This window comes from Antedon mediterranea, chromosome 9, assembly GCF_964355755.1.
Source record: "Antedon mediterranea chromosome 9, ecAntMedi1.1, whole genome shotgun sequence".
NCBI classification, from domain to species: domain Eukaryota; kingdom Metazoa; phylum Echinodermata; class Crinoidea; order Comatulida; family Antedonidae; genus Antedon; species Antedon mediterranea.
Genome location: NC_092678.1, coordinates 16,740,043 through 16,812,131, shown reverse-complemented (window position 1 = coordinate 16,812,131; position 72,089 = coordinate 16,740,043). Strand labels below are relative to the sequence as shown.

The 72,089-nt window shown below is 33.7% G+C and overlaps 4 protein-coding genes and 1 long non-coding RNA gene across 6 annotated transcripts in view; 3 read left to right on the top strand and 2 right to left on the bottom strand.

The window, feature by feature from the left end:
- The window catches only part of LOC140058255 (uncharacterized), a 5,325-nt gene extending 2,868 nt beyond the window's left edge, over positions 1–2,457 (bottom strand). Inside the window, exons 1-3 of the mRNA XM_072103821.1 lie at positions 2,384–2,457; positions 1,225–1,311; positions 127–259 (exon numbers count right to left, since the gene is read on the bottom strand). Coding sequence (XP_071959922.1) covers positions 127–259; positions 1,225–1,311; positions 2,384–2,457 — 294 coding nt within the window. The remainder of the gene's footprint in view (positions 1–126; positions 260–1,224; positions 1,312–2,383) is intronic.
- A 33,221-nt stretch (positions 2,458–35,678) lies between these two features.
- Positions 35,679–37,226, top strand: LOC140058254 (uncharacterized). Its single transcript, XM_072103820.1, has one exon. It carries the CDS (start codon positions 35,679–35,681, stop codon positions 37,224–37,226), a length of 1,548 nt encoding a protein of 515 aa, XP_071959921.1.
- A 2,766-nt stretch (positions 37,227–39,992) lies between these two features.
- Positions 39,993–51,484, top strand: LOC140058253 (adhesion G-protein coupled receptor G6-like). Its single transcript, XM_072103818.1, has 12 exons — positions 39,993–40,173; positions 41,822–41,929; positions 44,093–44,202; positions 45,692–45,838; positions 46,344–46,880; positions 47,039–47,239; positions 47,555–47,701; positions 48,187–48,708; positions 49,000–49,152; positions 49,586–49,592; positions 50,418–50,487; positions 51,031–51,484. Exons 1-12 carry the CDS (start codon positions 39,993–39,995, stop codon positions 51,482–51,484), a joined length of 2,637 nt encoding a protein of 878 aa, XP_071959919.1.
- A 10,373-nt stretch (positions 51,485–61,857) lies between these two features.
- LOC140058252 (uncharacterized) lies at positions 61,858–63,929 on the bottom strand. The gene is made up of 3 exons (XM_072103817.1): positions 62,593–63,929; positions 62,290–62,404; positions 61,858–62,016 (listed from the first exon to the last, which is right to left on the bottom strand). The coding sequence occupies exons 1-3, from the start codon at positions 63,927–63,929 to the stop codon at positions 61,858–61,860; spliced, it is 1,611 nt and encodes a 536-aa protein (XP_071959918.1).
- A 3,760-nt stretch (positions 63,930–67,689) lies between these two features.
- On the top strand, positions 67,690–70,171 carry LOC140059345 (uncharacterized). Of its 2 annotated transcripts, none has more exons than XR_011847166.1 (3): positions 67,690–67,822; positions 69,354–69,564; positions 69,674–70,171. It is a non-coding gene; the product is annotated as an uncharacterized lncRNA (long non-coding RNA). The 2 variants fall into 2 exon arrangements; XR_011847167.1 differs by having other exon boundaries at positions 67,727–67,801.
- Positions 70,172–72,089: the final 1,918 nt, after the last annotated feature.

Sequence of the window (72,089 nt, the reverse complement as noted above, 5' to 3'; positions counted from 1 at the left end):
GTACATAAAATGACAAGCAGTACAAGAATTATAAAACGAAATCTGAGGTTCTTTACATAATTTAAAAATGGAAGAGGGCTAAATTAAAAAAAAAGAACGACTAAATAAACAAAAACAGTTCATTGCCTGTGCGATTCTAAGTGAATTCTGTGTAGCACCACCCGGTGTGTAGTGAACATCAAATTTTTGAACAATTTCATTGTATATTGGTTTGTGTTTATCTTCAGCCAGAATAGCATTGTCTACCTCAAGATCATACCTATAAAAACATATTATATAAATTATATATAGCAAACATAACTTTCAATTTTTTTAAAATATGAATATAAAGAAATACAATATCGGATATAAACAGGGAAGAGTGTCATTTCACTCGTCTCTGATTTAACCACTATTGAAACTATTCACGGTACAAACTTAGATGCACTGCATAAACAAATTATTAAAGATATATTGTTCCTTTGACTAATTCCAAAAAAATAAAAAATAAAAGATTTCGAAAAAAGGTGGGTCATTTTGAAATATCATAATAGTTATTAACTATCACCAAACATTTTTCTAAAAAAAAAAAAATTAACTGAAATACAGACGTTTTTTTAAAAAAAAAAAATAACTTTGACTTCCAGTCAAAGTTTTCAATCAAAACATATCCCATAATGAAACGCACTTGTTTGGCTACTCTGTATGCATAATCATAAAACTTCCTCATGATCTGTGTGAAAATACCTTCTTAACCGTGACGAGTTGTAAACAATCCTAATTTAGCATATGCATAATGCGTACTCATGGTTTGAAATCTTTGTTTACTTTCGCTCGTGACGATTTTCCAGATGAAATGTAATTAAACTAATTTACCTGTTAATTACGTAAACTTGTTGTTTTTGGCTCGAATTTTCGACTTAAAGTGAATAACTTTAATATTACTTTGATATGGCCACTTTAAATTTAGAATATTTTGACTTTCATTTTTTTTTGTGTTTCAAGGGACAATACATCTTTAAAGGAATGATTTGAACACAGGACACTGGAATTGACAGTCAAGTACAATACTGTATCTTAGAATATAACTGAGTTTAGATCAGCCTAGTACTGTATACCAATGTATTATTTTATATGCAAAGTGTTGTTAGGTGGTCTTCTGGACCATATTAGTACATTGGGAATGGAATCAAAATATTTTCTGCAAAGACCAAATAGAATAAAATACAGTAATAATTGACACACTTATCTAGAAAGTCCTTGGTAACCGATGTTGAGATGTCTAGAAGAGGATTGCCAAGTCCAAACAAAGTACCTTCAGTAATCTCCTTACTAAAAGATAAATACATGTAAAATAATGTAAAATTCAAATTTCAGGCCCTTAATAATATAAAAAAAATTAAATAGAATATCGGATAATAGTGAGTCTTCCCTGACAATATTAAACAAACGATGACTTAAAAAACACCAGTTATATAATGCTATATCGATGTGTGTTAGTCAAAAATAGTTTAAATTCAACACTTTTCACCATATTTTACTCAAACTAATATAAGCAATTACTACTTTACTTAATAATTGATTCACTAACAAATGTTGAATACAACATTATCTAATATGCAGAGCGGATGTGCACGTAGTAACAGAAAAAGTGCAGAACAAATCACTGCATATTTGTAAATTATGCAAGGTTGGTTCGCAATTATAGAAATAATGCAACTATTTCATAACATCAGAATGGTCTCATGTGTGTGGGGGATGTTGAGGAACCCCTAAACTGAACGCGCGCAACATGCAAGAGGACAGTTCAATAATATAAGAATGAGATCACATGTACACAAAAACCAATTATTATGCTCCGTAATATATGGTCTAAACATAGACCTGGATTTTGAAGACTCTGCATACATTCTAATCATTGAAGAAATAATATGTGTCTCCACAGTTCCGTTTCGCTCAATTTAAACGAATACATTCAATCAAGTATGCGAGAACAAGTCTGTAACATCATTCATTTAAAGAATGTATTTCTTACTTTTGTCATTCTTCTTCATAAAAGTAATTACGAGGCCCAATTCTAAGGTGTGGTAATTCACAATAAGCTAAACAAGTTTGGAGTCAAAAGGAAGTCGAAATAAAAACAGATGCGAAACAGAACTAGCGCCGTGGGATCTGAAGTATGAAACGTTTGAAAGTAAATACTTCGTTTCACGCCGTAAATTTGCTTTTCAAAAATAATTTGATCTAATGATCATCAAAAGAAATTGAGAATCCCGCCGAAAGCGAAAGTTTCGACCCTTACCTTGAAGTAGCTAAAAAACATTTGCGCAATGGGCCCAATAGTGTACACGTGAGCAACGATGGCCCTAAAAATAAATGTACTGAAAATGTGCCGTTAACATACCAACATTCCTTTAGCGGCGTCGATTGTTTTTCAACTTTGCGTTTCTTCAGCAAAGGTTCTCCGGAATCAGACATTTTTGTAGGAAAGTCCTTGGTATTTTATCTGCGGTGTAGCTTTACCTTCTCGCATTCAGCTGTTCACATTTCTTCACACGCTGATATGTAATAGAAACACATATGCCAAAACACAAGGCGGCGCTGTATAATGTTTTTATACAACAGTTCATTATGATTAAGTATTTATATTATTCAAGATTCTTTATTGATCCATAAACAGGAAATATGGTGACTTTCCTTTGGCAATTATACATAAATACATTAAAACAACAAAAGACAAAATATAAAGTGATTGAAATTGTTTTGAATACTTAAAAAATTTAAAATACTAATTATTAGTTAAATAAAAAATTGAGTCGGATAAAACAGAATTTGCAAGATGGGTTTGTGGTACACATGTTGATCGTTGTGTCCGAACACCTTGACTTTTAACGCCATGGATTACTGTACGATACCAAAGCTAAAACTCTAACAAATAAAATTATATTGCATATATAATAAAATGTACTATTGTTCATAATAAAATGTACTTTCTGCATGATACATTTCAAAGTTTGTGATACATTTGCTCCATACATTTCTAAACGTTTCAAGAAAGATTTGCCTAAATGGCTTAAAAAACAGGCATAACATTTTTTATCTATTCCACCGAAGCGACTATTTTAAAGCTAAAAACAAATAAAAACATATAAAACAAAGAATTACATTGATTTTAAGAACTATCGTAAAATGAGAAACTTTTCTTACTCTGTTTTCCATCCAATTTATTAATATTTTATACTTATCACTTTGTACACAAATTGGATGGAAAACAGAGTACATTTAAATGAAACAAGGCCATGTACATGGCTGCAGTCGCGTGCTCAAGTTAGTGTTTACCGACCAACCGACCGACCGACCAACAAACCGACCGACATAGTGAGCTGTAGAGTCGCGTTACACGCGACTAAACACTGTAAGTAAAAAAAAAACAAAAAAAAACAGTAAAAATAGTATTTTTTCATTGCATTTAACCGCTTATTTTTGTTTTATTTTGTTCTTCTGTTATATTTCATGTTATTGTATGTCAAATTATATTGTTGTGACGGTCCCTAATAATCAGTTTGGTCCATGAAACACACTCGTACGATAAATATTGTTGAAATAAATAAATAAAATAAATTAATTTATTAAAACTACAAAATGTCCTCTGATTTTTTTTAATTTAATTTTTTTTTATGTTTTGGGGACAGTAAATCTTTAAACAGTAAGTCACCAACTCCCTGCTTTTGATTAAAGGCCATGTGCAGGCAGTTTATCATGAGAGATCATTTTCGATTACCGCTTGAAAACTAGTTCCGGGGTTTGCCGTCACATCATTAATATTCCTGTATGGATTCAGGCCCTCTATAGTTTCTGCCTTAACCGACAGTAATAGGGAAAAAAATAATGCGTTCCGAGCCTACTTCAATCCCATCAAGCAGACTGACAGTATCTTTAGTTACAGATTGTCTTTCCACAGGGGCATCAGTGTAGGCCTACTTGTCAATTTGCCAAATAATTATACAGAAATATTATTATATTTACATCTGACAGCAGCGCCCTAGCTTATTACTAGACAATTTTACCAATAGAAAAAAAAATTATATATTCACAACATTTATTTATTTAAATCTAACATTAACAAATGATCACATAAAAATAAATCTTGGTTCCCAAAACACAAGGACGTAAAAACAACGTAAGCGAGTTGACCAATCACAATCGACAGTTCAAATAATCCATCGCTTGTGATTGGTCACTACCTGGCGTTCAGTGCATTGCGTTTCTAGTGGAACCAAGCACTAGCAATATACTAAGCATGTTCACGTTCTTTGTAAATGCCTACAGTAATTATAAAAAGCATTGATATTAACATTATAACTTATTCAGCGCACATTTATATGTAAAGCACATAATCAGCCTTTACATATTGTCATAGCATTGGTGGAAATAAAAAGTCTTCAATTACGATTTTATTTTTCAAGTATTTAATTAAATTTAATATAGTAATCCGGCAACGGAACACGAGCGATCAGCTAAATGTCTTCACATAGCATCCGTGTTGCACTGCAAACAGACCCTCTAGAAAAAGAAGCCTAAACTATCTTAAAAAGACGCCAGATAATCACACAGGGGGCTTTATTCTGATGAGTTTCTTTTCGAGATTAATTTTTCAAACTAAGGAGCGGCTTCTTTTTTTAGAAATTCGTTTCCTTTCATATAAAGACATTTTATCATTGGGGATCGATATGTTAAACAAATAGTATTTGTTTTATATGGCCTATGAAATATTAAAATTAATAACTTTATCTTTATAATAATTACTGAAAAGCGAACATTATTTATAATAATAATCAGTATTTTTTTTATATCAAATCTTACATAAAACTAATACAATCCACCAAACTACATCGATAAATGTATAGGTTATGTTAATGAAATAAGCCAACATCAATTGAAATAAAACTACATTCTATCTACCAAATCTTACACAATCCACCGAACTACTATACATCAATAAATGTAAATGTTAGTATTATTGTAAAAGCTACCAAACTACACTGTACATCAATAATTGTAACCGTAAAAGCTCATGGGCTTCTTCTTTTTTAGAGCTCTTGGCTGGGCTTCTTTTCGAGATTACTTTTACAAAAGAGAGGGACTTTGAAATGAATTAGAATGCTGTAAATGTTGTCAATTGCTACTACTGTACAACAATAATTATGTTTTTACATTTTAGATATTTGCAGACAAGAAGAAGATACGATTAAAGTGTAAGCGCCAATCCTATCTTTATTGTGTGTTGTGCATGTGTTTTTAGTCATAGTCATAGTCATATATATACTTTATTGTCCATTTAAAAAACAGAAATGTGATTTGAAAACTGGCAAAATACAAAAATATAAATATAAAATACAATTTACAAAAACACACACAAAAGGTTAAGAGGCTAAAAATGGTTAAAATTAGATAAATATTATTATTATTTAATTATATTATATGATTTATTATTATATTGCACTAACGATGCTTTAAAGTTTATATAAAAGCATTAAAAATACATGCGTGAGCTATAAAAATAAACAAAAGCGGTTACATTTTATCTTTGTACTCTGGAGTTATATATTTTTTAGCATTAGGTACAAACGAGCACCTAAACCGTTTTGTTTTGGTATTAAGTGCACGTAGTCTTATGCCAGAATTCATGAGGGCAAATTGTTTGTGAAGAGAATGTGTTTTATCACCAATGATACTTTTTACTGTCTTTATACAAGGATTCAACATCAGGTAAGTGCTCTCCTACTAGTCTAATTGCTCTATTTCCTATTCGATTAAGTTTAATTTTATCTTTTTTCATTGTATTACCATAAAAACAAACATTACAAAAAGTATTACACTGAGAATTACAGAGTTATAAAACCATGTAAGTATAGTTTTGTCAATTTGTAGGTACCTCATTTTTCTTAAAATAAACATCCTTTGGTTGGCTTTGCATGTGGCTTTATTTACATTATCTATACTAGAGGGTGAGCTCGCTTCGCTTGCTCACCCTCTAGGAAGTGTAGACGATGGTTCTCGGAATGATAATGTTCTCCTTATACGTTTTCTGTCGGTTACTATTATTGAAAATGCTTGACAATCGTAAAACTAAACTACTTTGTTTCACAGTGTTTTAGATGATTAATAACATTTTAAAGTACAGTTTTTATTGTTTGGTAGGGCCCTTTGGGGAGGCGGAGGTCATTTGAGGGAGGTGCTTATTCGAGGGATATATGTTAAATTTTGTAGTTTTAATAATATGGTAACATTTATAATCAAATAAAATCCTCTAATAGATATGAAAAGTGCTAAAAAAGAATAACAAATGCTTGGTAAATTGTAGATAACAGTGCGGTGAATTCTACTACAAATAGTATAATTGTTTTATTATAAATATGTGGATGGACGTTTATTAGATAGTTGGGTTGGGGGTGGGGGGGGGGGGGGTTATTATTCAAAGTGATGTTTTATTGGAGAGGCGTTTATTCAAATGAATACCATCCTAATAATTATTAATACATTATTTAATTTAATCATCTTTTGAAACTAACTGCCGTGGGCCAAAGAAAGAAGACATGGGCAGACATCTCGGTCCTAACGGGACACAGGAAGATAGCCTACAGTTATTCTTGCAAGCTTACTCAATAAAACTCAGCTAACGGGATTTCACTCGAAAAATGTCTTATCATCAAATCTCCCTATGTAATACTATCCCCCACAATATATTCTGATTCTTTATGGCGTATATTTAATTTGATCTTTATTAATTTGCAGTATAATTTCTATTATTTAACTACTGTACCTTCACACACGCGCGGTATGTTTGAAATATTTGAAACCAGGTTGTTGCAAGGTGAACTTATCTTAAACCCAGAAATTACTTTGACCGGGAAGAATTGAAATTGAGATCATAAATTTGGTTAAAAAACTCTTTTATAACATCTTCCTAAGATAGAAATATGGAACAATAGCGTCGATGTGAACACTAATGTTATCAAATCTACGTTTTGCGGTACATCTCAGATAGATAGATTTGTACCGAAGTTTTTGCATTGTGCTAGCTTATGTCAGAATTAACCATAATTTATATATAGATATTTACAGTATTGTATGTACTAACATAACTGTTAGGAGCCAGACTAAGAGTGCTCTTTCCTGACCATTCTTGTTTTCTGTGTACATTTACATCTCTACAAATATATTGTTTTACTATCTAGCTGATTTAAATTTATGATTTCAGTTTTTTGGTTTTTCCCAGGTAATTTCCAAATGACGCAGTCTTTTCATAAATTGGCTTTCGTAGATCCAGCTCATATATTATATTATACAAATAAAAAATTGGTAGAATATTTTTATTTTATTTTTCATATTTTGTGTGTGTTACCGCTGCGTCGGTGCTGTTTTTGGTATCATGAAATATGAAATATTTTTATGAATTTGTTATTGTTCAACGAACAAAAAAGAAAAGGTAATTTAAACAATTCATTAATACGTTGCTTCCATCTTTTATACATTTCAAAGGTTAGACGAGAGGTGCAGTCAGAAAAACAGCTCTCCGATTTAATAGTCGCGGAATAAGACAGTCAAAGACCCAAAACTATAGGTTGGTGTTCGACCTATGAAAAAAAAAATAATTGATTAGAACTTTTACCTAAAACTGAACGTTACGTGTTGAACGTTGAAAATAACCAGGGAAGTCAGAGAAAACCAATCTGCAATAAGACGCTTAGAGAATTCAAAGAAGGAGACAAAGTGTGTGTTCGGGAATATAGATCAAAGAGTCAGAAGTGGATAGTTAGAATTATTCATAGGAAAACAGCGTGACAGGGCGCCACCTATACATTAAACACAAATATTTTTCTCGAAAATTCTTGGCTATTTTTTTTTCAACATTTGATTTCAACATTTCAAACGAAACTAGACTGTATCCGATTGTCTTTAGACCAAACCTATTTCTAGGATGTTGGAAAGAATTTCATCTGGTTGTGGAATAGGTATTACATAAAATTTCTTTTTGAACAACCAAAAATAGTATAAGCGAACTCACAGTACGTTTCGAAACCTATCAGGTTTCATTCTCAACTGGCGTTTCATCGTCTAGCGTTGTTAATCCCATGACGACGATGAGTTGGTATAGCGCCACCAATAGGTCCAAGAACACAAGAACAAAATTAGAAGTGGTTGATATCATTAAGTTGCTATCACTGATTCTCAACGCCGCTTATTTCAGTTTCAAAGGCAAAATATACAAACAAAAGGAAGGTTTAGCGATGGGCAGTCCCATCAGCCCCATCATAGCAAATTTGTTTATGGAATGGTTAGAGTCGGAGGCGATTGCTACAGCACCAATGGAATTCAAACCCTCCATATGGTATCGCTATGTCGATGACATTCTTGCCAGCATTCCCTTGCATGCAGCTACTGATCTAAACACTCACTTAAACGACATTGATACTACCCAAAACATTAAATTAAATGCATGTCCAACAACACCATTCCTTTTTTGGACATTCTCATAACACTACAAAGCAACCGATCATTAACAACTTCAGTCTACAGAAAACCGACACACACAGATCAGTATTTAAATTTCAAGTCAAATCACCCATTACAACACAAACTCAGTGTTATTAATACGCTTGTGGACAGATGTGAAAACATAGTTTCAACACCTGAAGGACAGAAACAGGAAATGGAGCACATCAGACAGGTTATGAAGAAATGCGACTATCCAGATTGGACATTCAAGAAGGTAGAAAAATAACGACTCCAAAAACAGCGACGACAGCTTGATCAAAATCGCAGCAACGGTACAACATCTACTAAAGAAAAGTCACGTTGTAACATCGGGATCCCATACACTAAAGGTCTGTCTGAACGCATAAAAAGAGTTTTCAACCAACATGAAATTGACACCTTTTTCATCCCATCTAATAAGATCAGGCAAAACCTCGTTCATCCGAAAGACCGCACCGAAAAAGACCCAGTATGCGGTTGCATCTACAAACTACAATGTTTGAACTGTCCACAAGCTTATATAGGGAAAACAGGGAGGGCTTTAAAAACACGCATAAAAGAACATCGCACAGACACAGAAAACAACACGGGAGAGATTTTAACCAGGGCTCAAAGATCGTCTACATCATCAATCATACATAAATCTGCAATAACAGATCATTCACTACAACACAATCACCTCATTGATTGGAACGCTGCTATCCTAGAGAAAGAATGCAACACTCAAAAAAGGCAAATAAAAGAGTCGATCAACATCAGAAAACATGGAAAAATCATGAACAGAGATGAAGGAGCCCACGAATTGTCACACATTTATGATCAACTATCGGAGAAGGGGAAACGTCCTTTTGGACCTATTGGTGGCGTTATACCAACTCATCGTCGTCATGGGATTAACAACGCTAGACGATGAAACGCCAGTTGAGAATGAAACCTGATAGGTTTCGAAACGTATGGTAAGTTCGCTTATACTATTTTTGGTTGTTCAAAAAGAAATTTTAAGTAACATACCTATTTCTAGGACTACTTCAACAGGCACAAATCATGCTATCGACAATAAGCAGTGTGTATTACAATTTTCAAACCAAACCTATTCTTAGAACTATGCCTGAACACAAAAACAGTATTACAATTTTCCAACTAACCCCATATTCGTAAACTGTAGCAAATGGCGTAATAATAGCTATATAATCTGTAAATGTGTGTGTAGGCATCTCGAAGCTTTAGACCAAAGCAATATTACCCTAGTAAACAGGGATTTCTGTCATTCTGAAGGAATGACATCATCAAAAGGGTGATGCTCCAAATCCTTTACAAAATTACATCATGAGGTCCTATGCCTACTAGACTATGTACAATGGTGTGATCATTATGAACGCTTATTAAATGTCCACGTGCATATAATGCAGTCAGTTTCTCCAAGTTGTGCTGTTACATAATGCATAATGTTTCTGCCCGTGTTCATTTTGCTAAACATTGACTTACTTCAGTGACATGTTCATATGAACACTTTAAATTCGCCATCCCTTTTAATTGAAAACAAAATGTATATGCAACACTATGAAATACACACATAGTTTTATTACAGGTAAGTAAAACGAAAATGTGAAACAAAAATAAAGTAATATAATAATTAGCAATAATTTGAATAAAATGTATACATGAAAAAGAGAGACTATTTTAACTAGTATAAGCCTAATAAATTAACAAAAATCACCGCTTGCGTTTGATTGTATTTCATTATTAAATAATAGTTAAAAACATTCTGTTTTTTTTGTATAGTATGTAGTTGTTTTATCTTTATCTTTTTAAATGTGTTTATATAAATATTCTCATCCCGACACAGTTTGAATAAATAAAAAATGAAACAAGGTTTATGAAGCTTGGTTCTCGGACACTCGATCGTTTTGACCAATCACAAGCGACAGTTCGGATGATTCATCGATTGTGATTGGTAAACTATGTTGCGCTTACGTTCTTGCATTGCGTCTCTGTGGAAACCAAGTATTGAGGAACTACAGCGTAAAAACAACAACTTTAATTGTCTATTTACTCGCTATATTTCGTTAAACTTGTTTCATTAGGAAGTTATTAGATCTCCACCTTCAACCACTTCATAAAGAAATATGTAATGTTTGAAATATTCAAAAAATTGCCGTAAACACTCAAACACGTGGATATCGTCGGTTTACTGTACTTTTTCAAGGAAGATAAAATAAAAATTTTAGATAGACATTCAATATTAAATTCATATGAATAATTATTTTCATTTTCTTGATGTTATATTATAAAGAACTTAACCTGAAGAAAATGAAAAGAATACTTTCTTTGTTCTGACTTCAAATGTTATCATCTGTTTTGGATTATAAATTAACAATACAAATAAATGTGCAAAATATAAAACATTGAGAATTAAAAAAAAAAGTTTAATTAGACAAAAAGAAATCGTTTTTTTTTTTCTATTTTCTTTGTATGAACAATATCCAAATCAGTGATTTTATTTTGTTGTATTTCATCCATTCATTCAAGTTAACATTTATTTCGTAGCCAAAACAGTATGGACCTTAAACAAAAGGGCATTTTTCTGTAGTTTATGTATAGCTTTACAAAATAAAAAAGTGAAACGTAGATTTGGTAGGCTTATTTTTTGGCGTCTAAATGAAATTATTTTAGAGAAACATTTTTTGTTTAACCATATACCTAGTAACTCTGCCTTACTGAAATTAAGCGATTACACGGTTTTAAAACGGTATCTTTGTAAAATATGAATACAAAATTACTAGATTTTGTGCTAGATTTTTAAATTGTCTTGCTTTGTCAATTGGCACTCGTTGCAATCTTTAGTATGACACGCCAAGATGAACATAACTATTTCAAGTTGACACTCGTCGCAATTTGTAGTTTGTCCTAATCGGCCAACAACAGCATCAGCTGGAGTTTCGAAAATCCCATGCAAATGATACAACTAGCGTATGTACGGTAGGTCTAGAGAGGATAGTAAGCGTGTCATGTATGTTGTCAGCACTGTAACACTAAATGTATGACATACGTATTGTTCAGTCATGGTACACCTATTCATAATGTCAACTACTGTATTATAGACAATGCTAACTCATAGTTTTCTTTAGATCTATAATCTGGTAATGGCGGGCGATAACAAGTCAACGAGGTAAATGTAAACGTAAATGTGTATGTACTTTTTACGGTACGTTTTGTAAGGAAGTCCATGTGGTGTTTTATTTAATTCAACAAAATCAGAAGTATAATAAAATATACCTACAGAAGTAAAAATAAATCTAACAATGCGCAAAAACAAACAAATGAATACAATTGTTGTTAATTATTAAAATAAAATACAGAATATAGTATAAATAAATAAAGTACCATTTTTTTCTATTTTATTTATTTATTGTATGTTTCAATATTTTTGTCATCATTGGTATTTTTATTTTGACAAGAATTGCCATGAAAAAATACATTTTTTTCAATTCAATAATTCAATTAAATAGACATTTATTTACAAAATCTGAATACATACTGTAGGAAAACAAGAAACAGGATTGTACAGAATTATAAAAGTATATTAGAAAATGAAGGCAAAAGCCCTAAAAGATGTTTGTAAACATCTTGTGTTGGGCGAGCCTTAACACAAATAAAAAAGAAAAGAAATGCATTGAAGAAAATCATAATAAATTTCATAATCTAAAATATGAATAACAGAAAAAAAAAATCTGTTGGTACTGCAGATCGAGACATGACCGATTAATAAATATTTAATAAGTAGAAAAGGTGTATTTTTTTAATTTTGAGAGATTTTGGAGATTTGCAGTCAAAGGCTGAATTGCTGAATTTTTTACAGTATTTTTCAATAAAATTAGATTAGTTTTACAAACGTATTCATTAAATAGACAAACAAATAGGCAAATATTTACATAATTTAATTATTCGAATTCGAATCAAAATGTTTTTAAAAGAGAGACAGAGGTTAAATCATCTGAATAAGAAATGTAAGCATTGGTTAAGATGCATTTACACACTCTTGTTTAGATTCTTTCTAAATTATTCCTATTATCTTCCGTTAAACCTGAATTCAAAAGGGGAAAGCATATTCCAAGCATGGACGCAAGCAACTTTTATATAAAACCATATTATTTTTAAAGTTTTGTCGGAATTTTACTCCTAGGAGTTTAACATGATAATCATAATAATTGTATATTTAGTTATTTTGATTTTCTCCAGTCAGGAAAGTGGGAATAACATGAACTTTTATTTTCCATGTTTAAATATAAACGTTAGTGATTTTTTCCTGTAAATTAAATACATTACTTTGTGATTAGGCCTATTATTTTGCATGGTTGAGATTGTAGAACACAACATATATTATTTGTTTGAAAAATTATTTATAATTGAAAAAAATAAAAAAAAATAAAATGAATATGCTTACAGTAGTAATAACAAAATAAAGACATTAAATTATTTTTTAAATAGATACATTATATTAATAGAGCGAATCAAATAGCCGAGCGGTTAAGGCAGGGTCGCCGTTTACCGTACCTAAGAGCCAACAACATCGGCAAGGGTTCAAGGCCGACTCGCTCCTACAGTAGTTCTGGTGGTGGAACAAGTCTTCTTGGAAAAGGACTATAAACCGTAGGTCCAGTGTACACAGTTATAACATGTGTGCACTTTAAAGAACCCAGTTCATTATTCGAGAAGAGTAGGGGGTTACCGGGGCCGGGTGAACTCGTTCACAACATAAGCCCTGTATCAGGGGGATTACCACCTATCTGATAGGACAGTGATCAATTCACTATTGGTAATCCTTGGCCACATTGCCTAAAGACTTACAATAAAAAAAATTAAATAATTACTGTAGGCCTAATGACAATATTATAACATTGCCGCTTATATTTGAATGTGTTTCATTCTTGTTTGTTTCGTTGTTTTTTTATTTATCGTTATATTTCTGAAATGTGTTAATATAATAATTTATTATTTATCGATTCTGTGTGACAAATATATTAATAAAAATGAAACAATACCTATATAGAATTTAGTATGTTAAGTTCATCATATTATAAGGAACTATAACATAAAACACACCTTGTTTTGTCTCTTACTTGCTATACCTAAAACCAATTTATAAGGAAACGACAAAGGTTTGGAAAATTTAAAAAAAAATGCTGTAACCACTAAAACACGTGATAGCGTTGGTTCAATATCTTTACAAGGAAGAAAATGTTATGATTCTTTGATTTTAGAAAATAAAAATGTATTTCATCATATAAAAAAAGAAAAACAAATTTAAAAACATAGGCTTGAACAACAAAAAAACATAAACACAATTATTGTTGTGGTGTGATATTTTTTCCAAATTGTATCCTATTTATTGTTTATAAATGGACACTTAAAAATGGAATATTAGTTGCGAAATATAAAAACTTTTGTGCAATAACTACTTTAAAATGATGATGATGATGATATTAATAAAGAATCGTTTATTTTTATTTCAGTAAAAGTTAATAATTTCGATATTTTGTCTGTATGGAATATTAAAATCAGTGATTGTATTATTCATTTGTATTTCAAAAAAAGAAACATCAATAATTTGTAGGTATATTTTTGTTTGTTTAGTTTTCCACTCTTCCTCTTTATTGTCGAGCGCATATAGACAATGTTTATCTGCGCTATATACATCTATCTATTATTATTATTATTATTATTTTTAATTGGTGACGTTTAATAGCAATTATCATCGATACGTCAAAATTAAATAATTTTATGGAAACATTTGATTTTCTAAAATTATTTCTAAACTTTCTTAGGACTTCAAAAAGTGAGAGAATAGACGTTTTTTAAACTGAATCTTAATAGAATATTAGAATATAAATCACTGCACATGTGCTAGTTTGTATTCCATTAATTAAACTATCTTGCTTCTTCAGATTGGCGCAGGTCGCAATTTGTAGACCCTATTTTTTTTTGTCCGAATCGTCCAGCAACAGCAGCTGCAAGTTTTCAAAAAATTCCATGCAAACCATACCGTTGGCGTGCGTATGTAGGTTTGGAGAGAAGATTGCTGACTCTTCCGCTGGGTATTCAAACATGTTTGCAACATTGAAGTCTGTCATGTATTAAAGCATTATGTTGTCAGCACTACAACAATATACTATATATATTATATTATATATATAAACAAATCAGGCACAGAACATTAATTCTAAACCGCCCGGTGATATACTGAAATTTAATTAATTAATTTGAAACGATAAAGATGATTTGTTTATATATATAAAAGTATCTCTTCAGAGATCCCGCCTCGTGAATAAAAATACTGTAAGATGAGGGCGTATCAATTTGATCTCTGGTGCGCGTGCGTACAACTGAGGACTAGTGCTGTTCCGCCGTTCCACGCCGAGAATGTTAAAGAGTCGCTATCCAATCGAGTTCGAACAATACCATGAAAGCCCCAGTGGTCTAATGGTTAGGACATCTGCATATCAAGCAGGCGGTCCGAGTTCGAGTCTCGGTTGGGGCGACTTTTTCTCATTCTCACAGATTTCCTCATCTTTATCGTTTCAAATTAATTAATTAAATTTCAGTATATCACCGGGCGTTTTAGAATTAATGTTTTTTGATTTGTTTATATAATATATATTATACTATACTAGCTGTCCCCGACCCGGTGCATAGTATTGAGATAGGTTTAAATATTGTTACCAACTTTTGTAAAGTATCAGGTATGAGCCTTAACAAAAGAAAAACAAATGCCATGTGGATTGGTAGAAATATAAATAAAATTGAAAAACCATGTAACTTAAATTGGGTTAAAAAACCAATTAAAATTTTAGGAATATATGTAGGTTATAAAAAGGATGAATGTCAAGAACTAAACTGGGCTAATAAATTGTTAAGTTTAGAAAGACTACTCAACACGTGGAAAGGTAGAAACCTTACATATTTTGGAAAAGTTACAATTTTAAAGAGTCTCGGTTTATCTAAACTAATTTATAACGCCTCTATAATTGATGTACCAAATTATGTTGTTTTACAGGTGAATAAACTGACATACGATTTCCTATGGAATGGAAAAGGGGAAAAAATTAAAAGAAAGACATTAATTGGCAAGCTAAAAGATGGAGGTATTAATATGCCGGATTTTGCATTACAGGTCAAAGCGCTCAAGGTTGCATGGGCGAGAAAATTAATATGTAGAAAGCATGTGAGATGGAAGCTATTACCAACATATTATATAAATAAGTTTGGAAATGAAAGATTGTTCTTTAGTATGTCAAATATTAACCTGGTAAATTGCATTACTTTGAAAAACATTCCTCCTTTTTATTTAAAAGTGATACAATGTTGTACTGAATTTAACGAAAACTGCTGCCATGAAATCAATACTTATGAAGAAGTTGTTAATCAAAGTTTATGAGGAAACAAATATATTGTGTACAAAAAAAAGTCTTTGTTTTATAAAAATTGGTTTGATTCAGGATTTAAAAAAATATTTGATATAATTAATTTTAACCGTTTGAAAACATCTAATGAAATCTTTGAAACACTACGTAATAAAATAAACTGGCTCATGGAATATGCTTCCTTAGTTGATGCTATTCCAAAAGATTGGATTAATATAATTAAAAATTACAACAAGAACGGGCCTACAAATATAAAAGATGAGTGCATCATAACGAATGACGCCTATATGCTGGAAACAAAACTTATATATTCGTGCTTTATTAAAGAAACATTTATTTATCCGCATGTAATGGGCAAATGGAATATGGCCTTTAACACTCAGAAAATAAATTGGAGTGACGTTTGGATAAAAAAAGTGAAAAATGAAAAAAACAAAAAATATGCACAACTAAATTACAAGCTGTTGAACAAAATTGTTCCGACTAATCAAAGGCTTCATAAGTTGCATGTGAAAATGAATAATGTATGTGACTTATGTGGGGTAATTGAAGACGAAAAACACATGTTTTTTGAATGCATACGAAATAAAACTTTATGGACAAACATAGATAACATTTTTAAAAATATTGACAATGGCAGAAGCTCTTTTAGAGAACTTCTTTTAGGGTCTGATTGTGAATACAAAAATGACTTATATTCAATTGCTGTCTTCTCAATATATAACATTAAGATTTTAACTGAATTAAACAAACCAGTGTGTAAAAACTCTTGGATTGTATTTAAGTCTATTGTTAAGGATCTGAACAAACTAACGCTCATATAATGTTAAAAGAGTTACCGGTACCTAATAAATTTATTAAACGTTGTTTTATATCTTTGTATATAATGTCTATAAGATGTATATAAATGGGATAATATTGGAAACAATATGTGAAAAACTAAAATTTACAAAAATTACTGATATTTTTTTTTTTGAGCAGAAAAAGATAAAGAAAAATGTAGAATATTAACGGAAAACAATATAATTAAAGAAAGAACATATGAAGACAGATATTACTGATTTATTTGTAATGTATTTAATTATGATATGAAAGAATAAAGGTGGTGGTTCACGCCACAAAAGAGAAAAAAAAAATATATTATACTATATATATATAAATCCAAAGGCAAATTACTGAAAAAAATGACAATGCTATGGGTATCAGTGGCTGGATCTCAATGGAGATACAACATAAAAGCGAAAAGCTAAATCAAAACGAGAAGTAAAACAGCCAGAAAAGTTAGCAGAGCTTTCGGGCAAGACTAGCCCTTGATATATATATATATTATTATATATTATACTAGATTATAAACATGCATGTGCAGTCATCATAATTTCAACTATTCTATTATAGACGAACCAAAATAGTTTTGCAAACTCTCGATTTTTTCCAAGCAAAATCGACGAGGTAAGTAATATTACATATTCACTTTCTTGAAACAATTCTGTCGCGGAGAACAACTTACACCACCACCACCACCAAGTAAATGAACACCATGTTATATATAACAAGATACATGTGAATGAAATAGGCTAATATCATACTACAGTATGTAATATTATAACATGATTCCTGTAAATGAAATATACGCTAGGCCGACCTGTATGTTATATATTACAAGACAATGACACACTGTGTTATAATATAACATTATTTATGTAAATGAAATATACACCATTGTATGTTAAATAAAATATGTAAATTACATGCTGTTATATATAACGCGATGCATTATGTTTGAATTATGTATCATGCTGTATTATATAGCATGATGCGCGCATATTTTAAATGAATTATTTATTTATTTTTTTTATACTCTTGTATAATAATTTGGCAGAAACCCCACACATGAGCAGTAAATGTTATATGTATTATGGTTAATTTCCGTGTATAAATAGCAGATAATAGTCGTACTGTAGTTCATTGTTGGACAGGGCATGTAAGATTTACTTCCTACGTGGATATAGTGATAGGCCTACATAATGGAAAACGCAAAACAACTGGTATTTCTATTTGTATGCATTGTATATTGCACAGGTAAGGCAGTTTCTTATTCGATTATTCGTTGCATGTGCGATATGTAATTGGTGTCTCCTCTTTATCTATTTTTTGGGATGGTACAGTAACATGTATAACGTATTTATTTGAATAAACGCCCCGCTTTGAATAAATGCCCCACGGAAAACGTCCCCCGCCCTTTCCACATATAACATCGTTGGGAATAACCCCCCCCCCCTCCCCTCACCCCCGATCTTGAATAAATACCCCCACTCGGATAAACGCCCACCGGGAGTTTATTTATTTCCTCGAATACACTCTCCGCCACATGCACATAGTATTATTATTTGTAGTAGAATTAATTGATTGACATGGTCTACAATTTACCAAACATTTTGATTTGATTATATCATTTCTTTATATTAATTGTGTTGTAATGTTTCATACCCAGTGGTGTGGGTATTTATTTTATTAGGTTACCATATATTACACACGAAAAAAACAAAAACACTTATTGAGCAATACACGTCATGTAGCGTTTATTAGAATAAATACGGTAATCAAATAAATTTCTCCTCGATAAATAAAAAATAAATACAACACAATTAATAATATAAGTAGTTCTTTGATAGTAAACCAATAATGGTTTACTATCAAAGAACTACTTATATTATTATACGAATCGAAACCAGAAGAAATGTTTTCATTATTGAAACACAGTTAATATCAAGAAGTGACAAAATACCTTAAAAACTGTATCAACAATTTTGGTAAATGGTAGCCTACATCATGGAAGTCGTCAATGAAATATATTACTAATACAAACGTGTTACAGTACAGTATTGTGTGTATATGCATGTTGAAAAGAAATAATCGACCCTTGTCTTGTGTTAAAAGTCGGGCGTTTATTCGAAAAAAATACAGTAATATGACCGAGACTAAACAATCTTACACAGATTCGTTTCTGGTTGTCTTATTTGAAACTGTTGATATAAGTGTTGAGTTGAATGATTTGTTTTATTTATCGTGTATGTATTAAGTAAGTATTAAAAATAAGGATTTTGCATTTTTTTTAAATAAACCAGTAAACATTTTTTCTCAATAATTAATATTTTAAAAATGATTAGAATGCTAATGTATAATTGTGTTATTATTTTTCCTTAGATATTTCATTCAATTAAAAGTGTTTGTTTACAGGTGATGTTATGTTTGTTGCTAATGATTTCAATCCTCCTGGAATATACATGTCACACATAAGTTCCAGTGACAGCGAGTTAAGATTTACTGCAGCAATGCAGAATGTTACATTAACCGACCCCTACGCTGTTAATTATGATGTTAGCACATCAACATTATACTGGTCTGACTGGAGCAAGAAAACTATTGAACGTTATTCATTTGTCACGAACCAACATGAAGTTTTTTTGTCATCAGTTTGTAAGTAAAATCAATATTATTCTCAATTTTATTTCTTCTGTTTTTTTTATTTGGAATAATAATGGAGTTGTCATTTAAATGTTGACATTTTATTATCTTTTGTCCGAATACTGTAGGCTTACTTTTCATAATTGTTTCCTTTTTAAACTACTTACATTTTATTCATTCATAATGCCTTCGGCCTAAATAATAATTAAGGTAACAGATATATAAGTACGTACGTACAAAATCAGTTAAGTAACATCCTAAATAATGTTCTATTTTTTAATAATCAGTATCCATTTTTGGTGCGCACTTAGTCAGATTAATTGTGTTGTAAGGAATGTGTATAGTCTAAGTTGTAACACTTTGTGCATAGTTTTAGAGAATAAGCACAAACAATAATTAAATCCGTCTGATTTTTATAAACAGTTTACCTAAACAATTGGATCGATTAATGATTTCTGAAGCAATTACAATAAATGCGAGGGTAGCCCAATAGTCCAAATTTACATCAGCGATTATACCATTATAGGGCCTACAGCAGTTTATATAATTCAAACCATAAATCGTAGTCCAGGTTCTACAAAACTGTGTTTAGAATTTATTTTAGCAAAAAGCTAATATTTTTGCACATATGGCGTTTCATACGTATAATACTTGAGGTCAAATTTTACAGACAAAAATCGAAACGCCGACTGGTGAACTAACATAATATTAAAAGACAATTCCTACATACTTTGGGCAAGTCTACACAAATCGTTTATTTTCAACACTACCTATCTCACTTTCACAAAAAAAGCTCTTTCTTGTGTCGTGTAGTGTTCTGTGCATCGTGAATTAGCCTACTTATACATGTATTATGATTAAACGGGATGCGACGATCCGAATAATACACATTCAAGCGTCTCTCTAAAACCGACATATCTTGTACAGAACTTAGGCCAAAACTGTATCAATCTGCACATGATATTATTCTATCAAAAATAATGTGATATGAAATATAGTATGAAGCGTGCGCACCCAGCGCTATATTCTGGATCTGAATAATTATATTATACATAACCCGTGTATGCGATTTGAGAGGTTGAACATTAACATTGAGAAAACTAGACATAAACGTCTATAAAGCTTTGCAATTTATTTGCCAATCCCTTTCAGCTAACATTTTATTTACTTGAGATTTATTTTTCAATAATATCTAAATCAACAAAGTATGTATTCTACACATAGATAAAACATTGCATATCCACAAGGCTTTTTTGTCTACTGTCTGTATGCCGTATTTATTCAAGTGCGGTTTTATGGCGCGTTTATTCGATGGGAAAAATCGCCCGGGCGTTTATTTGAGGGGGGGGGGGGACGTTTATTTCAAAGTATGTTATAATTATGGGAGGAGGCGTTTATTTATTCTTATTATGATTTGAGAGGTAATATTATGTTTAAAAGACTAGTTTTTATAACATTTATGTAAGTAAGATTCCACAGTATGTGATTACAACGTTATGATTGTTTAATTGCTCATCATTATTTAAGATTCGTATGGTTTAGCCGTTGATGGAACTGGAAAGAAGCTTTATTGGACAGATCAAGGAAAACACCGAATTGAAGTAATAAATCTGGATGGAACGAACAGACACATTCTGATTGACACAGAATTAAGCTACCCAATTGCAATTGCGTTAGACACTACTAATGGGTATGTCACTATCTATATTGTTTACAGTACCGTGTGTCTTCTTTAATCTCAATTAACTTCACATCTAATTTTTGATTGAGAAAAATATTAAAATGCAATAAAACCATTTGTACCTTTTAAATAATCAATGAGGAAAGTAATAGAGAATACGAAATGAAAACTTAACTCAGGTTTTAGTCATTTCATAAGATATCAATGATATCATACTTAGCTCTGCTCTTATTAGTTGATCTACATTTCAAAGGACTGTGAACCACTACATTACTTTAACAGACATTGTACCTACTTAGATACCTGTACTGGACTGAATGGCAAAACAGCGAAATAGAGCGAGTGAAGTTAACTGATACGAGAACAAGAACTGCCTTAGTAACAACAGGACTTCAAACACCAAACGGACTTGTTTTAGCAGTTCCAGGTAAGTGTATGAGCCATGATGTATATCAATTGTACATACTAGTACCAGTAAATTAAATACTGTGAGTTATAAGTTCAATGTTGTTAATTGAGGACGCATTCCGAATTTCTGAAAAAAAATCAGACCAATATGCGTGTACTAAAGTTATGTAGGTCGACAGTAACTGTTTATGTACATAGTCAGACCTGACAACTACTGTAAAATAAAACTTGTGAAAGTTGTATTGCAGTTTTCAAATCAGTAAAATAAATATCTTTTATGCTGATGCATTGGTAGATGCTACATGTTACAATTATCCGTTTAATGTTTCATATCGTAACACATTTACATACTACTACAGTATTACAAACCATTACATTTTTTAGCAACATTAGACCAGTCAAAAATTACCTTTTTATAACTGTCTTAAAACTGCTCGCGTTTAATGCTATGGGAGGTAAGCAAGCTTAACGAGCCCGCCCTCAAACTTAAACTTTATTTTGAATAAGTATTGTTTACAAAGTTTAATTACAATTTTAAATTTATGTTTAGTCGCATGTAACGCGACTCTACAGTTCCCTATGTCGGTCGGTTGGTAGGTCGGTCGGTCGGTCGGTAAACACTAAACTTGTATATGGCTTTGTCTTGATATCAGTTTCATCTAGCTAATTCAATTTTTTACAGTATATTCTTACTAATCGATGTGGTTATGTTCTCACGGTGCGCAAACGAAAATTACGCGGTCTACACACGATTTAACGAAATCACGTTTGTGAGCATGAATCACAATTAAAATAAAATGTGTTACTCATAAATTCCAGGTTATATTTCATCATAATGGCAATACAATTACGTGCGTAGTGCATATAACGCTTAAAATTGTCAAAACTGTCCAAATTTATTTTCGATGAAATTAGAGTACGTTTTTTTTAGACTAGTCCAGATTTAATAAGAATGAAATGCTGTAGGCATTTCGTGTTAAAAGCGAATAAACATGTGTTTTTGTAATTTTGGGGTGCTGAATTTAAATCTGCTGTTTACCCGGCCCAATTTTTAGATCTTCACCCCTAAAATGTGAAAAACAAAAAGTCCGCCATTTCAAACTTATTTTGGCTTATAACTAAACTTTTAAGTGACATAGCAAGTTAAAAATGTTGTCTATACCTATGTTTGTGATACTGAGGATTCCAAATATACAATTATTAAAGTTGAAAATATTCTATTTCAGCCGCCATGTTGAAATCCAAGATGGCCGCCATTTTAAATGTATTTTGGCTTATAACTTGACTTTTAATTGACATAGCAAGTTAAAAATGGTGTCTATACCTATGTTTGTGATACTGAGGATGCCAAATATACTGTTATTAAAGTTGAAAATATTCTATTTCAGCCGCCATGTTGAAATCCAAGATGGCCGCCATTTTAAATATATTTTGGCTTATAACTTGACTTTTATGTGACATAGCAAGTTAAAAATGGTGTCTATACCTATGTTTGTGATACTGAGGATTCCAAATATACAATTATTAAAGTTGAAAATATTCTATTTCAGCCGCCATGTTGAAATCCAAGATGGCCGCCATTTTAAATGTATTTTGGCTTATAACTTGAATTTTAATTGACATAGCAAGTTAAAAATGGTGTCTATACCTATGTTTGTGATACTGAGGATGCCAAATATATACTGTTATTAAAGTTGAAAATATTCTATTTCAGCCGCCATGTTGAAATCCAAGATGGCCGCCATTTTAAATATATTTTGGCTTATAACTTGACTTTTATGTGACATAGCAAGTTAAAAATGGTGTCTATACCTATGTTTGTGATACTGAGGATTCCAATTATATTGTAATTAAAGTTGTAAACAGCCGCCATTTTGAAATCCAAGATGGCCGCCATTTTAAACACACACACATATATATATATATATATATAAACATCACAGGCACAGAATAATTTCCAAACCGCCCGGTGATATACTGACATTTAATTAGAAACAATAAAAATGACGAAACCTGTGAGAAAAAGTTGCTCGAACCGAGTTTCAAACCCGGAACATTCTGCTTGATATGCTATATAACCATTAGACCACTGGGGTTTCATTGCATTATTCAAATTTGAATGGATAGAGACTCTTTATAACTCTCGACGTATGTACATATCTGTGCCTGTGTATACTGTATATATATACCAATCAGTTTAAAAAAGTAGGGACTATAGGCCTACCTATGTTTATGATGCTAAGGACTCTAAATATAGTCTTATTAAAGTAAATGTTTTCGTTTAGTCGCCATGTTGAATTCCCGCGTGATGGCCACCAATTACATAGGTTGGCTTATAAACGATTATTTGTAAGCAATCATATAGGTTAACAACAGGCAATGATTCCAGATAGGCATTACTCCAGTTTAGTTGCCGTGTTGAATACTGATATTACCATACTATCTAGTTTTTATATTGATATATCAATGCATGTAGTAAATGTTTTAGTTTTGAAAAGATCTGTTGAGTTTCTTGATATTCCGATCAATATACCTTCGTCCTCAGGAGTGAGATACATCTAGTTTTTGTTGTGATGTACAATTGTATGAGTTACATTTGAAAAGAAATTCTTGATTCATGACGAGGTTAAAAACAACTTTAAAAGTTTGTTGATAAAATGAAAAACAGTAACAAAATGCCCCGAAATATGTATAAACAGTTTTGTGTTCAGTGTCTTGTGTTTCTGCAATCTTCTTTGGGATCATGCATGCATCGACATCCTTCTGTGCAGGATAGTGAAGCATTTCTGCAACTGCAGTTCCGGCTCACACATCCTTTAGTGCAGTTACATGTGACTATCTCGATACACGTCTTCGGAATAGGAGATAGTGTAACCAACTTCGAGAGCAATTGACCATCAACGTTTGTCCACCCCATGTCTGTAGCATGAGGTAAAACTGGTGTAGGGACAATTGCCTGCTTCCATACCGAAGCTTGGTAATGTGCACGCCTAATATGCAGCCTCGCTGCATCAGATGTTGGTGGCAAAGCCTCCTGCGGACACCCCCTACAGAAGAGTATCACACGTGCTTTGTCACAAGTCTCCACGTGAGCAGACACCTTGTAACGGTAACATATGAATTTTTCGGCATATTTGTTAATAGCTTCTGTGATATCTCCTGTACCAAGATCTGTCAGGAGTTTTCCGTATGTTTGAAACACTTTCCATGCTGTTTTTACCATGGCCGGCAAATTGTGACACACTGTCACATCCAGTAATTGAATGAAAAGGTAGTAGAGCTTGAACTTTCCATGGTAGTAGTTGTTGATGGAGTTTGTGGATGGCAATGTATTTAGGTTTCTTGTAAGTGCCTGCTTTCATCCACAATTTACTGCATTTCATCTTTCCAAAGTGTGCAACTAACAGAACAAGTACATCAGTATCGCGCACTGACACAACAATAGTTTCGGCATTTGTGTTCAAAGCATGAAGTACAAGGCGTGTATCGACCTCTTCATGGTAGGCTTGAAGTAGAGATATGTCCATATTAAGATCCGTTGATTGAACACCTGTAATCTCCTTGAACCCTCCAGACACTACAAGGGTTTTCGGTGAAATAGATGAGGCATGCATTGTGATTTGATGAGAAAGAAACTCTGCAAGGTTTGCTTTATTCTCTCCGAGTGACAGGAAGTTCATCCATTTGTCTGGCAGAGGAACAGATGGGTCTTCTATTACCCTGCGAATAGGTCTTGAGCCCTTAGCACGTTTTATTCTTGTTCCAGTTTTAATGGAATATTGTTGGTATCTGTCAAAAGCTACATCAATTCGGTCATACTCTGACCCCATATCACACACTGATTTAGCAAACACCTCAGCATACTGACCAAATGCGTGTGTTTCACAGGTTTTTAATAGTCATGCAGAAAAAGCTAAGGCTTTTAATTTATACTTTATAAACATTGGGAAACACATGGCAGAACAAGCCAACCGTGACCATTCTGATGCTATGGGATATATGAGTAATAACCTAACCAAATCAATGTTTTTTATGCCAGTCTCCGAATATGACGTCTCTAAATATATTAATGGTCTAAATTCAAACAAGTCGTGTGGGCATGATAATATTGGTGCTAAGTATATAAAGAGTAATAGTGATATATTGGCTAAACCAATATCTCAAATAATTAACTTATCGCTTGAAACGGGAATTTTCCCCAATAAACTGAAACTAAGTAAAACAATACCGGTGTTTAAAAAAGGTGATAAAAATGATATATGCAATTATCGACCAATATCCATATTACCATGCTTGTCGAAGATATATGAACGAATTGTTTACGACCAAACTATTACATTTCTGAATAAACATAATATTCTTAACTTGTCTCAATTCGGATTCACGGAGAGGGCCACTGAACTACCCATGCGTTGTTACAGGCACTTGATAAAATATCAAATGCATTTGGCAATAAACTAATAACAATCGGAGTATTTATAGACCTCTCTAAGGCATTTGATTCACTTGATCACAAAATACTCCTGGATAAGTTACATTATTATGGAATTAGGGGTGTTGTTCTTGATTGGTATCGTAGCTATTTAAACAAAAGAGAACAATATGTCAAAGTGTGCAACCATAAATCCGAAGTGAGACCAGTTGAGTACGGTGTCCCACAGGGGTCAATTATCGGTCCATTATTATTTTTAATTTTTACTAATGATATGTCATCAGTATGTAATTGTGCTAATATAATTACGTTTGCAGATGATACAAATGTATTCTTACAACACAAATGTATAACTGATGCGGTACAAATTATGAATATGGAACTCCAACGTTTAAATGAATGGTTAAAAAATAACAAACTCATTGTAAATACAGATAAAAGTAAATACATGATTTTTATTGGAAGGAATGTCACTATAGACACGTCCGACATATAAATTATGATCGGTCATGATACTATTGATAGAGTCGATAACATGAAGTTCTTGGGTGTACGACATAGATGATAAACTGAAGTTTACAAATCATGTAAATGCAATTGCAGTTAGAGTACCCAGAATCATTGGTGCTATGAATCATTTATCATTTAAAAACTATATTACCTAACCATGTACTTCTCATAATTTATAAATCACTAATCTTACCTACCCTTACTTATGGCCTTTCAATCTAGAGCACCGGTAATATTACTAATCTAAATAGACTTTTCATTCTTCAAAAAAGGGCACTTCGTATTATTTGTAACGTTCACTTCTTACATCCCTCAAAACCTCTATTTATTGCCACCGAAACACTAAATATTTTTGATTGATACGAAAATAATATCTCAACCCTCATGTTTCAATATAATAAGGGTTTGTTACAATCCTCATTCGATGATTTGTTTTATACCTTTGAATCCTATCATAGCTATTATACAAGAAACGAAGACAAACTTGTTATTGAGCGCAAACGAACAAACGTTGGACAAAAATGTTTTTCTTACAGGGGTTCAATGGTGTGGAATAGATTATCGGATGAGATAAAGGACTGTACAATTATTTACTCATTCAAATATAAATTAAATAAGAAGTACATGATTGGTTATAAAAATGAAATGGTTCGGTGCTCAAACAATTGTTAAATTTGTAATAATATTGCTCACTGACTGCATTATTACGTGGGTAAACGTAAAATCTTTATCAAGTCTATTGTTGTTTAAAATTAATAGCTCCTTTTTGTAGTTCTGTCTTTTTGTATTGTTTTATTTTTCATTGTTTATGTAAGGGCCTTGCATGTAAAAGCTTGCTTATTAGCAGAGTGCCTATTTCACCATTACAATGGATTGTTATAATATGTACAAATTTATGTGAAATAAATATTACTTGAACTTTCATGTGGCTTTCCTATGGCCATTGTCAGCGCTTGTCCGTCAATTATTAGGCAAGAGGTTCCACTAATTTTCACTTGGGATGTGGTTGGGACATTTACAGTCAACATATCAGCTAGAACAGATTTGTTTGCTGTGTGGAGACTTATATTCATGGCAGCAAGTGAGATTGGAACAGGCATTAACTCGTGCTTTAGAATCTCATATAGGTTTACCGTCCGTCCTGCTTTAAAAGCTGTTATTAGTCGCTGTAGTATGTTTCTATCCGCCTTGATGGTCGTCTCTTTGCCTTTTCGGTGTTTGCAGTCTACTGTGTATATAGATGAGAAAGTATGTGGTTTGTTCCTGTGTAGAACATCATTGAAATTCACTAGCTGTGTACTATCATGTGACTGTAGAAGACGATATTCAACAAACTCATCCAGTTTTTCTTGTCCGAGTTTCTCTGCATTAAGGAAGGAATGTTGAATGTTCTCTGATGCCAAATCCTTTTTAGAAATATTCTATAGTACTGAAGAATGATATTTCTCACTAAATACCTTGAATTCCCTGAAAGCTGAGGTGACCTTTTCCTCATCAAGGTTATCTCGCCGTTTTCTTGATGGTGTAAGCTCATTGTGCACATAGTCATGGTCCTGTTCAATCATCAACATTTTTCTTGTTTGGTCTGATATATAGCTTCTTAAGTTATACGATAGAGCCCATCTGGATAATGGTGTGGTTGTTTTTGTAATCCCTACAATACCGCCACATTTCTTTCCAGTACCATTTAACCATTCTTGGCTGTGGTCAGGATCTACCTGATTACATTTTCGGTCAGATTCTTTCACCACAAAGTTGCCATTCTGGAATTCTCTGTGTACCTCAGGTGGAAGGCAGTCCATTTCTTTCAGGTAAATGGTACCCCATCTAGCATAATGGGTGTGGTCATACCTGAAAAAGAACGGTTACATTCTCCTGAATGCATACTTATGGAGGTCCCATAGACCATCACGCTGTGCTCTAACGAACATCAAAAGAATGCCCACCATATCCATGTATTGCCACCAGAACTGCGCAATTGGATTGTTATTTGTCAGTTTGTTGGCAAATTAATTTTCCAGAACATAACGTTTGTAGTAGCTCTTCGATATCAAAGTGTTTGGATTGTCGATTGATCTGATCATTCAACACTTTGTCGTTCTCTTCTAAATACATGCACAGTCGAGGAAGTAGAAGCTGCCACAAAGCCGGTAATGTTATTTTGTGGATCCTAATAGCACGTGCATAAGCTTTGCCTGCCATGACATGGTGTGCTGCATTGGTACCAATAATGCCATATGTGATCCACAAATCAGTCAGCCTACAATCTTCCATATGTTGTCCAATTACTCGAAAGAAATTCATGGATGTAGTCCACCAAGGCGAGGTATGAGTTTTTCTTTGTATTCTGCATAGACCACTTAAGCTCCATCAGCTTTGGATATATCGCTTCATCAACTGTGAGGACAATGTGTTTCTAGTTCCATGGTACTACGGATCACTACTATCTAGGCCGAGTAGGGTAGGGTTCCAGTAATTTCGGTCGCATTTTCGGCCTACTTATCAGGAGGGCATGTGAAAGGTGAGGTAGGTTAGCCCAGCTAGGCTAAACTAACCTGTAAGTAGTATTCTACCATGGGAACGAGTTGGCACAGTGGTACGGGTTGAACCTTATCATTTTCTGGGTGCTGGTCAACCCGTACCCATGCCAACTCGTACCCAATTTGACTAACCCGTACCCAAATAATTGGTCAAATCGTACCAACTTTGGCTAACCTGTAACCAAACCAACCTGTATGTAATATAAATATACATTTAATAGCATTAAACATGGGTACTGGTCAGCCCATGAAGAGTACGAGCCAGCCCTTGATGAGTGCGAGTGAGCCAACATTTTGGGTACGAGTAAACCAAAATGTGGGTACGAGTTGGAATTGGTACGGGTTGACCTGTATTCTTCTAGCTAATCTTACTAGGCCTCGAGTAGGTCTACGCTAAATTCCGGCTACAATAATGGTCTATTCTGTTTATAGCCTTATTGATAGCTGGGTCAAATCTGGGTGGGGACGGCTTTTTCTCATTCAAAAACAGATTTCCTTATAATAATAAAATAATATCGGCCTATGAATTTAACTTAATATTGTACTGTTTACGTACTATTAGTAATTCCCATTGCATTTATTATTATTATTATTATTATTATTATATATTTTACGGTTACCCCTTAATTATACTATAGTATAACTTCCTTGTTATATTTTACAATATTTTCTTCATAATTCAGCAATTTTTTTTTTCACAGCACAAATTATCATACTGAATCATCACACACCAAGTCTCATGAAATCTCTACTGTATTTCTGCAAGCTAATCCAGCTACATGATATTGCCTTGAGGCTAAATTACACTTTATACTGGCACTACCATCATTCCTGCCCCACACATAATTACAGTCGTGTACTACTGATTCCATCCTGTGGTCAAGGCTTTATTTGCTCTTATGTTTATTTCCTCTAACATACAGAGTACGTAGGGCTTTCAATTTGCTTTTATACCTGTTAATTTAAAAATTATTTATGCCTATTGTTGCATAAAGATCAAATTTAGACTGTAAATACTGGAATGATCACCCACAATTTTCTTTTTCAATTAACAATTTTATATTTCACAGCTAGAAAAAAGCATACAGAGTTTTTTGTTGTTTTATTCATAACTGTTGAATTGCATCCCAATACATGATACCTATTGGTATTATATCTATAAATATAAAGTACTCTCTTATAAATAGATGTATCTCTCCAAACTACTCCAACTACCTAATCTAATAATAGTTCTATTAGCATACTACTGTACACTTTGTAGACAAGAAATAAGTTGTATCCACCTAGAGGACTTATGGTAGTACTGTACAGTCGATCGTCCTCTCACTGGCCCGGTCAACATAATCTACGCCTAGATTTTTACAGTAATTAAAAAGTAAATTATTACAGAGATTTTTTTTTTGCAGAAATCAAAGAAAACAAGAGAGGGTATATTATTAAACTATGAGTGTGTATACTTCGAATGGGAAACATTTCTTATTTTGGGAATATCCTAGGCCTACTGTGCATGTAGTTCTATGTGCCCGGGGAACCTGTGAAAACCTGGACCACGCCCTTAGTTATGTAGGACCAGCATGCACATAGCCGGCCTAATCCATTAAACAATTATTACGCAATAAACATTAAGCGATATGCTTTGTAATTAGTGCTAATATATACACAAATATATAAGTTTAATTTATAGTATAATAATTAAATATGAAATTAATAGTTTTCATACAAAATATATAATAACTTGCTTAACTTACCACAACTTCACCACAGTGATTTGAAAAGTCTTCACAAACTTTCAGCCAATCAGAAGGCTAGGTTTTGTTTGGAGCAATGAGTGGCCTTATTTTATTTCTACATAATTTTTAGGTACTAATTTCTATATGACTGAATGCTAATACTTTGGCTAATCAGTTTATGAAATTGAAAATCAATATATATATATATATATTGTATTTATGCCTCAACCATTATGACACAATTTAATTCCATATTAAGTGTACATGGAAGATATATGTATGATTTAAGAGTACGTTATTAAACAAATGGCAGCCACCTTTAATAATAACAATATATTTGGAATCCATAGTATCACAAGCATGGTTGTAGAAAACCATTTTATACCTGCTATGTTACATAAAAGTCAAGTCATAAGACAAAAATACGTTTAAAATGGCGGCCATCTTGGATTTCAAAATGGCGGCTGAAATAGAATATTTACAACTCTAATATTAATAACAATATATTTGGAATCCTCAGTATCACAAGTATGGTTATAGAAACCATTTTAAACCTGCTATGTTACATAATTTAAGTCAAGTGATAACACAAAATTTCAATATGGCGGCCATCTTGGATTTCAACATGGCGGCTGTTTACAACTTTAATTACAATATAATTGGAATCCTCAGTATCACAAACATAGGTATAGATACCATTTTTAATGTCACTTAAAAGTCAAGTTATAAGCCAAAATACATTTAAAATGGTGGCCATCTTGGATTTCAACATGTCGGCTGAAATATAATATTTTCAACTTTAATAACAGTATATTTGGAATCCTCAGTAGGCCTATCACAAACATAGGTATAGACACTATTTTTTACTTGCTATGTCACTTAAAAGTTTAGTTATAAGCCAAAATAAGTTTGAAATGGCGGCCATTTTGTTTTTTACATTTTAGGGGTGAAGATCTAAAAATTGGGTCTGGTAAAAAGCAGATTTGAATTCAGCACCCCAAAATTACCCTAAAACACATGTTTATTCGCTTTTAACAGGAAATGCCTACAGCATCTTATTAGAGTGGAAATATGACTATCTGGACTAGTCTTTAGGCAATTTTAAGCGTTTCAAAAATTGCCATTAGGGGGCAGTTTTTTCCACGCGCACTGCGCATTAAACCTTAATATGCACTATTTTTGCCAGATTTCTGTTTTACAACCTTTCTTTAATAATATCATCAAGAATCTCCATGTAGGGCTTTCTCTTTTCAGCCCTTGGTTTTCTCCTCTTGCCACCTCTTCAAATAATCTATAAGATTTCCTTTTTCATCTAACACCTTCTCCTTTATAGCAAATTGCAGCATCATGTAGTATTTCTACTCTACTCTACAGCTCACTATGTCGGTCGGTTGGTCGGATGGTTGGTCAGTCGGTTGGCCGTTCGGTTTGTTGGTCGGTAAACACTAACTCAGATTTAAGCATGCGACTGCAGGCATGTATGTGGCCTTGTTGTTAATGATATACATAATAGTTATAAATTTTATTACTAAATTTTATTTTATTTGCTGACAACTCAATTGAAAAGGTTAAAGAGGAGTATGATAGATGATGAGACATTAAATGTACATATGCCCAGTTTTAACAATAATACATTATAAATTGTAATGTATATATTTAATTAAAATTAAAATTTCCATTTTTTGTTGTATATTTGTCCAAATTTACAAGATATCCAGACTCTGCAATAAGTGGTCATAACAATGTCCACTTACACAATGTTAACCCAGAAGAATGTGCTAAACGCTGTATTGAAGAAACATCGTTTGTTTGTCGATCTTTTGATTATTACAAAACACAATTTAAGTGTGATATAAGCAATAAAAATAAGGATATGATCGGTGGCTTGAAGACAGATTATATTGGGAATCCTTATGATCATTATGAATTAGGTAAATTTATTCAAATCGATACACTTAAGTTACCTAAAATGGTAAATACATCTGTATCAAAACTCTACCAAACCAAGATTAACTTATTTTAAATGCATGAAGTTTGCATATAATTGTATTCACATTTTGTTATCATAAATGTTATTTTACAGAAATTTCTACCACAACAGAAACCGTAACGACAGTAGTTGATCCAGCTTCTGGCAAGTATCTGTGTGTGCGCCTCAATTATGAAGTTAAGATCAATTAACAAAACTTTAAGCACCAGAGATAACTAAAGGCCTGATTAAATATATCGATAACAAGGCCATATACATGGCAGTCGCGTGCGAAAAATTGAGTTAGTGTTTACCGAACGATCCCGACCGACCAACCGTCATAGTAAGCTGAGTCACAAATTATATACCGAATTTCGAACATCTAAAAAACAAAACTGAAACGAAAAATTGATATATAATGGTGATAATAAACGCGCTTTATTACATACGACAGATGCATTACCAACGTTTCAATCAATACTTGACCCATCAGCACCAGTAACAACAAGTGCAGAACCAACAACGTTTTCACCAGTGATTACATTGTCAGAATCAGTGACCACAAAAGGTTTCTTGTATTTTGAGTTGCGTGCAACGCGACTCTACAGTTCACTATGTCGATCGGTTGGTCAAACGGTCGGTTAGTCGGTCGGTCGGTTGGTCGGTCGGTAAACACTAACTTGTATATGGCCTTGTCTTGATATCAGTTTCATCTAGCTAAGTCAATTTTTCGGAGTATATTCCTTATGGCCAGGACTCGATGTGGTTATGTTTTTCACAGTGCGCAATCAAAAATTACGCGGTCTACGCACGATTTTACGAAATCACGTTTGTAATCATATCTCCACAAGCATGAATCACAATTAAATAAAATTTGGTACTCATAAATTGTATTGTCATATATGACAATACAATTACGTGCGTAGCGCATATATCGCATGCGTACGCGCGCTTAAACACAAACTTGAGCACGCGACTGCAGCCATGTATATGGCCTTGTTCAAATATAAATGAATAGAGGTCACCGTGCAATACATGATGTCGGTATTCAACTGTACCATTATTACCATTATTTAAATGTACTTATGTATAGTTCTCTCATTGTTTTCACTATAAGATGGAAAAATGTATTGGTGTGATTTTGGAACTGACCTAATTGAAGAATCTAACCTTGATGGAACTAACAGAAGAACGATTATAAATGAGCTGGATGACCCGTATAGAATTGCTATTTATGGAAACTATCTGTACTGGACAGAGTGGAAAGGTATATATCGAGTTGATAGAACAACTGGAATATCATCAAAGGAAAGTAACGATAGTCGACTTAATTCTCCAGGAGACTTATACATTTTAAAAGGTAGATTTTCTATATTGTATTTTAAATGAAGTTACTCATGCATAATAACACTATAATTATAGATTTTCTCTCAAATGGATCGATGGATGTGGGTACTAATGAAACACTAAATAACATTCCATAAAAGTTACCTTTAATCTAATTTATTACGGTTGGTCGCACATTCAGTAGTAAACCATTTTAAGACAAAAACAATTTGTAAGACGAACTAGGACGCAATTCTTTTCTCCGTTTCCGAAAATCGGGCTAAGGAGGTATAACATTATTCATACATATATCTTGGAATCTATTCGTGCTTCAAATGTATAGAGACAGAAAGTTCATATGAGTCTCGTTTATTTAAAATGAGTCGATGAAAATGTAACAGGAACTGCACCGGTACACAGATGAAAGATTCTTTCACAGTTAATTATTTACTATACTATTATAATTATGACTCTATGTCTCGAAATGATGTGAAATTACGTAATCTTAACCCTGTAAATTTTACTACAAAATGTACCGCGTGTTGCGTCGCACTTTGTAATAATTGTCGCACATTGTAATACCTGTCGCACTTTGTAACAAAGTTGTCGCACTTTGTAATACCTGTCGCACTTTTTAATAAAAGTTGTCACACTTTGTAATAACCGACCTATAAAAACATTAAACTAAGTACTTCGCGAACCATTGAACCAGATATATATCATTTTCTTTAGTTGGACTACTGCTAGGCCTATCTAAATATGAATAAAAAAAGGTCCAACGAGGCTTCTCTTCGGCCTGATGCAGGTGTTTCGGCCGATCCCAGCAGTAGCGAAAGTGGGCCTAAGGTAAAATGTAGAACGTGTGAAGACACGGTAAACGATGGGGACAAAGCATTAATGTGTGAAAGCTGTAATGTTTGGGTCCATTTAAGCTGTACAAAGTCGATGTCCGCTAGAGAATACAATGTTTTACAAAAGGGAACTAAAAATCTAATTTGGATGTGTGATGGATGTGTGGAAGCACAGATGGGCCTGGGTAGGCCTAGCCCTAGCAAAGAATCTTTGGGAATTAACTGGATTGTCTGGTGTTAGGAAAGCACTATCAACAATAATGCTCAAATTGGATAGCTTGGCTTCTGCAGTTGATATTATTAATAAAAAAGAAGAAGTTAGAAAAGTTGAAATAGAAAAATTAATTGAGGAGAAGGTCCAGATTGTGGTGCGAGAACATCGAGAAAGGGATAAGAGAGTTAATAATTTGATCTTTAAAGGAGTCCCTGAGGCTCCAGATGGTGTTTCCCAAGAGGAAAAATCTAGTGACCAGGATAAAATAAATTGTATTCTTGATAAATTAATACTTCAACCAAGCGAAATGCATATTTCAAGGATAACACCCAAGGAAGTGTCTGGTCAGAATAAAAATATCAGAAGGTCAAGAATGATAAGAGTGTGGTGTACGGAAATAGCAACTAAAAGAGAAATTAGAAGGATGGGAAAACAATGTATATATTTCACCGGATTTAACATTCCAACAAAGAGAATCCAATAGAAAGCTGAGAGTAGAGTTGCAGGAGCGAATTAGTGCAGGTGAACCTAATCTATTTATCTCCAGGGGTAAAATTATACAAAGACCCCAAGAACATTTTCGCTGATCCTGTAAATGCAAATTATACAATGAAATGGATGGATATCAAGTATTTTTTTCTACAAATTTTGACGGTAGAGGTGTTGCCATTTATTTAAAAAAAGATTTATGTGGATATGTGACAGAATCATCCAGTGGAGATATTGGAGATATTATTTGTGTGAAACTTTCATTGAAAAACAATGATTCCTTACTGTTAGTTTGTGCGTATAGGAGCCCTAGTAATAGTCAGGAGCAGAACGTTTTATTTTTGGATAAGTTGAGTAATATATGCTGCACTAACTTTTCACATTTATTAATAACTGGTGATTTTAATTTTGGTAGCATTGATTGGATTAATCAAGCATCAGGATACTCTGATAGTCATGATGGAACAAATTTTATGAACTGGGTTCAGGATCATTTTTACTTTCAACATGTAACACAAGCAACAAGATTTAGAGATGGACAGAATCCTAGTCTTTTAGACTTGGTTTTTACAAATGAAGAGGACATGATCGATGACATTTGTTACAGTGCACGACTCGGTAAAAGCGATCACGCAGTATTAACATTTAAATTTGATTGTTACATTGAGTCGCAAGACAATATCTTGTTAAAACCAAATTATCATTATGGTGATTATGTTCAAATAAATGAAGAACTAAAAAAGACTGATTGGGAGGGGAAATTTGAAAATGGTGGAACAGAAGAGTGTTGGAATTTGTTTAGTGAAATTATTGCAGAAACTAGTGGACGGCACATTCCCAAGGCAAAAAAGGGGGACAACAGTAAGGTCAAAGAGCCTCTTTGGATAAACAAGGGTATGAAGAAAATGATAAAGCTTAAAAGAAAAACATGGTTTAGGTATAACCATTGTCCAAGCAGATCTAATAAAGCAAAATTTAAAGATGCTAGAAATAAAGTAACATCCATGAAAAGGAAGGCCATTTGGAACTTTGAAAAAATGATTGCTTCCGAAATAAAACAGAAACCCAAATCATTCTGGCGATATGTAAACTCCAAAACCAAGGTTAAGGTGAGACTACCATCCCTGAAAGATGAGAACAATGTGACACACAGTGATGATCAGTCCAAGACTGAGATACTTAATACTTTTTTCTCTACAGTTTTTGTAAGGGAAGATATTGATAACGTACCAGAGTTTCAAAGAAGAGTTTTTGATACAGTTTGTTCTGAAGTTGAAATATCACCCCAAATCGTTGTAAAATATTTAAAGAAGTTAAATGTGACTAAGCGTCCAGGACCTGATGGTATTCACCCTATGATTTTAAGAGAGTGCAGAACTTATATTTCTGAGCCGCTAAGTAAAATGTTTTCTAATTCATTGAAAGAAGGTATTGTTCCTCGGAATTGGAAAGAAGCTCATATTGTACCTATTTTAAAAAAAGGAAGCAGGGTGGAAGTAAATAATTATCGGCCTGTTAGCTTGACTGCTGTTTGTTGTAAAGTTATGGAAAGCATTGTTAGAGATTCTTTAATTAAGCATTTTGTCAACAATAACTTATTATCGGAACATCGACATGGCTTTAGGTCCGGTAGATCCACAACAACGCAACTATTAGAGATAGTAGAACATTGATCTAAGCTTTTAGATGATGGGCGTGATATTCATGTGGCATATTTGGACTTCCAAAAGGCCTTCGATTGTGTACCTCATATGAGACTGTTAAGGAAGGTTGAAGCTTATGGTATCTCCGGTAACGTCTATAATTGGATGCAAGACTTCTTAAAAGGTAGAAGACAACGAGTAATGTTAATTGGGACTCTGGCGAAATGGTCGAATGTGATAAGTGGTGTTCCGCAAGGAAGTGTGCTTGGTCCGATTTTATTCTTACTCTTTATCAATGACTTGCCTGAAGTTGCAGTATCAGAAGTTAAGATGTTCGCTGATGATACTAACGTTTATGATTATGGGGAATCCAAAGAACAATTGCAGATCTCACTTGATAATAATATTATGTTTAATTGGTCGACCAGATGGCAACTACCTTTCAATGCCAACAAGTCCAAGATGTTGTATATTGGGAAAACAAATGAGAAGAATGAGTATTTTGTAAATGTACAAGATAAAGTTAAAATTGAAGAGACTGCTATAGAAAAGGATATCGGAGTATACTTTGATCATAAATTGAACTTTGATTATCATAAAAATTGCTGTGTTGCTAAGGCAAATAAAATAGTGGGTCTCATCAAAAGGACTTTTTGTTACAACGATAAGGATATGTTTCTTAGTCTATACATATTTTTAGTCCGCCCTATCTTGCTGTGTCTGGGCACCTCATCAAATTGGACTGATTAAGAAAATCGACTCAGTTCAACGAAGAGCTACCAAATCATTGTCAGAAATAAAACATTTGGCATATCCGTATAGATTGAAGTTTTTGGGTTTACCTACACTGGAGTACAGACGATTAAGAGTGGATATGATCCAAATCTTCAGAATTATAAATGGTCTTGACGCTATAGAATGCAGAAAGTTGTTTACATTTGTTGATTGTCATAGAACTAGAGGTCATGAATACAAGCTATATAAAAACAAGTTTAGGCTTAATTCCAGGAAGTTTTCCTTTAGTTGTAGAGTTGTGGACTCGTGGAATAACTTACCATCTAATGTTGTAAAAGCTCCAAATTTAAATCTGTTCAAGTCACTCCTCAATGATCATTGGAAGTCCCTTGACTGCAAGTTTACCTTTTCACATTTATAAACACTTTGGAACATTATGTGTACACCCGGAGCCCGGAGTCATAAGAAGACAGGAAGGGTCATATAAGCTATATTTAGCTTTCTAACCGACCCATAACATCAAGCAAGTATCAAGCAAGCACTATTGGTTACAGTGCACATTTAACTCTTTGTCTTCATTCAGCACTATTATTTACAGTGCACATTTAACTCTTTGACTTCATTCAACACTACTGGTTCAAATGCGCAATTAACTCTTTGTATTCATTTATCACTATTGTTTACAGTGCGCATTTAACTATTTGACTTCATTCAGCACTATTGGTTACAGTGCACATTTAACTCTTTGACTTCATTCAGCACTATTGGTTACAGTGCACATTTAACTCTTTGACTTCATTCAGCACTATTGGTTACAGTGCGCATTTAACTCTTTGACTTCATTCAGCACTATTGGTTACAGTGTACATTTAACTCTTTGACTTCATTCAGCACTATTGGTTACAGTGCGCATTTAACGATTTGGTTATATATGCCTCTGTTGTTCAAATCAATCTTTGTTATATGTTGAGCACGTGCACGATATTTCACAAGGTTAAAGTCATATACCAGTACTACTTGTATTACAGGGTTATGTTTATGTAAATCATTGGTTTAATATTTATGTAGTAAACAAAATCAAGTGGTGTTGTGTGATATTAAGTCACTCGTATTTGACTACAGTATTACGTCATGAGGTAATTTCCCGATTGATCGTAATCAAAACGGTACTGGGTTTGGTCTACTAGCGTTCCTGCTCCCAACCAGTACATCCATTCATAGAAGCCTTAATGAAGTAAGCCTACCTGGTGGTGGCCATAGAACGGTCCCGAGATAACGACTATACTTCGGCTTTAGTCGATAGAAGATTGAATAAATTGTTAGAGATAGAGTATACGATGTTATGATTATGTGTAGATATGTGATTTGTTCTTTTTATTCCAATGATGTAATGTATTTAATATAGACCTATTTGTTATATCAATTAATTAAATTATCGTAGATTGCATATTATGCGATGAATATTATTTAATAAATTTTTGATATATTATTATTATTATATTAATAAAAAAGATATTTCTGAGTATAGGCCTAAATTAAAAATATAGATGTAAGGAAGAAAAGCAAAGAGATTATGGAGCGGCTGTACCAGAATATACAAAACTAAGTATTGTAAAGTTAATATATTAAAAATGTAGGCGATCTTGTCAAAGGTCAAGCGCCTTCAGCCTGCCACGTTTCGATATTCAATATTGAACTTGACCTGACGTGGTTCCACAATATCTTTATATGAAAATGGTAGAGTGGATAGAAACATAAATTTATTTAAATTTAAAATGTTTACCTTAAACTGGTTTTGAACTGAATCGGTTGATGTCTTATCGTTGTATGTATGATTTGGTTTGGTTTAAATTATGTTCGATAAAAGTGCGTATGCGCATAGAATGAAATTCTCGCGTTACGATGTACGCGTGTAATGCTGTTTATATCGTATATATCGTATATATATATATGGCCTTCATTGTATTATCAGATTTACTAAAGAAAAAAAATAACTCATTGATATAGTTGTAAAACCCTGAACAAAATTTATTACAAAGTGTGACAAGCATGTGTTACAAAATGAGACAGCTCCGTTTATTAAAAAGTGTGACAGACGGTTATTACAAAGTGCGACAGGTCGGTTATTACAAAGTGCGACAACTTGTATTACAAAGTGCAACAGGTATTACAAAGTGCGACAACTTCGTTACAAAGCCAACAGGTATTACAATGTGCGACAACTTCGTTACAAAGCCAACAGGTATTACAATGTGCGACAATTATTACAAAGTGCGACAATTATTACAAAGTGCGACGTAACAACCGCGGTTTTCGTCGAGGATAGACGTTGCACTTATGAAAATTGTTTTAATTTAGATTGTAAATTAGATTGTTAGGTGTATGGTTATATTCTTGTGATTTTAACGATTACAATGACTGTTTAAGTTAACTCATTTTGAGGAGTTAAAAGGGCAAATGTTGTGTCATTAAGTCCCAAAACCATTTTATCGGCATAGTGAAATACTATGTCACCTAAATCCCTTGCATTTAAAATTAATCATAAGCAGCATGTTGACAAACCCACTATTATTACGTTTCGATAAATGCTCTCTTTGACTGAAAAAATTCATGTGTACAGTAGGACTATGTTAAAAATGTAAATGGTTTTCTATAACGAAGCATAGTTTCGTAAACTTTCGTAGATTATGTGTCGAATTTAAATATCTAATGTGACATCAATGTTTTCCTTTTACATTTTAAAGTTGTCGATACTGTTTGTGAAACCTGGTGTATTTAATTATTATTATTACTATTGTTACTTGTATAAATCTGCAAATGGGGTGTGTTATGATCCAATTTCTACCCACTCGTGTGAATGTGATACTGATTTCGTACGTGACGTTGGTAGAGATATAGGTTGTGTACTGGTAAGTTTTTTAAAGAAACCAAAGTTATACAGGGCATTTTGACTCCGGTGCAATCTAAAAACAGGATACTGAGCTCTGACGATCAGTTCCAGGCCCCTTTAACAGATACCGCGAGCCGCGGAGAAAATGTACATACTGTACTGTTGGAATTTGTCAAAACCAGACATAATATCAAAGACAGTAACGACAAGGAGATCTCAGTGTCCTGTTAGTTGACTTGCCTCAGCACTAAGACCCTGTCCCAGCCTTGGGATCGTTTCCAGATGTATTGATGTTGCTGCCTCATGATGTGTGGTGGAAATGGGGACGTATAATTATGTAAACCCCAAACACAGTAGCTCGCATACTTTAACTCTATTCCACCAGACCTGCGTGTGACTCGAACTGATGGCATTCGTGTTAACACGCCGCTCAGTCGACTGAACTAACCGGTAGTCTTATTTATAAAAAGGTTAATTTCTTATTCAATGTCATATTATGGATTATAATGTTGGTAAAGGATATGTATACGCACTGCTTTACCTATATGTATTTATTTATCACTATCAATATCAATTTATTTTGCCATATCAAGTTCAATACAAATAAATAACAAATGCTGGTATGGATGACCATAAGAGCAAGGCTCGTTTACCGGTCAAATCAAATAATTAGATGTGCAATCACAATGATGAAATGGGGTTGTCTCAGAAAACCAGGAAGAGACCCCAGATAACATAAATAATATTTATATAAATGATTATATTAGGCGTGAAGTTTTTACAGCGTCCGGTAAATACAGCAAATGTGTACAATTCACTGAAAGATACAATCATGATGTTTTAACAACAATCGGGCTTTAGCGTTGATTTTAAATATAAATCTTTATTTTATATATAAATCTGTATTTTATATTATTTCATAATATTACCTGTAATCTTAATCATCTTCATATTGTTATTGATTATTAATTCAATGTTTTTATATAATATTTTCTTTTAGATGGTTGCCCACATGATGTTGTAATGGTTGAAGATGTAAACTATACATTTGAATATACATCGTTGGAAATGTTAGCGAGTTCTATAGAATTGTGTGGTATAGATAACAGTAAGTTCAATAACATTGTTATGTATGCTATTTTTCAAACCTCTTTAGAACTTCCTAGTCTTTGGATACTATAATATTGTGGTAGTTATTGTACATAGTTATTAAAAGTATACAGTATTTCAGTGTTCCAAGCATCACAGTATAATTTAATTATATATATAAATCCAAAGGCAAATTACTGAAAAAAATGACAATGCTGTGGGTATCAGTGGCTGGATCTCAATGGAGATACAAAAATAAAAAGCGAAAAGCTAAATCAAAACGATAAAGTAAACAGCCAGAAAAGTTAGCAGAGCTTTCGGGCAACACTAGCCCTTCATCAGTGCAAGTGAAGGAGTTTGGATAACGTCATAGTATAAAGCTGGCAAGTGCTGCCTGGGTGGACAGGAATATAAGAAATATAACAAAGGGAGCCAGGGTGGAGTCTGAATAAGAGTAGAAAACAAAGAAGGTAGCTTGGTAGAGATATAAACAATTTTGGAATGAGACTAAAAAACAGCTTAAATGGTGGTTAATATTGAAACTTAAATTTTGGTAGTCAATGGAATAATTTTACCGATCTGGGAGTATGTTCCTAATGTTAAGTCCAAAAGGTTGTGTGGTTTTAAGTAGTAATTCCCAGTGGTTTTCTTTTTCTTTGCGAGTATTGTCGCTCCATTTGCCATCGCTCAATACCAAGGTAGAGCATAAATAAATAACTAAAATAACAGCAGAAAACTTGGTTACGTCATTGTTTTAATCACTACAAATTTGTTTCGTACGACCAGCAACTGTAGCTTAGTTTCAAGGTATTTCTGTTAAATATTTTTTCTGAGCTTGTTGCCGGCAGGAAAACAATCTTCTACTATAGCTAAAAACTTGTGGCCGATGTTGGTTGCTACGTTTTTGCTGAATGGTGGGTTAAACCAAATTATGTTTCTGGTACGCGAGTTGTTGGGCTTCTGCTGTTCAGCATTGAATTCAAGTTGAGGATAATATCCGCTTTCTTTAAGGGCTTCCTGGTATAGGGGTATCTTTGTCTGATGAGACATATATATATATATATATATAATTTGAAACGATAAAGATGAGGAAATCTGTGAGAATGAGAAAATGTCGCCTCAACCGAGACTCGAACTCGGACCGTCTGCTTGATATGCAGATGTCCTAACCATTAGACCACTGGGGCTTTCATGGTATTGTTCAAACTCGATTGGATAGCGACTCTTTAACATTCTCGGCGCGGTACGGTGGAACAGCACTAGTCCTCAGTTGTACGCACGCGCACCAGAGACCAAATTGATACGCCCTCATCTTTCAGTATTTTTATTCACGAGGCGGGATCTCCGAAGAGATATTTTTATATATATAAACACATCAGGCAATGAACATTAATTCTAAATCGCCCGGTGATATACTGAAATTTAATTAATTAATTTGAAACGATAAAGATGAGGAAATCTGTGAGAATGAGAAAAAGTCGCCCCAACCTAGTCCTCAGTTGTACGCACGCGCACCAGAGATTAAATTGATACGCCCTCATCTTTCAGTATTTTTATTCACGAGGCGGGATCTCCGAAGAGATACTTTTATATATATAAACACATCAGGCAATGAACATTAATTCTAAACCGCCCGGTGATATACTGAAATTTAATTAATTAATTTGAAACGATAAAGATGAGGAAATCTGTATATATATATATATATATATATATATTAATCTGTCACATTAGTTCATAAAAATATACAAATAATGAATGTTTATGAGTGCGACAATACCAATAATTTTATGAGGTGAAAGATTAAATAGTATTTACTCGAGGCGAAGCCCAGTGAAACAAGAATTATATATTTCATCTCATGACATTATTTTTACCGTTTATTCATTACTTATTTTATTTAATATCCAAATATATTTTGTCATTTTCATCGACATTATTCAGATCTTGTTTTTGTGAATGAGAAACCCGCCATGAGCGTCACTGCTTCCAATCGAACAGACAGTGCTGTTATTGGATTTCCGCACGCAGATTTTTTTTTTAGTACGCGAGATGTTTTTTTTTCTTCGTACACAATAAAATAAGTCTACGCCATATGACGAACAATCGTCCAGTAATAATGACAGAAATTATTTAGGTGTTATATAATATATCAAATATTATCATGCATATTTCTTATTAGGTTCATTAGCAGAGCGAAAGTGTAATCGCAATCTACTTGGAGCAGTAGGAATCTGGGGAGCAATTACAGTAAAACTATGCGGAAACTACACCATTGATGAATTAGCAGAGGTAGGATAATATATTAGGCCTATGTTTTTTGCTACGTAATGAATTTTGTTTATTTTATATTGGGTAATCCACTTGAAAGTGTTTTTTTTCAAATGAATAAAATGATTTTTTTTAAATAAATGAAGGTAACAAACCACAAGATTATAAGGCAGTGAGTCAAGTATCGGCAAGCTCAGATAGGCCTATAAGTCCATTACCGGCAAGCTCAGATAGGCCTACAAGTCCATTATCGGCAAGCTCAGATAGGCCTACAAGTCCATTATTGGCAAGCTCTGATAGGCCTACAGGTCCATTACCGGCAATCTCAGATAGGTCTACAAGTCCATTATCGGCCAGCTCAGATAGGCCTACAAGTCCATTACCGGCAAGCTTAGATGGGCTTACAAGTCCATTACCTTAACGTACAATTCCATATCGCATCATATGTAGTATCGGCAAGCTCAGATCTTAATTTATAAATCATTTATTTTAACACTAATTACCTATGGTATTGAAGTATGGGGAAGTACACATTTAAGTTACTTAAACCAAGTTCTACTTATTCAAAAGATGTTCGTTCGCTGTGTTACGTTTTCTGATTTTAGAGCACATTCTATACATTTGTTTAAGCAATTGTTGATTTTAGATGTGTTTAAATTGTATGAGTTGCATGTGCTTAAATTTGTTTCCGATTTATTTTATTCTAGATTACCTCATCATATTATACTATACTTTACCTATGTAAACCATCCATTTAACAGCCGATTTAATGACCCGTTTAATCTCTTGATCCCCTTTTGCCGTACGACTCTATCTCAAACCAATATAACATACCAAGGTCCCAAACTCTGGAATAAACTCCCAGTAAATATTAAGTCAATTTCATTTAGAACACAATTTGCCATCAAAGTCAAAGAACATTTAATAACCTTATATGATGCTTAGTTTTTTTTAGTTTTTTTTTCTAGTTTTTTCTATTTAAAAAACAAACAAAAAAATGTGTATAATATTCTTCTATTACTTATTTCATATTCATATTGATAGTGCCAGTGAGTTATTAATTTTCATTTATGTAATTAATTTTCTTCAGATTTTTATTTCTCAGCAATGATATACGTTCTAGTTATTTATTTTAAAAGGCCAAAACTTGATAAGCGAAAGCTTTTTCTTTGGTCTTTTGTCTTTAGTTTTGATTTTATGTATGTGCAAAAGAACAAACAAGAAAGAAAGACAATAAAGATTATTATATTTAGATAGGCCTAGAAGTCCATTACCTTAACATAAATGTCCGTATCGCATCATATGTAATAGGTACATAGTTATAGTGTTACCATTTTTTAGAATTGAATTGAACCTTTCTATCTTATTTATGAAAAGGAATTATAAGCTTTTTTATGACTCTCTTTTGTTTATAAAAATAATCTATTGGTGCGAGACCGAACCGCGTAGTTTTGTAGTCGCCGTATTCTATCTATCGATAATACTAAAAGATTGTTTGCATTTGTTTTAGATAAATGTGATTGAAGAAAATGCTGAAGCGATTGCCACACATTTGTCAACCGTTACTAGTGAAGAAAATATACACAACATAGCTAATATTGATGACGTTGCCTTGATTCTAGAAGATTTAACTAACGTAAGCCCGGGAAATAAACTAGTAAGTAATTTCAACTATATGTATTATATATATTGTTAGATATTGTTTTATCTAACTTTGAGTCATTTATATACATAATTGGTTGATGATTATTCACGATACAGAATTATTTTCTTTAAATGCTTAACTAATCTTTGTAAATAAATACCATCATGTTTGGCCACATAAGTACAAATATAATAGTGATTAAATGTCATTGTGTCCATATGGGCACATCATATTGTTTTGTCATAAAGTTTGATGCCATGGCAATAAAAATGTTGAATAATAGGGAAACACGTTAAAGCTTGATTCCCAATAAGACGCAATGCAATGAAGTATACCGTAATGTAAGAGCAACGCACATTTTTAGGTGATGGATAATCGTCATACATCGCTTCGTGATTAGTCTAATTACTTGCGGCTTACGGTACGTCTTTAACTTGCATCGTAGTGGAAACCAAGCTTACAATTCGTTGAAAATATTAGGAAATAGTAATCGTAATTTTACATCTCGAATTTGTAGGTAACCAACGCAACTTTAAGAGTTGTGAGTAACATACAAAATGCTGATGAGGAACTATTTTCAACAGATAGTCTAAGTACAGCTGGTGCTTCTGGGATAATACGGTCACTTGAAGCTCAGCTAGCATCAATGCCAGACTATGAAGCGGTTGAGAAAAATATAGCTGTGCATACCAAACTGTATCTTCCTGATGAATTAAACAAGGGTATTGGATATTTTATAAATAACACGTCTGCCACCGATTTTGAAGGTACAAAAATTCACACATTTCACGAAGCGGAAGCCTTGATAACCAGGAAGATAGACACGTCAATATTTCTGCCTCCTGATATTATTGATTTAAGTCGGAATCAGACGGGCTCAAACAAGATCCAAGTGAGATTCATAGTTTATCGGACATCAAAGTTATTTCAATCCAATCGTCTGATGTTAAATAAAGACAGAGTAGTTGGAAGCCTAGTAATTTCTGCTACAGTTGAAAACGTCACAGTTGAAGGTTTAAAAGAACCGATTAGAGCAGCATATTTACCGGTTGTGGTAAGTAAACACTCCAAAAAATAGGCATGCACATAGTGTTAGTTGAACATCGAGACGCGCCGTAATAAAAGTTGAATTTTCTTATTGTGTGTATTTTTATTGTGACTTGCGTAAAACAGATTAATATTACATAATGTATATGATTGTATTCAATATAGGAAGGAAAAATTGGTAACCACAAGTGTGTTTTCTGGGACTTTACATTGCAAAACGGACATGGTGATTGGTCTAACGAAGGCTGTTACTACAACACAACATCAGATGATCGGATCGTCTGCTTTTGTAATCATTTAACAAACTTTGCTGTAATTTCTGAGTTTCAACCTTTCAAAAAATATAACATTACTGAGTTGGAAGAGGTAAGCTTGTACCCACAACCAAAGTTAATCTTAATGCTATTTCATTATAATTATGCACACAGTTTCAGATAAGTTTTATTTATAAGTGAAACATACTTTCTTTCTCTGTCATGTCATTATTTTGCATTAAAAATACAATACTACTTAATCTCTTCGTAAATATGTAATTATAATTAAATGTCTATGCTTTAATGTTTAATTAATTTTCTTCAATTGATTTGTTGTATCCTAGATTTACCGTATGTCATTTATTTTCCTTCATTATAATATAATGAAACTACCATTGATAAATTATAACTTTCTTGGATTTTTTAGGTAAACGTAACTAAAGAAAATGCAGAAGCTGTTGCTTGGCAGTTATCAATAATTACCGGTGAATATAACGGAGAAAAAGAAGTTACTATTGGTGCCATTGCCTTGATTCTTAAATGTTTAACTGACGTAGGCGCTGGGAATGAAAGAGTAAATTTCTTTCTTATAACTTGTTATGTATTTTGTCAATTAACTGAGTGATCTAACTGCTTCTATCTAATTGCATGTTATGTTCTATGTATTGATAAGTTAAAATAGTCATGGTCACACAAACGCATGACTGTGAATCAGGGATCGAGTGAGTGAGCGTCAAACCCTTGCCTCTTAGTATGACTGTATTAGTGTTGTACTTTCTTAACCGCTCTGTCATTCACTTTACTGCTTCTGTCCTGCAGATTTAGATTGTATTGTTTAGGTGTTTTTATTATGAATATAATATTTCAAGAAACAAATATCACAATATATTTTGGATGACCCAATTTATCTTTGTATAGAAGGATTAGTTACCATTCGAGTTCTTAATATATATATATATATATATATATATATATATATATTAGTGTAAAGGACAGAATTAAGTTAGAGTAGGGAAAACATGACAATTTAGTTATTATATTATATCATTTATTTTTCAGGTAACCGACTTTACAGTCAATATTGTGAGTAACCTACAGAATGTTGATGATGAGTTGTTTTTAACAGACATAGCTTCAACTTCCAGTATCATACGGTCGCTTGAAGCTCAGCTAGCATCACTCTCAGACTACGAAGCGGTTGAGAAGAATATAGCTGTGCATACCAAACAGTATCTTCCTGATGAATTAAGGAATGGCATTGGATATTTGATTGATGATACTTCTGGAACCGGTTTTCAAAAAAAGAATATTCACACATATAAAGAAGAATTGGGCACTTTTAAGACGGAGGCATCAGTCTTTTTACCTCCTGAAATTGTTGAATTAAGTCAAAATCAAACCGGTTTAAACAAGACTCAAGTGAGCTTCATTGTCTATGGAACGTCTAAGTTATTTACATCTAATCGTCTGAAATTGATTAACGACAGCCGGATTGGAAGTCTTATAATTTCGGCTACAGTTGAAAAGGTTATAGTAAAAGGTCTGCGAGAACCGATCAAATTCAAATATTTACCAGTTGAGGTAAGAACTAGGTGACCCAGTGATTATGTTCACGCTCAGAAGAAATGGACATTGACATACTATAAGATACACGTACCCCCATCTAGGCGTTTGATGATCTTAAAGTGTGATTTCATCCACATTTAACATAGCAAAGATAAATATATATTATATCATGTTAAAATGATGATAAATTTGAGTTTTAGTGAGACATATTTTACCAATATTGTTTTCTTCTTTGGTAATATATGATCATTGTTTTATCGTGAAATTATTTAAAAGAAAGCATAACTATATTTGTATTTAACACAGGATGAACTTGATTACGCTGAGTGTGTTTTCTGGGATTTTACATTGCAAAACGGACATGGTGATTGGTCTAACGAAGGCTGTTACTACAACACAACATCAGACGATAGTATCGTCTGCTTCTGTGACCATTTAACAAACTTTGCAGTCATAATGGTCAGTACTACTTTCATATTATGTATTCGTTATATTTTCATAATTTTTGGTTATTTATTTAATATTATGGTGTTTTTTTTAAAAGACATGCCACGTAACACCGAGATGGTTCATATAGTGCCATTGGGCCAAAGGTTCTAACTTACCTTCGTCCCAACAACATTTTTGTTCAGTAAATAAATAGATACAATAAAAAAGCCCCATAAAACCCAACAGCATAATGTCATCAATCGTTAGATTCATGGTTTGTTTGATTGACCTGTTCATGTGAATGTGTGTATAGTATACATATTTGTTTTTTTGGGCAGGATTACTCTGGACAAGCCGGCCAAACCACTACATTCGAGGATGTACTTACATACATAAGCATCATTGGTTGTGTCATTTCTATCATTTGCTTGGTATTTATGATTGTTACATTTACATATTTCAGGTAAGATGTAAAAAACAAGAAACTAAATTTACATACATTAGGGGCTGTATTATGATTTCATTATTTTCTCTTTCACCATTTTCTAATCAAGTGTCTGTAAATGTACTCTGAGCCAATATACAGCATCACGATGATGTAAATGTGCATTGTACATTAGGTTGTCAGGAATGTGTCTATTTCAGTTCCACAATAATATTGTATTATATTATTAACAGCAATTTTAGTAGGTCTATAAAACATGTTTATACTTTATCTTAAACAAACACTTAAAATTAAATTTATAACAACGTGGTTTTGTTATTCTTTAAAAATTTATTTAGAAAATTACGTGGAAAACGTCCCCAACGTATACTGGTCAATCTGTGTTTTTCTTTGTTGTTACTATACACTACATTTGTGGTCGGTATTGGCTTAACATCGTGTCCCAATTGCTGCATCGTGGTAGCCATTCTTCTACATTACTTTGTTCTCACAACACTTTTCTGGATGCTTGTCGAAGCCGTTAATATGTATCTGCAATTCGTTTTAGTGTTTTACGATGGAATACGTTTTTTCCTGTTAAAGTCTGCTTTAATTGGCTGGGGTAAGTAGATACATTTAAGCTGCCGTACTATTATTACTAAAGCATAGCACCGTGTCAGTACGCATCCCTCAACCCCGTACCGGAGTAGTTCCTATATCGCTTCGTTCCAGACCTTATAGACTCTTCAGTAAACTATCCTTCGGTATTTGCATAAATATATTATTAACAAAAATAAAAACAATACACAAATGTACATCTTAAAATACATCAGGATAAATAACAAAGTGTTGCTTATTTCTTTTTGAACAGTTCTTCCTATCATACCAGTTACACTCATTGCTGCTGTGAAGTGTGATGAAACATATTCGAATGGCGATTAGTAAGTTTCTATTTATTGAGCTATTCCAAAAACTGCAAAACAACGTTTGAGATAGGCCAACCGGTAGATCGCAGTCGTTTTAGGCCCATAGACAATTGCCGTAACAGTAGGCTAATCCTAACCATGAAAGGCTGAGACTTCTTCTTGCCCTGGCCTTACTATTGTTAATTCGGGACTGTTGTGACCCGAGTATTCAGCACTCTGTCTATCCACGATATTGGCTAAATAATGATTAAACTGTATGATTAAACTAGACATCTATTCAGTGAAAGACCAAAACTATTTGATTTACAGTACTTACAATTTACAACACATGCTGTTGAATCTGCAATAGCTCCATACTATTTAATACTAATGCAACTTGTAGTGCTAATATTGATACTAGTACGGTATTTAAACGCATGCATTATTTACTAATATTCTGCAATAAGATTACCCATTATAAAATTGACTTTATACGTTTACGCTTAAGTTTTACTAAAACGTTTATACTTCATGTATACAATCAATAACAGAAAATTTAACCTTCATTTGCCCACTCAGTTGTTTTATGAAACCTGGAAACCCGTTATACTTCGGTTTGTTACTCATCTCATCTATCGTCCTCTTCATCAACATGGTCATGTTCGTATTAATCATTCGAGGACTGACTTGCCAACGAACAGTAACGTCGTCAAAACTGAAGGATAAAAGTAAAATGGACGAGCTGACAACACGCCTACGTCAAGCCATATCGATAATGATGCTGCTTGGCTTAACGTGGATCTTCGGATATTTCTCCATTCATTCTTCTGACGCAGTTCGTTTTTCGTTCCAATTGTTGTTCTGCGTATTCAATTCCCTACAAGGATTTGTTATCTTCGTATTTCTCTGTATTCGTCGTAAGGATGTCCGAGATGCGTGGGCGAGTTGTTTCTGCTGTCTACGGACCGAAGCCACTGGAAGCAGCACTGCCATGTCAAATCCGCGACGTAGGATTGCAAATACCAAACTTTGAAACCACTTTAATACCAAAGTAGGCAAACGACACTAGGCTACATTACGTATCTATTGCCACATGCTAAGAAGATTCAGATTGCTCTCGAATAGTTGTTAAATCTAATACATTGACGAGATGTATTATAAAGAAATTATAATCGTTTTAATCATTTTTTGTCATAAAAAAAACAACATTTAAGTAAAGGAAATATATTCTCATTATTATATTATTACAATAACAGTATAAGTTTAGATGTAAATTGAAATTACTTGAGAATGGTCTCCTATGAAATATGCCTACAATCAAATATTAATTAGGTTTAACAATAATAATCTGGTTACAATAAAGATTTTTTAAGATATTTGTTTATATTATAATTATGAAAAATCAATATCGTAAGCCTATTGTAGGAAGATCCGATTAAAAACAATGTTGGTCGGTATTTAGCGTTACTTTACCTATCAGGCATATTTTTAACGAAGTTATTTAGGTGACATATTGAATATAGGTGATCATTTTTATAATTTTATTGACATTAATATTTTTAAACATGCACGTATGTTAACATACAATCGGAAAATGTTGATGTATGCCATCCTATTATACGCTTATAGTGATGAATTTTGCCTATTACATGCCATATACATTATGTACAGTATATACTGTATATCTATATACAGTGTAGCATTGTTGAAATTACAGACACACATCATGTTCTAATTTTTTGGCACGGATGACATAAAAATAAACTTGTGGATAACAATATCGAAAGATAATGAATTGAGCAATAAAATACAACAATTGGAAGAAAATTTGGCACGTAGAAGCGCGGTGCGCGCTCTTTAAAATTTGTAAAACTTTGACGAAAGAGATGAAAAAACTACTTTTTAACTTCAATTCATATCTACATTTCACCAGCTCTCATAATAAGTTATAAACATGAAGGTCAACTTTAATTCAGAAGAGGTGTAAGATATTCAAATATACGTTGTAGGTGAAATTACGTAACCACCGTTATTCAAATTTTAAGAGGTGATGACGTCATCAAAATGAAAATATTGGCAACTCATGAGTAACATAATTGGTTGAAGTAGAATATATTAAAAATTAAAAGAAAATCGATCACAGATAAGCGAGTTGCGCTCTGTTGAATATGGTGGTCTATGATAAAAGGGGAAAAAACCCCTATTTTAAAAATTCATGTGGCCAAATGATGACGTCATACCATTTTGTACGTATAATGTGTATATAGGCCAACATTTATATCTAAAACTCATTGGCTTCCATAATAAGTTTTTAGAAAATGTGGGTCTTAAGGCCTTATTTTTTTTTTCTAGCACTTTTGTACAATTAATGTGCGCATTTTTTCATTTTTAACGTGCTCGTATAGCACTATTTTAAGTCGAAATAAACTCAAATTTGGTGAATGTACTAAGGAAGATGAGTAGAATGCAATTTGTACAAAAAATTGTTATTTGTTACGCTTTCTATTTACGCACGCGCAAAAACACGTTTTTGCGCGTGCGTACATAGAAACGTACGGTGGCCCACAACTGTCACGCACACTATATAAATCAAATTCTGTTTTATGTATTTTTTCCGTTTATTTTATATTGACACTGTTGATTCGTCTATTTGTTTTTTAAATATTTTTATATAGTTTATTTTATATCATTGTTGTTACTTTGGGAGTACGGAACCTGAACTCTTGTTATAGTGATTAGGTTCACTTTTAGGTTCCTGCCTACTCCCTTAGTTTCTGTGTTTTGTTTGTTTGTAACTGGTTTTTGGCAATAAATAATAATAATAATAATAATATTCACACAATTAAAGAAGAAATCACACAATTAAAGAAGAAATCACACAATTAAAGAAGAAATCACACAATTAAAGAAGGAATCGCATATAAACAAAAGAAAGCATGAAAATATAAAACGAAATGCACAAATAAAGAAGAAACGCGCAATTAAAGAAGAGCTAAGCACAATTAAAGAAGTCCGCAGCAAATTCGAAAGCTCCTCGCACAATTAAAGAAGTCCGCAACAAATTCGAAAGCTCCTCCCACAATTAAAGAAGTTCGCAACACAATCAAAAGCTCCTCGCACAATTAAAGAAGTCCGCAACAAATTCGAAAGTACCTCGCACAATTAAAGAAGTTCGCGCAACAAATTCGAAAGCTCCTCACACAATTAAAGAAGTCCGCAACAAATTCGAAAGTACCTCGCACAATTAAAGTACCGTAGTCCGTATGGAACGCCATCGCTGCCTCCGGCAGCAAACTCTAATTCTATTCGGCTCTTTTACCATTACGTTCGGCTCTTTTACCATTCGGCGCATTTCTATTCGGCCTTTTTACCATTACGTTCGGCTCTTTCAGCATTCGGCGCATTTCTATTTGGTCCATTTACCATTACGTTCGGCTCTTTCAGCATTCGGCTCTTTTTATTCGGCCCATTTACCATTACATTCGGCTCTTTCAGCATTCGGCTCTTTTTTATTCGGCCCATTTAACATTACGTTCGGCTCTTTTTGATTCGGCCCTTTTTTCGAATTTGTTGCGGAATTCTTTAATTGTGCGAGGAGCTTTCGAATTTGTTGCGGACTTCTTTAATTGTGCGAGGAGCTTTCGAATTTGTTGCAGACTTCTTTAATTGTGCTTAGCTCTTCTTTAATTGCGCGTTTCTTCTTTATTTGTGCATTTCGTTTTATATTTTCATGCTTTCTTTTGTTTATATGCGATTTCTTCTATAATTGTGCGATTTCTTCTTTAATTGTGTGATTCCTTCTTTAATTGTGTAATTCCTTCTTTAATTGTGTGATTCTGTGTTATAATGTGCGTGACAGTTGTGGGCCACCGTAGAAACGTGTTTTTGCGCAGTAATTTTTTTAAACACGCAAATGGCCTAATTCATGCTCTAAATTGATAAAAACGTACTTTTGATTTTTTTACATTATTTAACGCACGATTTCACGCGCATGACCCTACGTGCGCGTGCGTTTTTATTTGCTAATATTTTTACCCTGACCTGAAGTTTATGTGTAGTGAATTTCATTAATATGTGATAATGAATTATGGAGATATGATTGATAATGTGATTTCACAAAATGGCGTATAAATGACGTCATGGATGAGTGATCACGCTGAAAAGCTTATTAGGACTAAGTTAAAGTATTTGAAAGACATTGTGAAATTTTTGTCATCATTGCCATTCAACTTTTTGAGATAATTGTTACACAACAAGTGTACAGAAAGAAGAATAATAGTAAATATTTCATACAATAACAATTGGTGTTTATTCTAAATGATCACCTAAATGTTTATATAAATAATATCTTTAATCAGGAAGATCATTCGTCGGTATGATAAATCAAAATGTTTATTTTTATTTATTTATTTTATTTTTCCTTTAAGTGTGTAATGATAGTATAATAATTATGAAACGTTATTATTATTTCTTTAAATGTAGGTGACATTGAACTAATTAGTTTTCCGAATTTAAAAAAAAAATTAAAAAAAACATTAAAAAAAAATTGTAAAAAAAGGGAAACAAAATATATATAAACAATAGTTAAAATAACCGTATGTTGCAAGAACATGTATCGAAGATTTTACATTAAAATATTTAAATAAAATATCTAAAAAAAAAAATTTAAACATCATGTTAACAGGGAGTGAAGTTACTCTCTACAGAGAGTGAAGTTACTCTCTACAGAGAGTGAAGTTACTCTCATTGTTTATTCTTGTATTTACAACTATGATACTTATTGAATGTTTACGAAATGAATGAAGTGAATATTTTCATTAAATATGGAAAGATTATATTAGGTGGAGGCGACTTAAATAGAGTAAACTTTTGGCAAAAAAGGGTATTCTCGTCATTCAAAAAAATACAAACTATTTATTTGTTTTATAACACACCTACTTTTCTCAAACGTATTAAAATAATCTAGTCGCTTCTATCGTCAAACGAATGCCGAATTCTAGGCCATTCAAAAATGCTGAAGTTGTATTTTGGTACACACTGCTTAGTAATGATTTGATGCCGCATTATTCACCAGCCCATCGAGTCATCTCGCTAGAACCATCGATTATAATGTTACCGTTCTGTGGAAGTAATAATCACGCCTCATGATACCAAATGAAATAGCAAGATTGGTGTGTTATAAAACAACAATTTAATAGCATAATTGTCCACAATCGCCATGATTATAAATTGTACATACTATTGTTTTTGTTATCTCAATTTACAGAACACTGACATTTTGATATTTTCAGCGCTTAATAAAATAAAAGTATAAGTAAAGAAACCATTGTCCAATTATTTTTATTTTCTTAATAATCCGTGTGCTTTTCGAACGTTTATTTATACGGAAATCCTTACATGTAATTCTTACCATCTGCTCTAGAGGACAGTGTAAAACCACAAACAAACAGTACTGTACAGGTTATACGTCTCGTTATTTTTTGCGCCGCGCCTCCTTTAGACAGTTATTATAAGGACTTTACTAAACAGGACTGGTTAGGGAAGGACGACGAATATTCTGTTTCACAGAGCGTAAAATCATATACAGTCGAAATAATCGTTTTATGTATAGTTACGACGATGACGACCGGCCGGGGAGAAAGACAACCATGCCTACAAGCTATTAACAGCCAATTATTAGGGCCTATCATGAGTTGGCTACTTACTAGCTACTGTATGGCCCGGGTGTATTTTTTTAGGTGTATAACCTGCCTAAAACAGCATTATCTCTCTCCCACCTCTCTCTCTCTCACCTCTATCTGAATCACTTTGCTTGATCTGCTGGTGGTACAGCATAGGCCTTGCCTTCCTAGCTAGGGCCTCGCATTAAAGGGAAGGTCAAGCCTAATTTTATCTTTTAACCATGAATCCTTCATTAATTGAACAAACTATCAGTATAATATACTGAAATTGAATTATATTATTATAATTCAATTTTGTACGATTTGTAGTTATTGAGAAAACGTGATTTTAATGCTGACTTTTCCTGAATTGAAAATCGCCATCTTATGCTCTTACAGCTTATTTATGACGTCAGATACGTCCTTTTTCGAATTTAAGCCTCGCGGTTGTATAGGTATGCTATGATTGGTTAATCTAATTCCTTACATTGATTGGCTGAAATCGGTGACCCAGCGAGCAGTCAAGCGAGGAGCGAGAAGAGCGCGTGGTTCCGGGTTGTTTTATTGTTCATTGTTGTTCGCGAATAAAAAAAATCTACACCTCTTTAGTAATCTTTTTGACAGTACTGTATACATAAGACTATTATTTTAATTGTTATCTTACATCTAGCGAAAAAATACGTCGGCAACGAAACCGGTTTCCCTTACGTACCTGTTGTCAAACGCCAAAGTGTTTCGTCTGTCACGGTAACCTCGAACATGAATCAGCATAGTGTACGCCGTTTTCAGCACCGACTCGTCCAAGCATACTGATGTGAAGTCTTTGCTATGTCATACGCAGTTACCTTCAATTACATGTTTTCCTGTCTCTAATTCTTTACAGCAAAAACATTCAACATCAACGGACATTCTTAACACAGGCCGCATGTACACCATTTAATTATCAACCGACTGGTTTACACGCGAATGTTTATTCATTTCGTTTAACCTGTCTCTATTTAAGTTACGAGCAACTAATTCGCTCTCTGTATATTCAGGATCACACCCGTAACCATAACTGTCGCAAAGGGATTCCATACTTTCTTTTTGGCGAGAAAAGTTGATAAAAAACGACAATCGACAGCATGAGTACACACACCAAAATTAAGACTCATGTACCCAACACACACGCTCACAGCAGTAGTTACACAACCATGCCAGAGATCTAGAGAGTTACAAAACATGCAGACAGGTCATAACGCATGCGTAATTGGTTGTTAAGCTATCAGCGAAATTCGTTCATTCCGACGAAATATGTCTCGATTTCCACCCAAATTACTGCGTCTCCGGTTGAAAAAATGTTTTTTTTATTTTGGTATTACATATTTTATTGCTAGTTTAGTTTATTTCCATCAAAAAATATTTTAAAAACCGCCTTTAACAAACGTTCAATAACATTTTAAATGGGTCGATTTATTTAAAAAACTGTATTTACTTATACGGTGATCAGCCAAGCGTAGATTTCAAAGGACGTATCATACGTCACAGCCCGCTCAACATGGCGATTTTCAATTCGTGTAGGTAGTCGTAATAAACATCGAATTTCTTGTAAACCTGATTATTAAATATAGTCAATATTGTTTATAATAGATTATATTATTGTAAGTAATAGCCTGAGGGGAAAAAGAAGTCAGGTTTGACCTTCCCTTTAAACGCCGCGAAACATATATTACTAATAATAAGTTCAAATGTTATTTAGAGTTTCAGAAATTCCACTTTTAAGTTTAATTAGAAGTTTATCGTCCTCAAAAAGTTAAGACGACGGAATTTCACGATAAGCTCCACCCACTTTTTTAAAGCTCATGCATACATTATTCACTGAACACCTTCCCGTCCAGTTTTGTAAATTCGTATTATTCAAGAGGGCGGAGGCATTTGAAAACTGTATCACGCGGAAGCTAATAGTACTACGGAGTTCTACGGCTGAGAGAAATTGGAATTTTATAAACTCGAACTAGCCATACTCATAAACCCCCTAATACCTTCAGTGGCTGTGGGGCTTTTATGTAACAAAATAATCACCAGAGATAGGTGACGTATTTGGATTCGAATCGGAATAATGACAAACTTGCGTGTTAGAAAAAAAGTCACATCCGCTTTCTACCAGTACTCTAAAGTCTTATGGTTTTTAAAGCTCATGTACATGCATGAATTTTAAATATAATATCTGGTTAATTGTACATAAATCAAATATTTGTAATAGGAATCAAGACGAAAACAGATGAATTTCCCTTAAAATGATCAAAAATTCAAGTTATATTATCTATATTCAGTCATAGTCTGATAACCTTTTATAACACACCGTTTATTTTCATAGTTTTTTAAAAAATACCTCATACACATGTATATTTGAAAATAAAAGAATATAGATTTTACTGTGTAATTTTAACTATCTCCCCCCCCCCCCCAAACACCCTGATAAAAAAGGGCTTATTTTCAACAAGCTCGTAACACAAATAAAATCCCTAACCTTATGAAACATAGTGCAAACTATAGATTGATAATTATTGGAATGTATGATCATTAGAAATGTTTTGGCCGCACCTGGCCTTTAAATCATTAATGTTGTTAACTTCTATAATATTTTTACCTTTCACTTTAGTAATTAAGGTAAAATAATTCCGTATATGTGATATTATTTATGATTTATATTTCAGTGTCTTTCAAATCGGTGCCTAATTTTTGTTTTACAAAAACATAAAAAAACAGATCACGTTGGATCTATTGTATCGGTAGGAATGGGGACGATACACACTTATCTATCTTATTTGTATAAATGACCTAACGATATAATAATTGTGATTATGTTGTATACTATTTATTTTCCAACTGTAGCGATATGTCGAGCCATAGAGATATTAAACATCACTATAATATCTCTATGGTCGACCATGAAGAAGAAATAAGTTATTTCTCTATGGAACAACAGGATATTCCAATGAATGCAAACTAAACACTTAAATAATAGGTCACGTCTTTGACTGCATGTATTTAACAAACCCTAAAGATCATGGCGTGAAATATATTTAGGTCGATAGCATGGTATTCAATATGGGCCTTAAATTTGTATGATAAATTAAAATTATTTGGTTTCAATGATTTATTTTACTCTTAATTATTAGCCTAGGAGTTCGAATGTATTTTGTAATGATAAATTAATATTATTGTTATCGTTTGCATGATTTATTTTAATCTTAAGCAAGAGCATGCTGTTGATACTTCTGCAACTGAGCCATTGAAGTCGACACATGCTTAACGCGTTCTTCGAGTTGTTCTATGTATTCTCTGTATGAACTACATAAACCTGACATTGGTTGACATTTCACGCCTGAAAGATTCATTGGTTCTCGTAAGAATAGTAAATAGTATGGAGAATATCCACCTAATTGAGGAGAGCTAAAGGAATTATATGCATATTGGGCTACAGAAACATAACGAACCCAATCATTTCCCATTTGACCTAAATTGGCCTTTATGAGATTTGCAAGTGAACCAATATGACGTTTAACCTGTAGAGATCCATGATTTTCTACGCTAATCACTTTGTGATCAATGCCTAAAGATTCAGAAAGTCATGTCATCAATTTTCCGACTAATGACGAACCGGCATCGGTAATTAGGGTTGTGGGAATACCAAATACAGTAAACACTTTCTGAATGAGTGCCTCACAAATGGTTTCGGCATCGATTCTTTGCAATGGTACACATATCAAATATCTAGTCATAGAACAACATACTACCATTATATGCTTATACCCTGATGGAGAAGTGGGCATAGATTTAAAATCCATACTAAGCGTTTCAAAGGGAACAAATTGTCCAGGAATCCTATCGTTATACAACCTAAGAGTTTTAGGCTTATTCTTTATCTGTTGGCATCTAGAACACGAACGAATGTAGATAGTAATCCTTTCGAACATCGATGGAAAGAAAAAAAAGTTTACGCATCGTTAAATATGTGCGGGCATAACCTAAAAATCCTAATAAAGAATCATGGTAAAGACAAATTATTTTATCGATGTACGATTCTGGAATTGCGAGCTGTAATATAAAACTATCATCACGTAGGAAAAACAAACGAAATATCAGATTATTACAGACGATATACTGTTCTGCACGCAATGTAATAGATCGAGCTGTCTTTTTATCACTGGGTAGAATGTTGTTGGATATAAATCATATATAGGTTTATATAATGAAGAAGTCTGTTGATCCATTGCAAATTGTTGTGTAGTAAAAGGAAGATTAAAGTCTCTTAGGATCTTTCGTTTAATCAGTTTCATCATTTTATCTAATCGTGCCTGATTTGGAATGTGGCTACAGATGATCATCTCAACGTTGTCCAGCAATGGATGTGAATCTTGTACATCCTCTAAGCTAGGGTGATCATGCTGATGTTCAATAATTGGAGGTGTAGTAGAAGAAAGAACTAACTGTTCAATTACTGAAGGATTAGGAGTAGGGAGATGTATAGGCCTATCAACTATGCGTGGCTCTTTCTGAGGAGGGAAATTGGTGTTTCGATTTTGTTTTGATTGTTGTACGTATTGATTGTTTGTCACTATCTGTTGGCGATGTAGTGTGTTCTGTTCGGTTTGTCTTTGTACATTGTTGTGGAATCGGTGAGAAATAATGAGGTGAACACGTTGTTGCAATGTGTTGTCTTTATTAGATTTATTATTCAACAACTGTGTTGGGTTGTCTATAAGAACAAACAAAATACACTAAGTAGATAGTTCTGTAGTCAACAAATACTTCGAAACATATGATAATAAAGAATAGTACGACTACCCCCTCTATAGTAATAGAAAGACGTAGACACTCGTACGCCGACTCGACTTAAACGAAGTGATAACGTCAAGCGAGGCCTAGATATATGAACTTTAACAACAATAAAATATATAATATTTAAAGGTGTACACAACTCAAAGACTGCCCCTGCAGACTCCTGGCTAAACATATTAATAAACAATAATAATTAAAACTCATCCAAAGGGTTTCAAATAACAAATAAAGATGATTACACTGCATGAATATCTCTCACACGATACCAAATTGTATATGATTTCGTTCAGCCTGCGTATTGTACGCGCACTGGCACGCAACTCACAAATTGAAAACAAATGAAGTAATGACATCCCAGTTCCCTAAAAAGTGACGGATGGTCAAAGTCTACAACTTTATATGTAACAATGAAAAGTTCATAAATGTCAATTACACTTTAAATCATCAATCACAGTGGTCAAGGAACATCATCTGATCCACATATCACTACATGTCTGAACGTTCGGTGCTCTTCATTAGCATGATCAACTTATTAACCGGTTTCTTAGATACCATCTGCAAATCTTATGTCAACAATCCTAACAAGGTCATCTTTCCCTGGATAAACTTTACTGACTTCTACCATTTTCCACTACCACGTTTCTTGTTCTCACCAATGACAAGCACTATGTCACCTTCCATTACATTCTCCATTGATTTCTGCCATTTAAGTCTTGGTGAGAGCTTATGGATACACTCCATCCATCGGTGCCAGAAACCATTCACCATAGAGTTACAAATTTTTCTCCGTTTTCTCAAATTTCCATGGAATTCTTCACACGGTACTTCCGGACACTGTAAATCACCTCTTCCGATCAGGAAATGATTAGGAGTCAACGGTGGATAATCCATAGGCGATGATGACTTGGCCGTCAGAGGTCGACTATTTGATAAGACCAGATATCTGACAGAACACCGTCTCCCATTCAACAAATGTTAGTCTGTCAGCTTTCACCAAATGTCTCCTGCCTTTCTTCACCTCTTGAACCATGCGCTCAACAGCTCCTTGGTGATGAGGTCCACCTGGTGGTCCAAATTTCCACTGCACATTATAACGTTGGCATTGTTCTCGTATCTTCGTCTGGTCTAGTCTCAAATTCAACTCACTTATTGTATTGTCAGCCCCTCTGAAACATGTACCATTGTCACTCACCAACAAAGATGGTGCTCCTCTGATGCTTACAAATCATTCCATTTCTTGTAGGAACGCTTGGGTAGTAAGATCTTGGACACAGATTAAGTGTACAGCTCTAGTTACGGCACACGTAAAAACTGCACAATATTCTTTTGTGGTGGTATTTTTGTTCAGTTTTACGTTAACTGGGCCCAGATAGTCTACGAGTGTGGAACTAAATGGCGGTGAGCATGGTTTCACTCGGAAGTCTGGTAGGTCAGCCATCTTCTGCTCTATTGGCTTCCCTTTGTGTCTCCTACAAATAGTACATTGTTGTACAACTGTTTTTGAGATGTTGGTATCCCCAATAATCCAACACTTTTTTCTGACCTCTGATGCGGTTCTCAGGTGGCCCCCATGTAAAGAGTGTCTGTGTCTATCCCGAACAATCAGTAAACTGATATGCTTCCCTTCGGTAGTAGGTAAGGGTGTCTTATGTCATACGACAGTGGTGCATTCTTAATCCGTCCACCAACACGGTACACTCCTTCTTTCTCATCGAAGACTGGAACTAGCTTCATGATGTTGTGATCATTGAAATTTATCTCAGCTTGTCCCTGTCGGACCCAAAGCAACTCAGCTTCCTTCAATGCATGTGGTGAAGGCCACTCAGAAATTTGTGAAGTTAACTTCTTTAACCATTGGTTCTTTGGTAACTGCTTTAAGGACACAACTCTTGCTGTGACCATCTTAAGTTTTGGCCAACTAGAAAATTTGGTGGGATCAAGTGTTCTTTCAAATTCAGGGATAGCCTTTATTTTGGGTGTCTTAGCATTACGGACATGGAATTTCTTTTGTTCTCCATCTTCAGGAGCTACTTGAACATTTGTCGGAGTTTTAGGCCAAGAGATTGGTGGCGATGGTAGGAACCCTGGTCCATCGATGACTTGCTTCATATCGTCAATGTTTTCTCCTCTTGAAACAATATCTATAGTGTTCTGGTCTGATGGTACAAAGGCAATATCTTTGATCGGGTCAAATTCAGAAGTGATCTCACCTACACGGTATGCAACATACGATCGGAAAAATTTAGATTGACCTCTCAGCCAACTGATGGCAGTCATACTGTCTGTCCAAATCTTTGAATAAACTATGTCAAACCTCAAAGCATTCTTTACAGTGAGCATCAGCCTTAAAAGCAGCAGAATTGCTTGAAGTTCTTTCCTGGGGATGCTTGATTGTTTAAGTGGTGTGAGTCTGGCTCGGGCGCACACAAACGACAAATAAGCTTCAGTTGATTCTTCATGTGACCACCTTAGCCAAACTCCGATACCCATAGCATCTTCTGAAGCATCACTTGCACCATGCAGAGATACTTTAGGTAATGGTCTTTTTCCTCTAAATGGCTCTGAAATAAGACATCTTGGAAGTTCTATGTCACTTGCTTTTTCAAGGTCTTTATTGATTTCACTGAGAATAGCACAAAGTTCACTTCTCTGGTTAAGTGGTGTATCCCAATCAATGTTTAGTTGCCACAGTTTTTGTAACAGTGTTTTCGGTCGGACAAGGATACCGGAAAGCATACCGAATACGTCATAGTAAGAAGCGGTTTGTTTCAGAATGCTACGTTTAGTTGGGATTAGACCTTGAATTAGTTTTACTTCTTTGACCTTTAGAGTGTCGTTCACAAGGTCCCACTTTGTTCCCAAAGCTGTTGCAGCAGTGGCGTCTTCTGATTCATCACACATATTCCTAACGTTGGATTGCCATTTCTTGATATTGAAGTTTCCTTTCTTCAGAGTCTCAATGAAATTGAAAACAAATGACGTCTTGATATACATTATGTTCATTATGTCGACGTCTCGTGTTATGATCGGTTTGTTGTGGAACATTTATATGTTCATTTAGTTGTTGACGTCTTTGATTAATCTGTTCGTTTTGTCGTTGTTGTTGTTGTACATCGCTTACTTTTTAAAGTTGGTGGTATTTGAGGTGTTTGTTGTTGTTGTTGTTGTATAGGCGGAATCTGAATACCTTGTGCCTTAGCGTACGCACGTGTAAATGGACGTCCTTGGATAGGATATGCATCTTGAGCACATAAAGAAATGGGCATAATTCTATCAATCTCTGAGTCAGCTTCTCTAGGAGCTCTAGAAAGAAAATCAGCCAAAGGAATGTCTTCTCCCTTCTTATAATTCAAAGTAAAACTGTATTCAGACAATTTCTCAAGCAACCTACTTAATCTATATGTTGCTGGGACGGAATTAGATATCACGATATAAATCAAAGAAGATTGATCTACATAAGCATCAAATTCTCTATCAAAAAGGGTATTTTTAAAACCTGTGATATTGATAAGAAGACCAAAAAGTTCTAATTCACTAACAGAGTAGTTGACTGCTGCAGGTGGCAATCGTTTAGAATAATAAGCAACCAGACGTCCTTTACCATTAATTTCTTGTGTCAGATAAGAACCCGTAGCAATTCGTGACGTATCTGAATATAAAGAAAATCTACCATTCGGCTGTGGGGCCATTACAATTGGTGGCTCCACTAATAGACATTTAATCTTATCAACGGCTTCTTGATGTTCAGATGTCCATATAAACTTTGCACCCTTTTTAGTAAGACAATGTAAAGGTTGTAACAACTCCTGTAATTTGGGAAGAAAAAATGATAAGAATCCAACTGCACCAATAAATCTCTTAACCTGTTTTACAGTCTTTGGGTTGGGCATTTCACGAATAGCAGTACATTTGTCTGCCATAGGTCTAATACTGACTGTATTATGTTTATCAATAAGGACGACATGTCCAAGGTATATACACTCCTTTCTAAACAATTTACATTTCTGTGGGGATGCTTTAAATCCCTGTTTTGTAAGTGCAGCAAATATGGAGTTTAGGTGATTAAAATGGTCTTCTTTACTGCGACTAAAGACAAGAATGTCGTCGTGAATAGCAACACAAAATTGGTGAGAATTAGGGATTGCGGAAATGACTTCTGTAATTTTTTATTGAAAACTAGCAGGACTACAGCTTAAACCTTGAGGTAACCGTTTATAATAGTATGACTGACCTCCAGAATAAGACGATACACCAACATATTCCTGTGATTTCTTACTAAGACTCAAACTATGGAAAGCACTTTTAATATCAATCACACTGAGTATAGAGGGATTACAATGTCCAATGTGTTGTATAACTTGACTAAATGGTTGAAAAGGATGGTTATGGCATTTTATTCGAGAGTTCAGGTATCTAAAATCTGTAACAACTCTCTTTTCATCACCATTTTTCTTGTTAACCAACAAAACTGGGGAAGTATATGCCTTATGACCTTTTGCAAGGATACCTAAATCTACTAATTTGGTTAACTCTGTGTCTATCAACTTCTTGTTCTGCTCTGTGACTGGGTAAGGTCTAATGTAAAACGGTGTGTGATCTGTTAGATCGAAGTCTACCTCGAAACCAGGACATGTACCTAATTCACCATAAGACTAAAGGATTGTCTATTTCTAGATAACATATTAAATACACGTTGTTTTTCAACTTCAGTTAAATCACTATCTTTAAGATCAATTTGATTATGAATCATTTCTATATCAGTATAATCTAACCGTAAATCATCAGGTTGAAGATGAGGATATTTTTGCAAGTTGTTATTTTATGTTTCTCGCAATTTACCTTGGAAAGTCTTACCATGCACAAAATTATCTGAGGCAGTCAGTGAAGGTAGTTGTTGACAAATGTGGGTAGTGTCTGTTGTATCAAAATGTGCAACTGGGCGACGTTTATGTAGAAAAATATGTTTAGTAGTGTTATTGGTAACGGGAATTGAAGCGTTCCCTCTATGCAATTTAACTAGCATGTTGCTCGGGCTAACCTCGGTAAGATGTTTTGTAGATAGTAATACAACCTCGGAATTCTTGAGGATGGAAGGCACTTTCCCGTAAAGTTGAACCAATTTAGTTTCACCAGGTTTTAATAAATGCTTGTGATATGGGCCGGGGAAAACTGAACTTTTCTGGGTTTGATTGTAATTTCTCTATCATAGTTGCTCTTTTGGCGCTTCATAGAAACGACAATATTGAACATGGCATGGAGCATGCGAAATTCACAAACCGTGTCCGAGAAACTTCTTTTCGTCGAGATTAATGTTTCAATATATTAATATATGAAATATCCTAATTAATAACGTTATCTTTACTGAAAAGCGAACATTAATTATAATAATAATCAGTATTTATCTATCAAATATTACATAAAACTAATACAATCCACCAAACTACTGTCATATATAAATGTAAATGTTATATTAATGAAAAAGACAACATAAAAATTGAACTAGATTTGGGTTATCTGCACCGCAAAAGCCACGTGCACGTCATACGTTAGAATATTGCGCACAGAAAAATGATTATGCCATTGAAAAAATGTTAGTGCGCTCTCTATTTTGTGTCACGTCTAAGTATATACAGTATACACTATATACTGTATACGTACTACATACAGTGCAGAATACACACTTAAAACTAAAGGTGCAATAAAAGATGCAAACCTATAAAAGGGTGCTAACTTGCGCCTTTTTCTCATAAAATGGTGCAGAGTTCATAAAAGGTTTATTTTTGCACCTTTTATATCGAAAAATGCAGACAAGTATAAAAAGGTGCAGAACTGCACCGCAAAGGCCCAAGTAGGCCATGGTGACTGTGTGACAAATAAGACCTATTAGATTAATGAACGCTTCTTGATATGTTTAACTTAGGGCTTCTAAAAGCTTAAAAGGTGATGATAAGGACAATTTTTTTAGAATGACATTATTGTGGTAAGTTAAAACAAAAATAAGAAAGATTAATAATAATATAGATAGGTTTGTGGGGACAGCTATCGGAATTCGAACAAATCTTTTTTTTACGGAACATTAGAAAGTCGCTGGCTTGTAACTGAAAATTAAAGTTTAATACCTTTAACATGATAAATTCAAAGGTTCAACTGGGCACCCTATAAGGTTTAACATCAGTTAAAAGGTGCATAATAGCACCTTTTTGTACAATGTTTGTACAATTTCGTACCGTATGCGCACGCAAGATGTCTGTAAACAATTGTTAAAATATTGAATTTCAGAGGTTATTTACTCTGGTTTGCTTAAGTCTAGAATAAGTAAACTTTTCTTTCATATCTAACAATATTATTAGAATATCTAATATCATAATGTAGGCATCTGTTCTTGTTTGTTTTATCTTTATACTAGGTAACCTCTTCAGTCAAAGACTGATCTCCCAGAGGGCCCAGTTGGTGATCAGTGGCTGTGATGTACTAGTACACCGGGGTAACCCCCTACTCGTCTCGAAAGGTGTACTAGGTTCTTTAAAGTGCTCACGAGCAAGTTGTGTACACTGGACCTACGGTTTATAGTCCTTATCCGAGAAGACTCGTTCTACCACCAGAACCATGGAGTGAGTGAGCCTCGAACCTCTGCCGATGTTATGGCTACGTGATTACGGTTCCACTGTCTTAACCGCTCGGCCACTCACTCACAATTAAAATTCTAAATTTATTTGAAACAGGAATTGAACAATAATTTTAAGCGCGTGCGGTTGTTAAACATGCAGTTTGAATTGAGGAGTTTGCGCCCAAAAAATCAGGCTATAAAATTAAACTAGGCCTAGGCCTAGCTCCCACACCTCTCCAGTGTAGGATAGCTGTTAAAAGTAAGTAACGAAGCTTTATAGGCATGTAGTTTGGTTGTTTTTATTAGATTAATTATTGTATAGGCCTATAAGCCTAGGCTAGGCCTAAAACTTAAAAATGATAGCTAAATAAATAAATATGGCTAGCTAGAGGGGTGTCACGAAACCTAAGACCACGAAAGCTAAGACCCCCTAAGACCTAAGATCACGAAAGCTAAGACCCAAGACCTAAGATTACAAATTCTAAGATATACTACAGCTTAAAAACAATACTTGTTTATCCATACATAATTTTAAACACAGTAGGTTTCATTTAATACCATAAATATAATTTAATACTACCGCAAAACACAGATAAACTCACATTATTTTCGCCCGTTGAGTAAATGTATATTTTTTCTTTACAACAAACAAACTTGACGGGTTGTTTGTTGGTATATATTTTACTTCAATGTGTTGGTTCAGAGGATGTTTTTCTTACGCACCTGCCTTTCTTGTATTTTGACTCCAAATTTGTTTAATAACTTTATCCTGAATACCACACTTTAAAATTAGGACTTATAAGTACTTTCAGAAGGAGAAACACATAATAACAAATAAATAAATCCTTTAAATTGATGATTTTACAGACGTGTTTCTTTGTATACTGTAATGTAACTCCTCGAGCTCCCCATGCTCAATGTTTTTGTTTTTATAGAGCACCAAAAAAGCAACAATAATAGTACAAGTATAAAAACAGAAAGAAAACAAAACAAAAAAACTTATCATGATTTTTAAGTTAAAATTTATTTGCCAGTATTTATTTCTTCGTACTTGCATGATTATACTATTATCATTAAAATTTTTATTTTACATTTTTCCATGCACACTGTAGATGGACTCCACAGAGTTTTCAGCCCTCTATATAATTTTTGCTCTTTTGACGTTCCATAGAAACAAAAACATTGAACATGGGGTAGGCCTACCAGTGTACTGTAGGCTAGTCATTTTGTGTGCGAGAAAAACGTCTGTAAAATCATCAATTTAAAAATGTATTTGTTACTTTTTATTTGATTCTTTTTCATGAAAGTGCCAATTCTAAGGTGTGGTATTCAGAATAAATGTTGGGAGTTAAAATACAAGGCAGGTCTGAGGTGCGAAAGATAAATATTTGTAATCTTAGGTCTTAGCTTTCGTGATCTTAGGTCTTAGGGGATCTTAGCTTTCGTGGTCTTAGGTTTTGTGACACCCCTAGCTAGAGGCCTCCTACCTAGCCTATCTAGGCGGCCTCTATTAGGCCTAGGCTAGGTTAAGCCTAAAGTATGCAGTCTAGGCCTAGAGGCCTACTTACCTGGGTCTAGCTAGTAGGTTAGGCATAATAGGCCTAGCTATATGCCTTGGTTAGGCCTAGACCTTAAACTTAATTAAAAGCAGTCCTAGGCCTAGCTAGCCTGCTAGGCCTATAATTAATAATAGGCCTAGCTAGGCAGGCCAGGGGCCTAGTTATTAATATTAGTTATTACAGTAGCTGGGTATTATTAGGCCTAGGCCTATATTAAATTCTTATACACATTATCATTATTTTTAATTATAGTTACAGCCTACATGATGTCATGGAGGGATAAAATAAGTTTAAAACATGAAAGAGCACCTCTGCTCTAATCAGCAGCAATAAAGATGTTCAGAAAAGGAGAAAGAAATGTGACCACATGTACTGTAATACTCTAGTATATAGGGCCTACTATACTACGAGCTCAGGAAAGGGAGAGGAACATACTTTAAAGTATGTGAAGCATGTGGTCAAGGTAATTTGACTTTAAAAATCAGAACAATGTCAATAATGTATTGTATGATGTTGTCATATTAATGATAATATTAATATAATAGTTTCCCTTCCTATTTCATGCTTTTTAGGAAAGTACATAATCAGGTGAAAATGTTCGGAAAAGGTGAACCAGACATCAAGAACACTGTTTCAGATATATGGGGATAAGAAGAGAATACTGCCAAAGATGTCATCATTAGATAATTTTAACAATAGGCCTATTGTTGGTTTGAGAAGAGATGGCCACACTCTATTTAAGGTGCAGAGACTGGTAATTGCCATCCATTAATTCAGCAGTTGAATTGAATAATGTAATGTTTTAAAGTTGAATAAAATTATACAAAGCTTAATCAATATTTTTTGTATTTTAGTGATTTTTATTTGTGCACCTTTTTAACAGAAATTTGAATCTTAGAGGAGCATTATTGAACCTTTTATTAGGGTGTAAAGTTGCACCTTTATTTAGAGGTTGAATTTTGCTCCTTTGGGGAGCTGCTATTGTTGCATTTAGTTTGCACCTTTTAGGGTAGAAAATTACACCTTATATGGTGCAAATGTGAACTCCAAAGGAGCATTATAGCACCCTTTATCAGGGTTCAAAATTGCACCTTTCGTCAAAGGTGCAGTTGTGCACCTTAAAGGGAGCTGCTATTGTTGCATCGGTTTGCACCTTTTTAGGTAGAGATTTGCACCTTTTTTTTTAGTGTGTAGGTGTAAATAAGTGACCAAAGTTATTGACGCTTTTGAACATGATGACGTCATCACAATTTTGAAAATCGTAACTTTCTGCGAAACATGCCATTTTTAATCCATAGAAAGTTTGCGCATGATATGACTTACATTTTCACCAAGTTTAAATACAAAATGACTTTTGGTTTTTAATCTATGATCAATCATTAAAATTTAAAAATTCCACTAAACTATATATCGATAAATGTATATGTTATAATTAATGATAAAACCAACATCAATTGAAATAAAAACTACATATTATCTACCAAATCTTACATAAAACTAATATAATCCACCAAACTACATCGATACATGTATATGTAATCATGGATTAAAAAATGATGTAATGTACTTTGTTTAGTCTTTTATGGGATCGTCCTACTTTTAGGCCTATTTAATTTTAAATAAAAACGTTCTCTATAAATTGTTTTGTATAGTACACAAATATTTTCTATCTTCGGGAAAAACACTTTTTGCGTGTAACTCAATGGGTACTTGGGCTTACTTATGTTTACATATGCACATATAGACAATTGTGAGAAGATAAGGGTTGACCGACGAGTTTATTGGTATAATAACCGTCGCTGCCCACGCGTAAATTTCCTCAGGAATATACCACCACCCCATTTCTGAACAGAAACTCATTAGGATTATCGGGAACCAGCAACAAAAATCAGTAAAGACAATGATTCCTAATTCCCGTGCCATTTTTAATTGTTCCTTTCGTTTTCGTCGTCCACAGACGGTGGCTCCTGACCTCTGAACTGAGAAGAAAACGGTGGCATAACTCACAGCGATGACGATAAAACCTATTCCATTAAACACAACAAATATGGCAACGGCGTACTCCCATCCTGGCCGCGATTTTTTTTTTCGTACATAAGTTGGGGACCCCCTCATGAAACGTCACAAAATAAACATGAATAATTCATCAGTTAAATTTTCTTGTTCCGTGTGCACCCAAGCGTATAGCAACAAGAAGTGATTACACAAGTGCGGTACGATTCTAGGCCTATCTCCGCTGTTGTTGCGGCGTGCGATTTCATAGAAGAATAGCGGCGTTTTGTGTGGATTGTCGAAATAATCAGCCTTTAGTTTATGGTGTTTTTAATATAATTTATTACTAAAGAATTACGTGTTAAAATTATAGTTTCTATTAATACTATTAGGCCTAATTATTAGTCTCTAAACCCATGTCTATTCTAGGCCTAGTAGTAGCTGTGTGGGTACGGTGTGTGTGACGTGTGTGTGTTAGGTATGACACAACCAATCCGACCGAGTAATAAGTCAGCAAAATTAAACAATAAACATTACACAAAAATACATTTTTTATTCTCGTGGGTCTAATCTTCCCATCTCATGTGTTCATATACGCGCATTTTTAAAGTTCCTTTGAGTACATGTATATTGTTTGATAATAAAATAGCAGAATTAAAAAATTACAGTACACAAATACTATACACATTTTTTATTCTTGTGGGTCTAAGCTTTCTTTAGGCTATGTTTAATGAATTACTACTTAGTCTAATGTCTTGCCTAGCTGTCGATTAGCCTGACACACTTTGCATAGTGGTGTGCGTGTGAAGTAGAGTGCGCGAATCACGTGAATTGACCTAGAATCCTAGGCCTACTGTAGAAAGAATCGTATCGCAGTTTAATTGTGCGTGTAATCAATTCTTGTTGCTATACGCTTGGGTGCACACGGAACAACAAATTTAACTGATGAATTATTCATGTTTATTTTGTGACGTTTCATGAGGGGGTCCCCAACTT

Excerpts from the sequence above, each read along its gene's own strand:
- LOC140058254 (XM_072103820.1), top strand. The coding sequence starts at position 35,679 with ATGGATGGATATCAAGTATTTTTTTCTACAAATTTTGACGGTAGAGGT.
- LOC140058253 (XM_072103818.1), top strand. The coding sequence starts at position 39,993 with ATGAGACAGCTCCGTTTATTAAAAAGTGTGACAGACGGTTATTACAAA. Across the intron at positions 46,881-47,038 it reads CAGCATATTTACCGGTTGTG|GAAGGAAAAATTGGTAACCA; the intron begins GTAAGTAAACAC and ends TATTCAATATAG. Across the intron at positions 47,702-48,186 it reads TAGGCGCTGGGAATGAAAGA|GTAACCGACTTTACAGTCAA; the intron begins GTAAATTTCTTT and ends TTTATTTTTCAG.
- LOC140058252 (XM_072103817.1), bottom strand. The coding sequence starts at position 63,929 with ATGTATATCAAGACGTCATTTGTTTTCAATTTCATTGAGACTCTGAAG. Across the intron at positions 62,405-62,592 it reads ATTAAGAATGCACCACTGTC|GAGACACAAAGGGAAGCCAA; the intron begins GTATGACATAAG and ends TACTATTTGTAG. Across the intron at positions 62,017-62,289 it reads ACTATCTGGGCCCAGTTAAC|TGGAAATTTGGACCACCAGG; the intron begins GTAAAACTGAAC and ends TATAATGTGCAG.